The sequence below is a fragment of the Sinohyriopsis cumingii genome, unplaced genomic scaffold (assembly GCF_028554795.1).
Source record: "Sinohyriopsis cumingii isolate HCF-2022 unplaced genomic scaffold, ASM2855479v2 utg001869l, whole genome shotgun sequence".
Classification (NCBI taxonomy): Eukaryota; Metazoa; Mollusca; class Bivalvia; order Unionida; family Unionidae; genus Sinohyriopsis; species Sinohyriopsis cumingii.
Window position 1 is genome coordinate 357,978 of NW_028316075.1, and position 72,089 is coordinate 430,066.

Below are 72,089 nucleotides of genomic sequence, written 5' to 3' on the forward strand. Positions count from 1 at the left end.
TTGTCTTAGCTGTATTCCATGACAAAGGAAAGAATGATAACCCGTTGAGTTTCTATGCTCAAATTTCTTTTGAATAATTAGGTCTTTTTCTCCTGAGCGAGCAACTAGTGCGTTTTAATGCACTAGCTTAAGGTTAAAGAAAAGCCAGACAGACGTAAGCATTTTTCAGGCAAGGATAAACACAGCCTTTACAACATCATATGATAAATATTTAAACAACAGTAATAGGCAAAGGTGTCAAAGCAAAACAGAACTCGGAACGTTTAAATCTGGGACAATTCAATCTTATTTGCTTTATAGTATGGTGTTTCCTTAAATCGCAAATATGAAATATTCATTAGATTAATGTTAATTACGCATTAATATAAATATAAAGACATCGAAGATAGATCTGAATTGCTTGATAATTATATATATATTCCCAATGATGTATTACTTCTCATTTAATACAACTAAATTATAGCTAAATTCAATTTTAAGATAAGAAAAGAGATTAAGAGACAGCTTGACTGAATGTATAGAGACTGGACAACTCACATCATTAACAAATATACACAAAGCAAAGAAATATAGTAAATAACTTTAACCAAGATGAAAACGAAATTCTTGTTGGAACCCTTGGACGTTCATCTTTTCGCAAACATTACAAATAATTCCAAAATATAACTGGAATATAATGAAATTCATTAGGCACTAATGTATTTGATCGCGAATACTTAATTTATAGTCTATTTAAAGTTTTAAATCCAAACTGTCATGTTTTGTTCGATTTCCTCTATTGACGATTACAAGAGAAAAATTGCCCCTCTTGTAGTTACAAACCGGCCACACATGAATCGAATCCAGCTAACTGAAGAGAAATTATAGATTTAATAACAACATAATAAACAATATAGCTTCTGTTCTGAATGATATTAGCAGCTTCTTGCTCTTAAAAACATGTTTTAAATTTCTAAACCCTTGTTACTATAAGTCTATAAGTCATTAAATATACAAACATTTCCAATTCAATATAATTTGATCATTCTAGTACCAGTATTCAGCTTAGACGACAAACTCTCCTCCATCAAATTACAGGTTAATATCCCCTTGAGTAAATTAGGAAAGCTTACGAAAGATGGTTTATAAATAGGTGTCTAATTATTTACATGACAATGATTCCATGTACAAATATCATAGTCATTCAAATATGTATTAGCTGATAGATATATATATATATATATATATATATATATATATATATATATATATATATATATATATATATATATATATCTGCAACGCAACCTGGTAATGCAAGTTTTTGTGTTGTATATTCTGCCACATGTCTCAAGCAGAGGGATTCATACTTAACATGGAAAGGTATGGTATTAAGAGAAAATTGTTGGTATGAATAGATGATCACATAGCTAACAAGATTTATTTGGTCATCGTTACAAATAATAACTAATTAAAACAGTTGCAGACGATTCCTATTAACACTGCATTATATCGAATTAAACGATGATCTTTTGACAATTGTACATGGAGCAAATCTCTGGATTGCTAACTTGAATCCAATCAAAGTAGTGTGTGTCCTCGTTACAAGAAGGGAGTGGAATACATTCAGAACTTTGCATTTTAGGGGTATTCGTCTTGTTTCATCATATCGACATTAGGAAATTAAGTTATCAACCAGTAGCTCTTGAAGCAATAATATTTAATCTATAATTTATCCTGTGTCAATGTGTATTGAACGAATGGGCAGTATAAATGTGTATTCTTAAAACATGATCTGAATGAAATTGATCTAGCTTTCTTCTGCCAAATTCTTGTTTATGATCTTTCTGTGCTAAAACAGATTTCGAAGGACTTTGAAACATTCGAACGTGAGGCAATGAGAATAATTTTTGGACGAGAAAAATTTTCTAGCACGGAAGTTCCTTATTGTGAACTAGAAGGTTTAGTCTCGAAGGGAGGCGAAAGATACAATCAACATGTGCAGTATATACAAGGTTACCAACAGCGTGACTCCGGATTTACATAATTGATTTACACCCACTTTGTGAGCGAGACACAGTACCTTAAAATCTAGGAAACTCTCTATCCATGCAGAACTTCATTCTTAAACAAAAATGGTATTCGCGATTACTTATCAACTTATTTGGCGATCTATCACAACCTGCAAGAAATTTTTCATTTACACTAGCCTTCAAAAAGACATTACCGAGTATAAAATGTCTTCTTTTGACTATTAGTATTTGGTAATAGACAAGCTTCTATGTTTTCAAGCCTGTTGATGCGTATATGCCATTCGGTGAATTATAAACACGATCTTAGCGCCGATCATTCTGGTTCTTGTGGATTTCCAAAAGAAAATTCATCACAGATTTTACAAAGGAAAATTGTATATTAATCCAAGAGAAAAGCTTACCGAATGTTATCAGTAACGAATATTAATATTACTTTTGACACCTTTGTCTCTCAACAAACATTACACAGCAGAGACAATATGATTTCGCTACAAAGTAAAATGCAAACATTTGCTTTTAACACAAATGTGTGATTAATTTATTCCATTATGACTAGTTAAAAACTGCACATACAGAACTACACCAAACATTATCCCTCCATTTGTATGCTTTCTTTATGACTGCTATTTCATTATATGCATATACTCTACCTGTCTTAACTACTTCCTCAACTTTTGCATCAATGTCTTAACTGATTATTTATGATGGAGAATATGTTGGTTGAAAAAGCTATTTTGATCTCTATTGCGTTGTACACGTAACTGTGATTATCTTTGCAATAAAGATGTTTAAACAAAATTGCTTTGCTACACTGACAATTTCACCACTTAGTTTAAAGTGTGATAAGCATGCATGACAATCAGCTTAGTGAAAATCGTTCTTATTTATTCACTTGCGAACGCATCAGACGACTGTACACGTTCGTCGTTGGTTTTACACGTACACCACAGGTCTTCACTGGACTCTGTGATACATATTTGGCATTCTCCGTCACTATTACCAAACTATACATTTTGTTTTCGAGTTATGGCATCATAATTATCATTAAAATGTATACATAGAAAAACTCATTATCTGATATAGTAATCAATACGTTCAAATAGGACTTCCGCAAAAGCAAATCCACCATCATGTAAAATTCCATGTCAAAATACTATACAGTTTGATGTCGTGTTCAACGTTCCATCAAATGCAGCTACCAAGTGAAAAAGCTTGATTGAAAAGAAACGGTAAAAATCGCTTTAGAAATTTTTCATTAACTCAAAATGAAACATGCGAAATATCACCGCTTCTGTATAGTCATTTAAATTGCTTTATATTATAACGGTCATTGCTAATAATTTATAAATAACTAAATACCTAAACGAAATTGCTCAGCGGGAAGGCTGTAACATGTTTAATAGTTAAGAAAACCTTAAATACATAGACAATTTATAAATAGCATCAATACAATCTTACAATGCAAGTAGCAGCATCAATACAATCTTAAAATGCAATAGCAAAAATATGTACATATCAATGAAAATGTATTTTTGGATGTCTTTTTTACATGGATTGCAGTACTTTGAAAGATAAACTTGTTGACTTGCTCACAATTTGTAAACAATCATCACCTCCTGATTAAAATAAGCTGATTGCACTCGTTTAATATATAAGTATGCATTAACGATAACAAATAGGTAAAATATAATATATGTCCATCTGTCTAACAAATTAGCTACCTAATAAAATTATCTGATATTAGTATTGGTTGAGTTGTTTCATACATCATATTTCAAAACCATGTATTGTAAACATATCCTACTGTCGGTGTCATTGTTATATACGTTAACACAAGGATTCGTCCCGTTGTCCAACCTACTCAACAGAAAGCAGTGCTATCTTTATAGATCTTCTGTGGTACTTCTCTCACGCAAGTCATGTTCTTTCTCCACGATATAAAATTCATTATTCAATTGCCCAAAGAATCCACACGTGGACGCGATGCCATCCATGCACGCTGTTAAAGGAATAATAAGTATGGTCCAGATGCAGATGATTAATTTTCGAACCAATCCGTATCTCCTTATGCTAAAAGATTTTATAGACCCAAATGTAAAAAGAAAAATCACGAGTCCTCCAATTATGTCATTCAATAAAATGATAACGCTCGGAGTCAACATTGGGAAAAATAGTGATATAGGTACATTTAACAGATTTAAAGGCAGAAGCAACCAACATAAATCTGTGGGGATTAAAAAAAGTTTATATTTGATTGGTATACTTGGGCTTAGTAGTGTGAACATTCTTCCGACAAACCAGCGTTTTCTTTGTCGAATATAATCTCCAACAGTAAATGGACTCTTCTCCCACATTTCACCTTCTACAAAATTAAATTTATAACCCCTTTTCCATGCCTCCAGAGCAAAATAAAGATCCTCTGCTATACTGCCCCTTGGACCAAAGTCAAAACCTAGTGCTTTCTCGACTGGAGACTTTACAATAATAAACGATCCTTTCAACCCGTAGATGGGACGGTGTAGCTTCTGAAAGCAGAATTTCATCAGACCAATATCGATAGAAACACGAACACTGTCAGCTAATGTTGTCCACCAATTAACTATACCTTCACTGGCATATGTTATTACACCTTGACCAACAGATCCGAGTTCCTTTGTAGCGAAATTCGCCAATCCAACCACTGATCCTTCCGTAAGAATTGTTTCCTCATCTAAGTGTACAATCCAGTCGTCATCGGACAAAATATCAATCTCCTTCTCCAGGCAATAATGCAAAGCGCGAGCTTTATGCAATGACTTATTTTTTGAGACATATTCCTTTGGAACCACAATTTCTCGAACAAATAATGATGCATTCAAATTTAGGGCTATATCCGTAACAACCTCAAATTTGAACTTCTCAATTCCAGTTCTCTGACAGGTTTCTATGTTTCTTCGTAAGTTTTCTGCAACTAGATTTCTAAACAAACCTCGTGTGACAACACGGAAGCAAATAAAAGGAATATCTGCCTTTGGTACCTCGAATTTAGGTTGATCTGGCCATAAGTTCGTGCAGAATAATGCAACAATGTTCACAAATGCAAACGGTATAGACAGGCATGATATAAGTTTGAATAAAAGTAAAAATGTAAATTTAATATAACCTAGCCTCTCTATTTCACTCATGTATGTTGTGTTCTCATTCACTGGAATCCATTTAAACTGAATTATCGCTATAATAGCTATGGTTGACAACAGCTGCATCAACGTAAGGATTTGGAAAATAAATGAAGCCTTAGTTCGAAAGGTATTGGACAGCAATTTCAGCAAAGATTGCACAAACCGCTTCATTTCATATTTGACTTTTCTTCAAAACGTAATTACTGTGGAAGCAAATAAATGCTTTCGTAATAGGAAAAATCTTGTTTTCTCCTGTTTCCCGTCATTCATAAACTTTAACGTGACACTACAGACAAGCTGGATTAATAATACCTTATGATAATAGATAAAGCCTTTGAGTGCATAGTAACCGCAAATATTATAAGACTTTTCATTCTTAACAACGGAAAATAACTGAAGCATATCATCATACAAAAGACCTTTTATAAGCAAACATCAATCAAGTAATTTTCTTAAGAAGAAAACAAACCAGGATTTACATTCTCAACTCCCATCTCATCGGAAAATATATTTGTTATTTTAATTATGTTACTCCAAGAATAGTTTCATTTAAGTTCCAGGTATGTTCTGCAACTTCCCTAATCCATATATATATATATATATATATATATATATATATATATATATATATATATATATATATATATATATATATATATATATATATATATATATTTAGATAGATACATAGATATAGATATATATAAATAATGCAGAGACACTCTTCTTTACCCGTTTAAGCTAAGCTGCATGAACGCGGATACTCACATCTGCAGGGAGATGTATGTGGGATGGATAATTGTAATATCGGTGGACATGTATTCTTAGCTTTGCTAAAAAAAAGTAATAGTATGAAACGCGAGAACATCCAACCTCTATCATTCGTTTCTTTCGAAGGATATATGGCTGAAACACAAGATAGAATTGATCAATGGTGCTAATGACATGAAGGCAGCACAACCGATGGTTACATGCAATAAAAAATACATCGATAAGGAATATCATGTTGTTTTTTTTTACTTTGCCTCGGTGTGGCCGGGTGGCTTAAATCATCTTATTTATCAATCAGTGCCATCTCACGTATGTCTATGTTTGTTTGAATTTTGGGCCAGTGTTTATATTTGAGAAAGCTTGCCAGTGGTTTATGCCATAGGTTATACTGACCGCCATGTATAGCCTATCGTGTGATGAAAAATGGCATTAGGCGCAAAGCAACAACAACAATAACAACAACAACGTTTTCTTACAGTACAAAACTCCGGATAAATCCCGTAAAATCGCTAAGCCAATGCCCGTGTGGACGTTTTGCTGAAATCAACAAGGTATGTTGACTGGGTTGCAGCCAATAAAGCTGTTAAATTTAATTGTCGCCTCTCTGAGACAAGAACTCTGTGATAGGAAAGCTGACTGTGCATGCCATCCAATAGCTTCAATGTCTCTAATTGAAAGGCTGCTTTTCAATGCGAGGCTTGCCTATCAATTCATTCTCATGAGCTGAAATTACCATTATGCATATCGCGTTGTGTGAGATATCGGATTAACGCTGAGCTGCGTTGTTCGTGCACGAGGGTTGTATTCTCTTTTGAACACTAAAAGAAAGAAATATTGGGCCCCAAATCCCTTCTTCGTGCGTTTCAAGTTGTGTTTGAAACCACTAACCAGGTTTTCCATTGCTGCTTCTCTCAACATATAAATCGAGAGAAGGGAACCGATCACTGCTTTCTTGTTGCAAACCAACGTCAATCTAATCTTAGCTATGATGCTTGGTTGAATCCTTATTCAGATCAGAACTTGCGCTTGGACAAGGACATATGTTACAGACTTGAACGTTTCTTCCAGTGTCACTAACCTCGATGGATGAGATGCGACTAGTATGGAGTAAATTACTTGTCTATAATACAGAATTCCCTTATTATCGCATTGTCCAAGGGATTGTGGCTCATGGTGAAATCACCTTATAATGAGGAACATGTATGTAATTAAACGGGATCGATGACCTTACCTGTTGTATAAAAAGATTGATGTTGTAATGAGTATATTTATTGTGAGTGAGTGTTTATGTCACTGTCTGAAATTTCACTAAAATATAAAATGGTTTCAACTTTACATTTCAAACATGTTCTGCAAGTCTGTGTCTTTTATTTTCCCATTCTGTGTGACTTTGAAATTGAGGCAGAGGACGTAACTACGTTATGCACAACTTTGCCATGTCATTATATATAAATGGCTACATTTTCAGTTAATAATGACTACCGCAAGGCCAGTCAAGGTTTAAAAAAATGGGTTTTAAATTCAGCTGGTAGGGCCAGTAAAGTGTATGCTAAACCAGTTGAGTTTCAAGTGCGCTGGCCGTTCTGGGTAATGAAAAATATCTGTTCAGTGTAGGCCTCTCATATACACAGTTATAATATTTCTTATTATACATTTATATCAGAATAATACTTATCATTTGCGCTAAGGCTGTCATTTTTTGCGATAAACTATAAATGTTTACATAACCAGTGGAACACAAAATCAGTCCGGTTAAATGCGATTAATACAGCTGTATTGTAGGACCGGCAATGTCGGCAATGTGATTGTTTTCATTCAAGATATTGATAGGAAAATGTTTATTTGAATCGTTCTGACATCAAATTTCTCCGCAGTATCAGAAGACTCTCTCTCATTCTGTTCTTTTTGTCTAATTGCTTTTACTTTTCCTCCTGATCGGATAGCATTTTGACTTCTTCAAACAGTATATTAATTTGCTGAAAATGTGTAGTTTTCAAAGAAATAGAGTTAATAAAATAATGGCAATTTACAATTGCATGTCTAAATACAAGAAGCCTGCATTTACAGGCAAGTTTTAAATATTGAATGCCTTCTGACCATAGTGAAAAGAGATGTAACTTGTTTCCCTTCTTAAGGGTAAACATTTTAATCACAGAGAGAGAGATTTAATTCGCTGGCAAATAAGATCAAGATATTAATACATCTCACAATGACATTAAAGGCTACTTGCACGTCAAATCAACAACCTTTCCCACCATCCAGTGAACTTTTTGCCTCGACCTTCTAACCTAATGATAAAACTACCTCTCTTTCGAACCTTATGTATTTAAGCCTGACTGGAGTACGGTGAGGTACTCCCGAGTTATGAAACATTTTTAAGCCTATTCACATGATAGTCCCTTATCAAATAAATGCATCGTTCATCAACTAATCGTTTAATTTGCATGCATAGATTGGACGGTGCTGAATTGCTTATGTGACCACTGAAGGCATGATCAAGCATTGGTTTGTCAACACCTGGTCACAGAGCGCAGAAATCAGTCGACCGTTATGTACATGACATTTACATAGGAGATTAGAATGACCGCTGTGAACAGGCTACCGCTTTATAAAGGTAACCATTTGGACTGGTTTGTCTGTAGCGAAAAAGAAAAGCCTGGTAGCGTATCTAGGGATACAGATAGAATCCTGTAGTTTCCATAAACAGATGAACCTGTTTCAAAGAAAATATCTGCTTAATTTTTCAAGTCAAGGTCTTGTACCCAAATAACTCTCTCTCAAAACTAGAGCAGTTTCCAAAACTATATATATATATATATATATATATATATATATATATATATATATATATATATATATATATATATATATATATATATATATATATATATACTGTATATGCATTCTGACAATACTTTATTTTATAATTTAGATATCTCTCTAAAACTGTACTCTTGCAAAGAGAAAACAAAAGTTTTTTACATATTTATTTTACCTATTGTTTTAGTTTATTTTTCTTCTCAACCTGCAATATTTCGGGGCAAGTTCAAATTTCCCTAACGCATTTTAAACTTTCCAGTTAGCGTCACTGGTACGCTAACTTTGATAAAAATGTTATACTCTTTACCAGTGCATGTATTGAGTTTGAGATAAAATTTGGATCTTGAATAACAAAATAATACAGACAATTAAGCATAATATTAGTTTTCAACATAATCATAATATATTGTGTCCAAAGGAAATGCCGCTTCAAGCCGTAGTTTTTCCAATTCTTCTCAACCGGTCAACGAGCATCCATCCAAGACTGCACTGTCATATTTCAAGATAGGCCTGATATAAGTTATATACAGATTTGATAAATTGGCCTGCTAAGTTTGCATGTAAGTTTTCTTAGATTTACTATTAGAGATGATGAAGTTTTTAAAATACTATCCATGTGACAAGTCCATTTGGTACTGATGAAAGCAATAATCATATATGGCATTGTGAATCCACACATATTTAAATTCGATATTGTCAACAAGTTCATGACGTTTTTGTTCGTGAAAAACATATCCACTATTTGCTCTGGATTAACATCTAGAGCTATTGTTGGACCAGTAATGCAGTTGTATTAGATAATTATTCATCACAAGCTCTATTTCAGTAAAATAAGGGGACAGATAAGGCAGAGATGAGTCATCTGCAAAACGACAAGTGAGGGAGCTCATACCATCGACAATATTCTTTACATAAATTAACCGCATGAGTAGCCCATTCACGGTCCTTGCGGCAAACCAGCATTTATAATGATTTCCCGTGAATAAATATTGTTCGAAACCACGGTTTGTTTTCTGTTACTTAAATAACTTTCAAGCCATGTTATCATATTACCTGAAACACCGTATTCGTTCAATTTAAATAACAAACCACTGTGCAATACTCGATCAAAAGCTTTTTATAGGTCACAAAATACAAACCAAGAATTTTGAGATTGTTCTAATGAATTGCAATCAGTTGAAAAACAGAGAAGGAAGATATTCTGAATGATATTTATAAAAAAAGAGAAAGTTTTTTAAAGCAATTGTATACTTACTTAAAAATGCATCTTTCAAAGATTTTCGGACACAGCTAAATATAGAAATTTGATTATATTTGGCATATACATTAATTGTCAAAACATACGATATCTCGCCTATTTGCTTCTAAGACGATAGATGCACTTAATTGTGCAATTAAAGATAAAGCTGGTAAATTCAAATAAATATTCTTTAAATTTAATTGAAAAATCTTAAAGGAGAATTTGCCTAATGTAGCTTGAAAACGATCCTATTGATATCAATGGCTTCAATGAAACAATGTTTGCTGCAGTCGCAAAAGATATCAGAATGGTCTCTAAATGAGTATTTCATCGCCAATACTACAAAACAAAACTTTTAACTTTGTTACGTACAATTAGTATAGAAGAATAGTTTTACAATATTATAGCTGAAGATTAATTTTCGAAATTACAAAACAAAAGGAAAAGTTGATAACTAAGATCATAGTAAAGAAGTTATTTTGCTTGGTTTTCTTCCATTGATTTTTAGGGCACCATTAATACATTTTTTGCTATATAACGCAGAGGAAAAAGAGAGGTGAACTGCCTATTCCAAGGATGTACCGACGCAGGCAACATACGTTGGCGTGGCGTAGTATCGGATCCTTAACATTTGGATCACACCCTAATGACCTACTGCGACTCTCACTACAAGATTGCAAACAACCTCTGCATACCTGTTTAAAAGATTGGAAATAAATCTTCAGTGTAGAAATTCAATGTACGACTGCATTCAGTATAAATAATACATGTGAATTTCCATAGTCAATATAAATCCGTCACTACTTCATAAATGTATTTTAAAAAGGACAAAAATATACTGAACTGTGTTAATAAAGGTCACTGAACGTATAAAATGAAACTAGTTATTAAATGTACTTTACGGTCAATGTGGTTCATGGACATACTCTGGAGATTATGGTTTTCACAATTGGAAATACATGTGCAATTTCTGCATAGAAAAGTATCAATATTTTGAGGAAATAACAGTTAGATGTAAAGTCATCGAGATTTGAAGTTATAATGTTAATGATTCAGGAAAATCTTACGCTGCTAAAACATATAACACATGAGATGAATAAACCTGTATTGCGTAAACGATATTTGTAACCATTAAGAAACAAACAAGATCACAATAAGACAATGTTACAAAATGTTATATCTTTTTTGCCGGGCCAATCTATTTTACAGTTTTTAGCAAACGGTCTCAACGTTGACCAGTTTATTTGTTTTAAACTTTTTATAATGGCTAGGAAATCTATATAACTTGTTATACACCATATTGAAATAAGCATGAAAATTTCAGTGCAAAAATAATCGGTTTATTCTGTCCAACTTTGACTAGTGTATTAGAAGAAGGTTGATATGTCACAACTGAAATTTTGAACAATGTATGAAACCGTCGAATTTGTTTCCCACTTACTCGGACACACTGAGAAAGTTGAACTAAATTTCGAAACCAATAAAGTGTACTTATGGACAAAACTTGAAATAATATTCCAGTAAATAAAATCGATCTTCTTCAAAACAAGTAAAAGATGTTAAAGGAACCTAAGACAACGTAACCGGAGACGTATGCGACAATAATAGGAGAGCACATTTTGTGTGCTCGGAGATACATTAGAAGCAAATTTGATGTAAGTATCATTCCTTTGATAAAACCAAAATGCACAAATAATAAGAACATTGGATAAGAAGAACGTATCTTACAATTAAGATTTGTATTCTAATAGAATGTGTAATTTTGGCTCAATGAACCTTCTTGACTGCATTTATTTTACTGTATGAAATCAAATACGGAACAAAATATATTCCAAACAAGCGTGCCTGGATATATGTTGGAAATTTAACAAAAATAAGCTACTGTCATGCGTAAAAAAATAATAGAAAGAAACAATATAGTAAGACATTATATCATGTACAAAAATAATAAGTACAATTACTGCAAATCAATATTAATAGGTATTGTCTGTCTGTCAATACTTCATTTATTTTGTATCATAATATGATAAATTATCTTAATACAGGTAAATGAATGTTAAATAAACTTTCTTTTTTTAGCACACAGACACACTGAGGATATAACTTTTGAATGATACCAAAACAAACCCAAAATACTTTGTTTCTGTCCAACTTTTGAAAGTGTGTTCCAATACATAAAATGACTTTTCGACAATTTATTCCAGAACATGTACAAATCTAAAAGAAAATATGCGGAGACTAAGACGCAACGGAAGACAGTTTATAGGATATTGTAGGACAATGAATGTATTTCACAGGTAGCAAGAAAATTGGATAAGAAGAACGGTTAATCTCTTTAGATTCTTTTTGTAATAAATTTAATGTACATTTTGTGCCTAATTAACCTTATAGACGTATTTGTAAATATAATTCGACAAGCTACTATCATGAAGGAAATATATAAAGGAAGTAACTAAATACCATTCGTGATGACTTTCTTCCAAGAAATATTTCATAATAGAAATCAAAAATCGTCAGTGAACGTTGTTAATTTACGAAAGAATCACACAACTTAAATTAGTATCCTAACTATATAACTTTTCTTATGTAATAATTTTGAAAATTGCCGTACTTTACTCTAGTCACAAATATGTCATCCTGTTTATGACTTTAAATAATGTAGTTTAACACTTTAAGCCTAACGTTTGCAAAATTGAGTCCCACAGGGTCATAGGGTTAACATTAATCTTTAAAAAGAAGATCTTTATATTTTCACCTCATCCTAAAATATAGATATGATATTAAAGGTTTTGGAAAAATAACTTTGATAAACTGTTTCACAAATGGTGCCTATAATTATTACTCCTCTATTTAAGTTACATATATGTTTCCGTCATTTTTTCAACATTTTTATGACATCCATAATTATTGTAAGGATTACATAACAGAAAGTATTGGAAGGCTCAAAATCAAAAGCAGATTCCTGTTGTTAACTGGAAACATATGGACACTTTGAATGGATATGTGCCTAATACATACATCAATGTATCTGAATTTCCATCGGTTAAAGATTTTGCTGACTACATAAAATTGATAAACAAAAAAATACAACGCTTTACAACAGTTATTTTGAATGGCGAAATAATTTCAGCATCTATCTTATGGACCAGGTGTCTTGGTACAGTTTGTGTGAAACGCTTCACTCTATGCACCAAAAGTGTGAATGACAAACAGTGAAGTTTAGGACATATCTCGACTATAATATTTGTCCTACGACAACGGTAAGACTAGTTTTACTGCGTTCAACTATAACATTTCGCAAGCATAGGAAATCTAACAAGATGTGAGTGCTTCTTGGTTTCGCTTTGTTTTTAGTAGACCTTTCTTCTTTTGTTTCCTTTTGTTTTTATATTATTTTATTTTATTTTATTTAGAGGCGGGTGTGGGGGGTCACTTTCTTTTTTCTTCTTACAAGACTCACAACGGAAAGTGTGTGGGGTTTGAATCAAGCCTAGCTCGGGTCTATTAATGTATTGTGTAATTGACCTTTGCAAGTGCCTGGACTCTAAAAAACCTCTTTTGTTGCTGTGTCGTTAAAAACACACACACACAACACGATTTGTTATTTCTTTAAAGATAAAATATTTGAACGTTTATTTGATGTCAGTTTATGAAAGTTGAAGTACCATCCGAATATGATCTTTAAGAAAATAGAGTGTAAGGCATTCATAAAATAAAGTTGTGCTGAGACTCTACTAAGGATAAATACTGCTTTATGCTATTTTAAAATTGCATATGTCTTTATCTATACAAACAAAATAGCAAATAATCTTAATAATGAGGACTTTGTATAACACCTAATGTTTAAAAGCTCTAAGCGCTTTAAAATATTTGACAGTATATAGATATAATGATATGATTACAAGAAACAAACACCATTAAATTACAAAACGGAAAACACACTTAAAATATTTGACGCAAATTGCAAAATCAAACCGTTCTTAACCGATTCCATGAAAAAAGGCCTTTAATAAGCATTTTGTTGGTATTTATATTTTTCCATACAAATTACACACACACATACATTCATACATACATACATACATACATACATACATACATACATACATACAAACATACATAACTTCGAAATAATTCTGACAGAATAGGCATAAAAAATGTCATTGTACGACCTTATCTTTAATCAAATTAAAATGATGGTTGTTCTTCTTTTTCTCCAGGAGGAAATTCACGAAGCTGAACTTAGAGCAAGAGCAGACGTTCTGCTTAGGAACCGCGCTCCTCCAGGACAATGGCGCTGCGCCAGCATATCATTCAATACCAATACTGTTTGTAAAATCAAATATAACGCAAACATCTTCCATTTTGTCTATGTCGTAGAGAATGCTAATCGTGTTCTCTTAATTACTAATAATATTTTAGTTTTCAATATAATGTGTGTGCATTTTCGTTTATCATTTGAGCTTTGACAAGGGGATTTTATCATAAATGACTGTGTACGTCAGACATCACACATTCGTGTACCACCCAAGTGATTAGGATAATAGCAACCTATACAGAATTTTAAATATAGACAATGCAAATAACAGAAGCTATACAAGTTGTTAGCAAAGCATGTGTAATTCACTTTTGCTAGACGGAATGCTAGGTGATGTGTAAACAACGAGAGCAGTGTTGGACTAGGCTAAGCGCTTCCTTTTAATCAAAAACTATAGTTTTGCCAGCAATTCTTGAATATCAAGAAAATTACCATGCTGATACAAAACATACAGCCATACCACGATTAACTTACGGAAGACAGAAAAATAAACTCTTACAAAATTCAGAACTTGTTTCCAGGTGTTTCAACGCGAACAAATAAAATCTATCATGACGTTGAAATTGTAGATTATACACATGTGAAACAACATCTTCACAGGATGAATCCTAACAAGCAGTGATATTTGGAATAAAAATATTCAGTATTTGCTGGAGAACGACTTTATTGAACCTAATTAAACGTGAATGGAGTTAACCGTGCATTCTTGTGCCGAAACTAGATAATTTCAGTATTTGTCTATAGAAAGGTGAACAATGTCACCAAAACAGATTAATTTCCAATACCAAGAATGTATGACTGGATTGACAACGTTCGAAATGAAAAATATGTCAGCAAGGAATTCTAAAAGATTCCACTCACAAAATGAGCAAAAGAAATTGTGTCATCTGCAACTACATATAGACGTTGTCAATATAAAGTGAAGCCGTTTGGTATGTAAAATTCTCCCTAATCATTCCAGAGTTTAATGAACACGATCACATCTGGTCTAGAATAAATATTTAAGTGCAATGAGTGAGGGGGCTTTTTCTGTACAATCTCGCTCTTAATTAAATATATTCTTACAACTATTAGAAAACCTCATTAATATAAAGATCACGTAATTAAAATGCCATTTACTATGAAAACGGTTTAATATCTTGCTCGAAAAACGATGAGAAACAATATTAAACTAATTCTGTTGCGAAAAGAGTTCAATTAAGACAAATTTAAATATCGTAATCGTGTTGAAAGAAATATGCAGTTATGTCCTTTTCAGTGTTTTGTGACTAACAACCTGAAACGTTTGATGGATAGTGATTAATATTTGAAAATGGATTTGTACAAAGTAGCAATAAAAGTTCTTATGCTATATCTTCCAGAGTTCTTTTTAGCTCAAGTTAGTGGTTAATTATTGAATGTATATGTATATTTATTTAAAATACATGATGCTGGAGAATGTTTTGAATATTTGTCACGTGTTATGTTGACTAAAAATGAGACTCCAGGACCGGATTTTTGGACCAATTAGTTACATACGTATGACTTTCGATATATGTACCCAATGGCGCTAATAGACACGAATTTGCTCATATCTACTTTCTGTTTAGTATAAAGATCTATATTATATGATCAGATAGAGGACTCATGTGTTCTGACATACATACTATATGCCAATTTCCTAGGCCATCATCATTCATTGTTTGGATAATGTGCCTAAATATTTGACCACCATCATTTATTGCTTCGACAGCAATTGCTCTGGAACAATTGTGTGTTTGTACTTTGTTTCAAACCCAGCGTATTTGTAAATGTCAGACATAAAGCGTGGTAACTGAAGGACTGATACTGGGCTGATGCTGACTTCATAGAGAACAAGATTCCAAGAACTGATGGGATTACTAAAACAGCCTTATCAATGTGACAAAATACCGCAGGTACATCTTTGTGATATTTGCTTAAATATAGTTTCAGTGGCTCAACAGGTCACATATAGTCTGTCAGAAACTTTATTCATGTCATCTAAGCACCCTCACCACCCATATATTTCTTATTAATTTGTTCTGTCATTGAGAAATACACATTTCAGTCAGAGTCACCAATCTTGAGGAAAAGAAAAATAATTTTGCTGCTGATGAAATTAAAGAGTAATCAAAAACTAGGAACTGCAAAAGAATTAAATTCTATTATTTGAAGATTCACTGAATTCCTAGCGTTCCACCTTAGGAAATTCAAAAGGATTGAATTTACGAACGTATTCATCAGTGAAGGCAACACCAGACGCAATTGGCCGAAGAAAACGGTTCGAATACTGCACAGGTCGAAAAGACTTTCCGTTGACCGATAAGGGCCAGTATATATAATTTGCCATAAATAAATATATTCTTATTACTGGCTTGTTTGTTGCTTGTTTTTTTAATAGCTTCAATTGTCGCGCTCTTGGCTGTGGAGGTTTTGGCAATATAGGCGCCTCTTCGGAATGAAATGTTAACAGCAATATTGATAGTTCAATATCTTCTACTTCTTACAAAGTACAGACGAACGCGCAGGAGTCGGCGCAGTGCTCAAAGAAAAACCTTTTAAGACCAAGGCCCTGGGCTGGTGTCTTACAAAACTCACAAGCCCTGACATAAATTCCACAAGTCCTGACTCCTGTCTCCATATGCCCCAAATTTCTCTTTTTTAAATAATATTATTTGTCACTCAGAGTTGCAATTGCTGCATTTCAAATTTAGATTCAGTAATGTTCAATAGAGGGTTTGAAATTAATGCAAGTGTAATTAGTGTTTATCACTGCACTCGCTAGAGTCTGGATAGTCATGGTGTTTAAACTTTACCTCTGGATTCTATGATCGAATCCTGGTCGGAACCAAGCTGACTTTGTACTTTGTGCAAAGGATAAAATTGTCCGCCCCTTTTCTGTGGTTAAACTCCATTGAATAGGAGTTCTAAAAGTTCTAAAAGTTATTTTTGTTGGGTTATACTAAAAGATATTTGCTGCTTAAGTTGCCTTCAAAAATGAATCAAACACTATTCTGACAATTTACATGATCATGATTTGAGTTTTATATATGCAGTAAAATCCAACTTAAAAGAAATGTGGACACTGTTCACAAACTTGTCAAAAATCTAAAATACATATGGTCAAAACATTCTCAATGATATGTAATAAATTTTGTTTTCCTACATGTATTGATCATCTCATCGATTAACTTATATTGGATTGTTCCATGTCCTCATCGTACCTAAGGAAATTAGCACAATGGGCTTACCCACTGCAGTCTTCAAACACATCTCACTATTTTCAGCTAATTGAGTAATATGAGAAATGATGGGTTATACCTGACCTCTTTCCCTTTTGATCAAAGCTAATTAAACTGCCCAAAAGATAACTTTACGTCATCTCCAATCATGAATGTTTTCTGCTTATACGTGTTACATGTCGGGCATGTACTGAAAGTGGTTTTGCTTTCTTCGTTTTCTTTTTTGTTTCTATTTTCGAAGATTACAAAAAAAAAAATTCTTGGAACACGACCGTGTCATTGGGTTAGGAAGTACCAAAACGTGTTTTAGCATGACACCCTCTGTTTTAATTTGATTAAAATCAGATCTCAATTTCACTTATGACAGTGGTGAAATGATTGTTATCAGCTTGCGCCGTATTACGACCAGGACGCGCCGATCTCAAATTAGAGAGGTTCCGGGCGTCGGGCTATCAGATTTTTAGCACTGTGGCGATGATTCCTTTGAAGGCACTAAAATGCAGGTTGATTAGTGTAGTATTTGTCCTGAAAATAAGCCTCATGTTTTGATCTTGAGCCTGGCAAATAGAGCACGATACATGTTGTTTCAGTGATATTTCCATGCTTCTTTATTTTTGGGGGTTGTTTATATTTTCGACCAACGCCGGACCAGATACAACAATTGTGATTCTGTCAAACTTTAGTATCAGGTATTTAAATATGTACTGGCAGCACTCGGTCCACTGACGGCAATGACACCGAAGCGACAGAAGTTTGGCTATTAAAAAGACCAGAACAACATTAACTCATAAAATTAAGACACTCGAGCATATTAACTAATTTTAGTTTCTCATGTAAAATACGTATGGAGAGCTCATGAATGCCACCCTCACGTAATCTTCACTGGCTGGGTTTCCAACGAAACAGTATGTATGACCATGAAGGATTCACCATCCGCTGGAAAAAATGGCAGCAGTGTACTGTTGTTGTTTACATTAACGATATTTTCAGCTCAGTGTATCTGATTAAGGTTGACAAAAGTCTGCCTTTTTTAAAATAACGGCAAACTTTATCACTCTTTTGAGTGTATATATGTTGCAATACTCATCCGAAATTGTGTGGATTGGCACGTAATGATGTCAAACCACTTTCAATTTGTTGTTATCAAGCTCAGTCGAAATGCTGTCTAACTCTTTCACCTGTTATTGAACCTAAATATCTACATCAAGAATTGGTCAATACAACATATTGCCAGCTCTTGTGTGATTACTAGTGTAGAGCGATGGCATCGCCAGAAGTGCTTTACTTTAATAGTGATACTTAATATAAAGTCGGCGGAGTCTTCAACTATAACGAAGCAGAGAAGATGTATATCTGCCAGCTATTGTTGAAAAACGACGTGTACGAGTCGAATAATGTCTCATTTATGAAAGACAAATTTCTTGAAGTGTTTACAAAACAAAAAATACCCAGCGTCGAAACCGAAGAGGTTTATATAAACTAAAGATCAGGAAATGTAGATAACAAAATGAGATTTAGGCAAAATTGGCATCAGCGTTAGCAATCACCTGTTGCCAGCATCCGTTGGAACGACTGGAACATCAGGTTTACAAGGGTTGGCTAGAACCTTTGTATGAAGTATGAAGTATTTAGACCCGGGGAAAACATAATGGGATGCATAAACAACGACATTCACATTAAATAATACAAAGTCTTATATAATAATTTTCACGCGAGTAGAGCGGTTGATTGAACAATGAAGCACTGCATAAATAACGGTCTTCAAGTGATCTATATAAATTTCGTTTGGGGGCGGGGAAAGCTAATCATCTGAGCTGGCCTAAGCATATGGGAATCTTCTTAATCTATGTGTTAAACCCCACTATATATGAAACCGAGCTCTAAACTTTTAGGTAGCCTACATGTGGAAAACATGACAGAAACGAAGCAACAAACATGTCGCAGGGTTTAATAAGGGCTGATAGAGAGTGTCTCAACGATTGCTTACGGACATACGTTTAGGAAATCCATGGCACACAGGCCCTAATGTTTCCCTCGATTATAGAAGTATATAAGGCATCTGATGTTCAAAATGAGTTTGCCATATACACAGAAATTACCAAACATTGCCAGCGCTGACCACGTCCCAAAGTCGATAGCTAATTAAGAGGATATGATCACAAAGAACAGAGCCATGATAGACTAAATCCTTAAAGGTGGTCTTTACACTGAACCGTCTGACATGGAGCTTAGAGTTGGCACCTATGTGAAGTAAGACAACAATACTAAGTAGGGCAAGGACGATATGTTAATCAGAAAACAAAACTGATGTCAACAATGACATTATACAAGGGCATGTGTCCATGAAAGCACACCACAATTTCTTAAAAAAGCGAAAATTAAACAGGTGTCGTTCGACTAGGAAGAGTCTGTAGAGATAAGGACAGCAGTGGTAAATCAAATGGACCAATTCATATCGACTGAATTCCAGCCAGATTCATCAAGCAGACAGCACATGTCAACAGGATAATCAGGTGATACGACAAAGCAATTATTGGCACGTATCAAGAACTAAATATTTTCCGAATATTACTTACAAAGAACACCTTTTAAGATATTTTTAACACAATCCTGTAAATTCGGTTGATTCTCAGAAATATAGGAATTGAGAGAACGAATTAAATGGGAAGGAAAAAATCAAATATGCTGAATTGAAGAATTGGTTAACTGAAGAATCTACCTACATATCATATTAGCGAGCGAGAAAAGGTTTATACACAAAATAGTCAATGTCAGTCGCATGGATAACTAGATATAGTCAAACATTCTCTCTCTCTCTCTCTCTCTCTCTCTCTCTCTCTATATATATATATATATATATATATATATATATATATATATATATATATATATATATATATATATATATATATATATATATATATATATATATACATGTGTGTGTGTGTGCGTTTAAACAATACTATAGTGGATCAAAAGAGGGAGCTGACATACACGATGGTTTAAAGCTAAATCCTGAAACAAATTATAACCTTCATTCAGAATACCTTTTAATAGTTTCCGGATCACCATGAAATTCATAGTATATAAAGGATAATATTCTATCAATTCATATATCTTAATTTATTTTCAATGCTTTCACTTTGTTTAATGTTATATTTTAGGGAAGCAATTATATTTTGAAAAATGTAATGCTCGTTAGTTTTACGTTGTTCCATAGTTAAAGCCCCTAGACTTAACAATATACATAACAATAGGGAGAAATAAATAACCCATATGTATCATTATTCTGTATTTGCTGATTAAACTACATTGTCTGTGCGTGTGTGTGTCTGTGTATGTGTGTGTGTGTGTGTGTGTGTGTGTGTGTGTGTGTGTTTGTGTGGAAAGAGAGAGAGGCAAACATGCATTCGATAAAAAGTCAATAAGTAGAAAATACGACAAAAAAGGTCACTTTTCTTGTCTTTACTTAACTTTTTTAAGTTAGCTGATATTTGAAGATCAGCTCACAATCTGCCAAGTCCATGAAAGTGAATAAAATAAATTGTAACAAGCCCTGAAGTCTTAAAAATAAATACATGGCACTGCATTGATATTAGATCATCCGCTAAACCAAAAACAAATTTATAGGCTCAAGAGCAACCGATGCCTGCCCGTTTCGTCATTCCATTATTTGTTTAGTCGATGAATGTCGTTCACAGGTTAAAAGCTCTCTTCATGACACTTATCCTGTCCTGTAGAAATTTGTTAAGACGTAGTATTAAAACCAGAAAGAGGTTTGATGACTCATTTACGGTACACTAAAACTTATAAAGACGGTCGAGTACTTTATAAGCCAGCCAATAAATAATTAATTCAAAAATCCCAATAGACATAAAATATGTATGGCTTCGCCCAACACACTCGAGAGATAAAGTATCTGATATTTGTGATTAATTAACTCGTTGTGTGTAACTATTACATACACACAAACATTTAAAAAAAAACAGCATTGCTCAAATCATATAATTGTATTCTGGTAAATCGTTTTAGTTATGACCCATTTTCAACAGACAATTGATAAAATACTTGTGCTTAGTCATTTTGTCTTTATTTTACTACGATGTGGCTTTAAGATTCATGAACAGAGATGCGAGGAAATCTATCAAACTCCATTTGTGTAGTTGCAGCACCGTATAATAAATAAAATACTGTGACACAGATCCTTAAATTGTTTTCATTCAGACAGCATTCGAATGAATACTGGTCAACACCAAAACAAAATGCGTTGTCATTATGGCAAAAAAGGCTAGGACGTCATATTCCTATATGAAGTGCTCTCACCTGCACATGCCGAAGACAATTCATTATACTGTTTATAAAATAAATAATGTGAAAACTTTTTCACTTAAGAATACTTAGACATGATAAGCTTTGACAGGAATTTAGGTATTAATATTTTAATGTATTACCAACACTTAACGTTTCCAATATAGTTGATAGTCCCCTGTAAGGCAATGATGCATGATTTGCACTTTCTTCAGTAAATATCCCTATAACTAGGTTCTGAAAACCAAAAGATCTTTAAATTATGAATGAGTGTGACTTGCAATAACTAATTAATATTCTGCCCACGTGCACAAGCTGATCATTGATGCATATAGAAGAGAGGATTACATTACGTTTACCGAGTTCAGTCGGCGAGATTGGATTAAACACAAACATGATGATCTCAAAGTAATAAGTAGTCATAGAATATAATGTGATATCCAGTCGCAAACATTAACAAAGGCTAATGTCATAGGTATGAACATAACAGACGATACGTGTGCTTTACTCAAAAGTATTTGTTGAACACAAGCAAATGAAAAACATGAACTGAATATGAGCTAAATATACCTGACAGTTAAGATATGTGGGAGTAAATGTGATAAATTGCTCCTCATTCGTTGGTTAAAAGTTACAAGTCTGCATAGGAAATTAGACAGAAATGAACATACTTTAAGTTTCCACTTCTTATTCTCAATATATCGCTAAAATCGACGAAGACAACTGTCCGTGTTTTCTTTTCCGTCGTCAAAGGGGGTAATAAAAATAAAAATATGCGACAAGCAACAACGTAAGAATAATAATGATATACCTAGCACACTGATTATTCATTATAAATAAGATTGATAACCATGTGAAGAAATAAATACATACACTAAAAGTTATCCCAAACTGCCATACTGAATATGTCAGAAAATATGAATCATTTACGATATAGAAATGATGAATAAGGTTCATATGAATGCATATTTCAAAGATTAGTATGGTTTCTAAAGCAATGCTTTCAAAATGAGTGTGGTTCATACAACCATTTGATTTGTATAATATTACAATCACAGAATACTGTTCACTGTCTTTTTGCACATTCAGGAACCCATTTCCTTCAAATACTTTATGTTACAAATTGCGCTGCCCTTGCCAGCTATTTTGTCACACGGTGTGTCTTGCTGCTACACATACAGCTCCGCCTCCATACTGCTGATTCATGTATTGCATCAAGAGCTTCGCGCCTTCACTGCAGATCACGCTACCACATGAGCTGGGATTCATGTATTGCCTTTGAATAAGAAGAAAACGCTACCGATTGTAACATAACCAAGAAGTAAAGAATATCAAAATTCTTCGTGTCACTTGATGCTGCATGTTATTGGCCTGTATTTTAATCGCCTGTAACAGGGTATACACACAACTCTAAGCCAAAAACCCTGGGTAAAATAGTATCTGAACCTTATCAGGATAAATATCTTAATGCTAGTAAGGAACATTAAGGCAACGCTGTGAAAAAATACTTGAGAATGTATGTGTGACATCAGAAGAAAATAACAATTGTGAGACAGACACAAAAGGTCAAGGAAGTACAAAAAGTCATTTAACTTCAGAGCTATATGGTGACAGCCTCAAGAATCAAATCTGTATGCCATACATCAACAAACAATCCATCAGAAATTCAAATTAGACGCATTTGTTACTCATCTACGAAATGTGTCAATTCTGAGAAGACCGAATGGGGATGTACCCATGAAACAATGCTAAACTCTTGTGCAATAAAACAATAAGGAAAAACCAAAAGAAGTTTAGTTTGCGTGATGTGGATTCATTATTTATCCATTTTATCCATTTATGGTAGCCACATCAGATGGTGTAGCATCGTGTGATCGCTGCGGTGAAATTTTAGTAGAGATTAAGTGTCCATTTTTTGCAAAAGATTCTACAGTTTCAGATTATGTTCATTGTTTATAGGCTCTAGTTAAATACTATTACTAGATTCAGTGCCAATTGCTTGTTTATGAAAATGAATTTAGCGATTTTATGGCATGTCACTATGTTGACACTCCAATTTCGAAGAATTTTTTTGTGCTTATTTTTATAGGATCATCGTGGAAAAATCAAAAACTTTTTCCGATCAGTAAGTGTACAAAAAACTGATAGGAAAATTATACTCCATAACTTTGGCCAATGCAGAATCATCAAAGTAGTAATCAAGCAATAAATTTGGATACCACAGATGCACCGAATTCGATACGTATATGTCAACAACTTATGTTGAAGATGAAGATGTCATTGGCTGTGAAACGATTAACTGCCCATATGTTTGACTTTACTACGAGAATTTCAAGGGGAGACTGATATTGGCCAATTTGCAGAAAACTGCCACAGTTTAAGAGAAAATAAATTTTCCCCATCAGATGCAATTAGGTAGAGAGATATATTACTTTAGAGACAGAATATGATATGACAGATTGTCTAAGCTGCTGCAGGGCGAAAAATTATAATTTATCATAGTGAATGTATTACATTAGTTAAAACATACTTTGTTTATTGTGCATTCACTAAATGTGCACTTATTCATGTTGAATTTGAAATAGAAATCTTCTCATTACAAACACCTAGTTTTAATGAAGAAGGTTCCAACATCATAACTCCCCTTCTGCACACACTTGTATTATATAGAGAAACAATGCATTGCTCCAAAACAAATATGCACAAGGCTGCATTAGACCAATTTGAAATGTGATCTGTAACCATTATGTTAATCTCAAAGATTTCAATGTTGAATTGTTACCTTCATAATAATTTGATCTTGCTTTGAAGCGTTCAAACGTTGTGTCCACAAAAAGTCTGCAATGGCTTTATTTTGATAATTGAACTTTGAGGGACCAAGGGTGAAATGTCCATGCAGCTCTCTGCCAATCAAGATGTAACCATGATTATTGGTGATAAACTGGATTATGACCAAGGAAGGGTCACATAAAGATGGAAACTTGTAAACAAATATGTAACCCTAAATGTCTATGAGGAAGGAGACAGTGTGATATATGACATAGATGCAATGTCTTTCTCATGCGTTTTATTTACTATTCAAAAGGCACAACATATTCACATGAATCGGTCAATGCACAGCACACTGTTACAGTTTTATCAATTTGAGTTTCTCACTTCTGCACTGGAGATAGTCAAAGTCTATTTTACTTTGTAAAATGGTGTACTTGTTTCTGACAATACCAATTACTCTTTTCACATGCATTGTACTGTGAGCAATTTTCCTTGTTGCCTTTAACTCATTTGGTGACAGCTGAGCTTTTTCTTTTGTGAAAGCGGGAAGTTCTACTTCTGCACTTATTAAGCTTGCCGAAATTTCTTGAATATTGAATCCCATATGAGCAAGCATTAAATCTCGTGGCATACGTTTTGTTTTTGAAGACCACAGTTCTGACACTCTTTCACCCCCTCCACTGGCTAGAAAAGACACTGCATCATGTTGTGTAATTATAATCATAAATTTCACTCCGATGTTCGTGTTTGTAATTTGACTAGGTTTTTGTTCTTGTCAATACATTGGATGGTCTCTCAATAACAAATTAAAAGTAATCAATCACTATTAATATCTGACACCAAAATATTTTCTAAATTCAATCGGCATTGCCATATATAACTCTTCTCAGTCTGTCTCTGTCTGTCTATCTGTCTGTCTGTCTGTCTGTCTTTCTCGCTCTCTCACTCTCATGCTCGCTCGCTTGCTTGCTGCCTCCCCCCGTCACTCTCTCTCTCTCTCTCTCTCTCTGGCCACAGAATCAAAGACTTCATCTTAGTATGCATCATGGGAATAATGTCTGAGAATATTTGCTTGCACAGCTGGGAGAAATTTGAAATCTACAGCCAAGGTCCTGCAAACTGAGATTTAACCTAAGCTTCACTATTAACACATGAACTATTCAAACATGCTAAGAACACATTTAGATGTCTCGGGTATACTTGGAGACAGTAACTGGAAAAGTGCTATCAATTCAATGGAATTTATTCCTGCAAAGTATTTGACTTTATCTGGATCATGTTCTAAATACTCAGATGAAGAACCAGTTTTATTTATCTTTTCTTTCAATGCCATATTATCCAAAATCAAACGCAGTACATGTAAATCTCGATAACAAAATGCATATATCTGACCTTAAACTAATGCATTTAATGCTTTTGCCTGCTGGAAAATTGATCTCGTTCTGCCACATCATCATTACTGGCTGCTTTACCAAGAACATTTGTTTGCAATTTCAAAGAATTTTTATGACTGATTAATATATGCATTAGCTTTGTCAATGTATCATTTGGATAGGTCACACTCACTGATGTATTTACATGCAAGAACTGGTAAATGTTATAGCAAATTTTAATCATTCCGTATAGTTTACTGATCACAAGCATAAATTATGGTCTCTTCTCAGAACCACATCTCTCTCTCTCTCTCTCTCTCTCTCTCTCTCTCTCTCTCTCTCTCTCTCTCTAACAAGTTGCCAAGCCAGTGCTATAGTAACCTAAGTTGACAAAATATTTCTCTTTTGCAATAATAGTTCCCACGAAAATTTGTTTGGAATTTTAAAGAACCTTTATGACTGATTAAATATTTCTTTTGTCATTGCATTATTTTACTCTATCTTTCAGATATAGATACATGCAAAAACTTAAAAGTGTGTACAATTTTAACCATTCTAAAAAGTTCATTGATTCTTAAAAGTGCATTAATTATTTTTTCTCACAACCACATCTCTCTCTCTCTCTCAATTAGCGGTTGACCAAGCCAGGGCCGTAGAAGCCTACGTTGAACAAAATCGGTTTTTTGTTCAATAATAATTTGCAAGCAGTGATACATATTTTCCAGTATCTGCCAGTCATAAGGTAACTCAAACGCATCTTATAATATCATTTATATGGGTCTGGTTTGTATCCTTTGCGATTGATCTGGGTTACCCAAGGTACATGTATCTCGATTGCTAACTTTTCTGTTTTTGGTGCCTGATTATAAATGACTCTTGGCATGTTAAAGAAGTGCCGTTTAACGCTGAAGTTATCAGCACGGTTTATGCAAACCCAAATAACACAGGAGTTCACCATTGATTTTGTTTATAAGATTTTGTTTACCACTGAGTGATTTCACAAAGAAAACTTGCCACATATCATGACGGATAGCGGAACTCCGGGCAATAGTGTGACGTCATCGGAAAACTATCAATATATTCATTCCGTTTGAACATTGTGGTTCAGTAAGTTACTCAAAATTCAATACCAAGTTAATTTTTTTTCTCTGCATCCTTAATTAAGCCCTAACAAATTCAGTGCTACATCACTGTCCAAAGATGAACAAAATAACAATATTACACAAAATATTTACAAATCAACCTTATGACTCTTTCCTCTGAAGTGCGCATTCTCGCTTTATTAGTTAAAGTAACTCGGACAATTTCATTCGTATTGGTACGTGACTCTCTTTGTAGTTGTTTATAAACGGTTATAAACGAAACAGAAGAATAAGGGGAAGAAATAGAAGAGACGGAGAAAAAGTAAATTTGGCTTGCAAATCAATAATGCAATCAGACTTTTTCAATCAAAATAGGTGCAACTGTTTTAATTACTCTATCCTTGTAAGTCGGTAATTTGCAAACACTATCTCGTCTACGCAAATCTGTTCTGCAGTGATATCATCAGTGTGATCAAATTCTTCCCCTTAATATATAGACAGCACTATGTAGGACCACACTAAAGATATTATTTGCTTATACTACCAAAAATACATACTTTTATTATGTATTTTTAAAGGAAGAAAACATATGTCTTTCACATGCATACTCACTGTCATAAAATAGGCACCAAATTCTCACCAACAGCAAACTGTTGTGTTGCTTGGATACACGAACCTAGCTTTCTTAAGGTATTTAAACCTAAATGTAAATTAAGGACACTTGAAAGGAAAAATATTCTTCATTGCACATACGGTAAGTAAAGTTTTCCCATTTGCAACATATCTATGAATGGCATGAAGTGTTACCAAATCTCGTAACTTGCATCACGTTTCCTCAGGTCAAACATTGCTAACTACTCCAAATATTCATTGGTTTAATGAGAATTTGTACACTGAAAGAATCAGAAACAGCAACATGAACATTGTGTTCTCATCCCTCCTCCTCTTCATCAGTTGCAGCCTAACCACCGTTTTATTTTTACTTATATACACATGTTGTGTATCAACAGAGAGGGTAACACACATTCTAGGATACTCCGATCGTTAACAGACACTATATATATGAACTGTCCTACAATATATCTGAAAAAAAACACAATATATTAATGAAGCTATAACTGTTAGCGCCGTATATTAATTGCAAATCATACTTACCAGTGCATATGCATGTATATGCTGATCAATATAGGGTGAAAAACAACAAGATCAAGTCCCTGGGGATAAATTAAAGATTTACGTTGTTTATTTTATTTTAAGGTATATTCCAATATTCGATGAATAACAAAATAAACTGCATTGTGGAGCGAAGTAGATAATTTGGATTTGACCAAACGTTGTCATAAGACAAAGTTCATAGATATTCTTTCTCATGAATTTTAATTCAGCTTTAAATAAAAATTATTTAAGGATATGAAAAATTGTTAGGAAATGTTTCAAAGTACACATGAATTGTAAGAGTACCTTATATACTACACATCATTAAATAACTATTTCTGAGGACTATGATAAAGGTTAGCAATGTATTCTGGAGAATATGTAATGTTAACTGACCAAACTACTCATACAGCAACATAATTCCCATAGAGAAGCTGTTGCTATTTTTTTCTTTAAAGACAGTGGGAGCAACGATTCATTAAAACTTATTTATTAATTGTGGCAATAAATTACAATGTATTTACTAATAACGATGTGTACGATGATGCTAATGACCAAGAAGACAACAGGATTAATAGCAATGATGATGATTAGTGTTATGTGTAATTTCATTTATCATAGTCTAATAAAAACATGAGTTCTGAAAAGTAATTTAAAGTTACTATATTTACTGTTTCTGGTCCTGCAAATCCAAAATGTAATTTTCTATTTTCAAAACTAAATATAGTTTAATTATCAAGGCTTCCCTTTTACTTCTGATAATGACGAGATATTGTTCATAACAGTTTAAGGCCTGATATCAAACTTAATCATAAACAGGTGAGCGGGGAAACTAAAAAATATATCAGTTGATCTAGAATTCGGATATGACCTTTACTTTACAACTGATTAATAGTCTTCTATATCTAAGCCTAAATATTAGAATCGAAAATTAAAATATTATCAAAACCATTTCGTACAACGATATTTCCTTAGAGGGTATCAATTCACAAGAGTATTTTTCCAGCTACACACTCCTTAATAAACACAATAATAATAAACACAATAATAATAATAATAATAATAATAACAGCTTCCAATATTTACCCAGTGCGAAGTAATTAGCAAGCAGCTCGCTTATACGCTGGTCATGCAATTAACACAAATACATATCTACATGTTTATCATCTATTCATAAAAGAATTCAAATATAACAGAAATTTATACCAATTACAGCAGGTAAATATATTTATCACATAAATATATCACATTGACCAGGTATAAATGTTTTTTGTCATACAATCTGAATCGGTCACAAATATTTGCAAAGGTATAATTTCTTCGAAGCCGAAACTGCAGTGTGAGCCTTTTAGGTTTTATATTAACGGAGGATATTACGTAACATTTCATCAAATGTGATCCTTACTTTCAGGTGCAAATACAATTTTGATAGCATATGCTGTTTTTCGTTGCAGGTTGTGAAAAATCATGTCTTCATAGTAGTGGATTAGTATGGTGTATGCTTTGGATTTATTTTGTTCTGACAGTAAACATTATTATTGAGTTCGTGCAAATAATATCACGTTTCGTACGTTTGACCCTGCTGAATACAGGTGCAGCTATGCAAGTTGCAGGAATTACCAGTCTAGCAGCGTTTACTCTATGAAAACGTTTCATATTTAAACCAGTAATTATATAAATAATTTAATCCAGGTAATATTCGACATTGATATCTACTCTATTTACTAATAAAAAGTTAACGTTCTCCATAAATATCCTAATTGTGCAGTTAAAGCAAAAATATAATTCTCATAAATAATATGTCCATCACCGTAGTGATACCTACAACGGCAAATCAATAATACTCCCTGATCCTAACTCAAACTTGTATGTTGATACTCCTTAAAATAATCTGTCTGCCGTGTTATCCTTTCGACATGAAAACTATCAAACAAATTTGTACCATATGGAGAAGACCTATATTCGTGCTGCTGTCTGTGATAATTTCAGCCTTTCTGGGGCTCAGGTTTTGCTATGGAGTATATGACAAGGAAACGCTTGAGAAAACCAATGCTGACAATGACAGATATGATTGTCTACCTGATATTATATTGCCTGATCTAAGTAAAGAATTGCTACCCGAGGTGGAGATTTTCTTGAGAATGTTTAGTGGTTTATTAAACTACTATCAAGGGTTACTCGTCCCAAGTCTGAAATATTTCTGGCCTGGAAATTTGTCGATAGTTGTAGTTCTCGATGGTGAAAGCCAGTCTGATCACATATTGGGGAAAGATCTTGCAAAGAAGTACCCATTTCCAAGAGTTTGCTTTCAAGGTCCGGCAAATCCGAGAATTTATCACGATTTAGGCCATCAGAGAATGCAAAGAGAATTATTTTATCCAGAACGATTTACTTCACGAACATATGTGGGTTATGTAGATACCGACACAGTATTCGTAACAAAAGTTACAAGACAACTTCTTTTTGAAGAAGGAAAACCCGTTGTCATAGGAGTTTTCGGACCTGCTTCGGACAATTTTTGGAATGCATCGTCAATAATAACCTCCAAAATATTTAAAACAAAAGAGGTGATGAAATGTATGTCATATTTCCCAGTTATCATGAAAGTTGAACATGTAGTGTTGCTTAGAAGATACTTGGAATCCATTCACGGTAAACCTTTTGATGACATCTTCCAAATGTACGCCAATCTCCCTATTTGTCAATTCAGCATGATGTGTCAATATATTTGGATGTTTCACAGAAATGATTACAAATTTTATTTCAATCAAAGGGTAATATTATATGGAAGTCCATATTGGAAAGGCGAAAACAATTCAGCAGGAAGGGAACATTATTCATTCTACGATACTGTTTTAGCACCTGAGCAGAGGATTCCAAAAGCAAGATCTTCCGTCCATTATCGTTACATCCACCAGTGGAAGAAAACTGAAACTTTACGGAGAATACTTAAAACAGGACTTTGTTTTTCGGGAGGATTCGAAGTCTGTGTAGACTTTTGCAAGGATATTGAGAGAGATTCTCTGCAAGAAAATTTATTCCAATTCGAAGCAAGTGATTGGACGTGGGACAGTCGTTGTATTGACGAACAGAAAAGGCACTACAGGATAGTAAAAAGCTTGTATACCGATGAAATTGGACACGCTGTCCTCAGAGAAGGATGTAATGAAGTGCTGAATATGACATTAAGAATTTCCAAAGCTGATTCATAACATGCAAGAATGGCAAGTAATACATGTTGATCAAAGAAAGGTTTTACAAATTAGGGAATATACTTGTTTAAAACTGTCTCTCGTGTTGTTAACTTTGCATACTGTAATATTCATTGACGAGGTTTGTGATACTATTGATTCCTTATTTGTCATGTCCTCTGATATAAATTGTTTTTGCAAAATAATTTTTAATATTCTTTTATCAGTTTCATTTTCGTATCGAGACTTATCCTCAACTTTGCGCGGACTTCTGTAGAGTACATTTACTCACATTTAAAATGACACCGATGGTGAATATCTATGTACGTTACACAATTGTTAAAACGTGGGATTTTTTACGCTTCCGCTGCTTACAAAGACTGTATCTTGATCTGGCTTTTCTTTCTCTCTGCCAGTCTGGACAAGTTTGCTTGCATGAATGCTTGCAAGAAAGCATTCATTGCAGATGAATGAAATTTCTTTGGTGTATTTACATGCAAATGTAGATTGAACCGTTTTATTTTCAGGGCATAACAGAATGTTGTTACCCTTTTTATACATTCTTGTAATTTATCAGTTGTAACGTTTTAGACTTCTTTGCCAAAATCAGAAACGATTTAAATTTGACAAATAAAATTTAATAGGCATGCCAGTACAGCGATTTCTTATTTTTGTTTTACACATACTTGAACTTCATAGAGTCGTTTATGATTATGAGTTAACTTCATCCTATCTTCAGAACAAACATGGTTCTAACTAATTTACTTTATACCATGAAATTTACATTTTCAATGTGTTTCATGATCGAAAGGTCAAAAGAGTAAAAATAAAAACTGAAATGTAGCGTTGTTTACCGGTACATTGTAAAGTCGCTCAGTAAATTGAACTCCAAAAAGTCTCGGGTTGTCCTTATTATATAGACAAAATAAAAAAGAGAGAAAGAAAGAACAAAATTGCTGACTTTTAGATGTACATTGATTTCCATTTATCAATGAACTCATCATTGTGAGAGGCAGGAAAAGAACTATTGTGGAAAATACTATTTAACCAAAAGCCCATTCATATACCGTTTAAATCCTATCCTTGGAAAAATGAGTCAGCTACCGTTTAAAGTCCTTGGACAAGGGACATTACTTCACTTGCCTCGTTACAATGTTACGACTCTATGGTCTTAAACTAAGTATCAGAAAGAATTAAATCGACAAGTTTAGTAAAATCAACAAGTAACTTATTTGCCACAGTTATTAAGGAAAGGTTTAAGAGGAATTTGCAGTATTGTTAATTAAATAGCTAAATAACAATTCCAAAATAATGATTTGTTACGAATGTATTACAATGATGTTTTTTTCAAATGAATGCCAATCGTGATTGTCCTGATGTATCAATAGTCTTAAACGAACTAAAGTGCTAACAGTTTTGATGTATCACAAAGATATAATCCACAATGTCCTTGAATTATTTCACTATGAACACTAAATTATGTTTTATTCCAAATGTCAATGAGCAATTTGTAATTCCAGCGAATAATTTAAATAACGGATTCTCCTTATATTATAACTTAACACAAATAATAGACTTGTATTAAACTAGGAATGAATAATTGTTTATTTCTACCTTTGGCATATACTGCCATCTGACTTATGACACAACAAAATTCCCTGGAACCAGGTCATATCCAATGAAAATTTCCATTAAATTGATAAGCTACGTCGGGTCTGATTACCAAAATTTTAACAAATAACCTGGAAAAGATCATGCAGATCGTGTTCTTTACCAAGGTTGAAATCAATGTCATAAACTCAAATCCAAGTAGACTTATTGTTTACTAATTAACATTATCCTAAAGTTAAATCTACAGTCATCGACAAAAGTTAGCCATGTAATATGCTGTTTACAAACGACCACCGACCCTTTAAATCGAAATTTATTGACACAACTTAAAAACACAATATAGATATACATAACAACTAAATAACCTCCTTTAGTGGCAGTGCCGAAAGGCACCAACCAAACCCACTCATCTCCACACAATTTACTCACGGCACAAATCTTCAGATTGACACACATATGCGCTAGCGAATTTACAGTGCGTTGGATACTTAGACACACACACACACACACACGCACACACACACACACACACACACACACACTCACATATACATATATATATATATATATATATATATATATATATATATATATATATATATAAGGATCAATTATTAATTATTATCATGAGCAAATTAAAAAAATAAATTGCACAAAATGTTCTACAAATTTCCAAGAGATAAATTCAAACTGACCTTTACAAATTACAAATTATATCCCAAATTATTATAATGTATTGCATTTAAAAGTAATTTACCAAATTCTTAAATAACAATTTTTAATTGTAACAAATCTAAAACAATATTCATAACATTAGACAAATGTAGAAAAATAGTACATAAAATTGATGATGACAATGATTATCACGGTGATGACGATGGCGGCGATGACGATGAAGTTGTGGACGAAGAGGAGAAGGAGGAGGCCCATGATCCTTACATCAAGTGGTACAAAAAATGTGTTTTAATGAGAAGGTATTTTATTTTAAGTTATCGAGAGTCTACTTTACAGGAGATGATGAAAACAGTTTCTCTAATCTTTGAAACTTTTTGATAAATCATTAAGAGTTTAATGTTGTTTTTTTCTACGCTTATCGTGGTATAAACTGTTAGTTGCGGAATCACATCAATAACTCCCGATAACCTCAGAAAAAAAAACAACATTAAACTCTTACGTTTGCTATTTATGATTTTATTTATTCCTTATTTTTATTTTATTTTTTAAAGACATTTTCCGTCACTTTAAGAGCCTTATTTAAACGTATGAATTCTTGTTTAGGTCTTCAGCTATCTAGATATTTATAGAATAGGAGATTCTTTACCTTTAACGTAATAGATACGTTAACATAAAAGAACAACTGATTCTACCAATGGTAGGTTTTGAACATTCGACAGTCTAGTCTTAATCTTTTATCTAAATAGGCATATGTGATCTGAATAGAAGTTCAATATTCAAAATAAAAGATGTGTTGTTTTGTTTAATATACGAATGACTCTTGGATTTGATGCTCTCGTGAATTCTTTATGACTTAGCCGAATCGCTATTTTCCAGACACGTGAGTAACCAATTTTCGTTTCTTTAATCTATTTTCATGTTCTTTAAGAGTACAGGCTACCTACAAGGACTATTTACAAATAAAATTAAAACAATCGGTGGATGGTTCTAATGATTTGGGCCAATAGTCAAATAGAGCAAGACATTGACCCTAACAGTTACGATAGGGGAGTAGCGGGATTAACTTCCCACACACCCACACATTGTTAGCTTGGAGGACTGTGATAGTTATAGTGTTATTCTTTAAGCCTCTTAGTCCCAAGCCTATGTCCATTTACCTATAGTTTTAAATTCATTTGCAACGAAGTGCAGTGAGATTGCTGAACAACATAGACCCACTGTTTTCCTTATACGATTTTGAGTTTCCCAGCTATTGTCTCAAATCTACGCTGAAAAAATCACTTATCTTCAAAAAAAGACACCTAAAAAGATTTGTTGTTTAATTCTCTCAAATCCGTTTATTAAATTGCTTAAATAAAATATGAGTCTGCCGTTTTTATGTCGTTTTAAAAACGTCTACTCTGTATGCCATCCGATTCAACGATTACATTAGTTACTTTGCTGATGACTCTATTTATAAAAGTAGTATAAAGTAGTCGTCCGTATAGTTTATACAGAAATCAACACAACTGCGACTGATCACATGATTGTATGCCAACCAATAGAAACCTTCGGTACATCTATGAACTGATGCAAGTCCAACTATTATGTTAATCATTATAATCTTGTTTTTATCATTGTATATTCAGGTCATACAGATTCCTAATCTCATATAAGAAGTATTGAAAATATTGTCTTTTAAATTGTCGATACCACGAAAAAGTAAATGAAATTTGTTTTCAATGCAAACATTATAAATTTGGCACAATTTTTTTTCTTAACCATTATTTTTTATATCTCATTGTATTACGGTTGAATTTCAAATTATCAGCTCTGAATATAGTATTTATGTAGCAAACTTCTTTATATATAATTCTAAATATTTTGACAAGAGAAATCTATTATCAATTACGCAAGGTAACACAGTCTTTACATTAATTCTGTTCATTCATGAAACGTTTTGCCTTAAGAGATCTTCACACTTCTGATTAAACATTTAAAGAAATATATTTTCATCTACCCCGCCGACTACATTAAACATTGTCAAATTCTGATATAAATAAAAGCCATTGTTGTTGTTGCCACGACAATCATACCTTTCTCTCCATCTTAATCATAGATTACTAATTTTTTCTAAACTCATTATATACAGACGTATCTGAGTATACTTAGAAATACCAAGAACATATTTACAATCTCGCACATTAAATTTTTCAGTATCGCTCTCATCATGAATCACCCAAACTCACTGTAAAAAATGTGAGCTATTTCAGACAAAGTAAAGCTGTTACGCTCATTTCGAAAAATTTGGAAAATCTTTGTTTCAAAACAGATAGAGTCTTCCTTGCTACCAATGCTTTTGAGACTTTTACCATCATTTTATTTTTACAGTCTACATATTTATAATATGATTTCATGTTTTCTTTTGTGGTGCCGCATCACCAGTTTTCTTGTCTAAAGCTATCACGAACTCTATTAAATACAATTGATCGTAATTTAATTTCCATGTTTACTTTAGCCCTCCACTTTAAAGCATTCCTGGTACAGCTTGTTGAGTCATTGTAATTGTTATTGTTATAGGGTTTAATGCCATTTTTAGCTCAAGATAGGCTGTATATGATGACCGGTATAAATAGTGAAGGAAGAACTCGGGAAAACCCCGGAAAGAACCACTGACCCAGGAGAAGATACAGGCAAGCTTTTTCACATACCCCCATTGGCTGAGCCCGAGACTCGAACCTACGCAGGCAAAGGTGAGATGGCAGTGATCCGTAACGGTGAGAACTTTAGAACACTCGTCCCTTCGGACAATATTTGGAAACTGATTTGTCATGTCAGCAAGGCAATTAAATCGTTTGCATATGACAGTACCAAATAACAACAATGTCTCTATAGAAACTCGCTTGTTTCCTATTGCTAAGAAGGATTTCAGATTGTTCAAAGACAAGGAAAATATTAAAACTGATGAACTGCATCTTTGACGGACACAAACAGGGCAATCAAACACATCAAAATGAATGATTGGGACTCAAGACATGTTTTAGTAAATCATATATTGCCTTACTATATTAGTAATAACAATAAACAAAATAAGACATGATATTTTCACGTATAGTTTGTATATTCTAATGAAATAGTAATGATAATGAAACATCAATAATTTCTCAAAATGTCTATTCGTTCTTGTTTGTGTTTGGCTTTAAAAATTTTAAATGGAACGAGTTCTCTTGATTCTTGTGAAAACTCTTCTTCTGTCAGTTTTCTCTTGTTCGATTTTCTCTTTGTGTGGATACGCACTGTAAGTCATGCTCTTGGTCACGAAGCACAAAACATTCATCTTGGCTTTTGTCTCCAGGTTATTTCTTTTAGGTTGTGAACATTTTGGGACCCTATGTCCTTTCTCTTGGCAGACATTAGTCATATTAACACTTACTTTTATCTCTCACTTTTATCGCTATCATAGTGCTGAGTGTCTATATAGGTCGTGCTGGGTCGTGCTCATTTTCGAATCAATTTTTCAAAATCTCTGACCGGACATGTAACCTTTTCTAGTTACTCCATATGAACATTTGGTCAGATATGTCCTTTGATTTGTATACACAATGAAAATCCCAGGGAATATTTTGGAAATTCTAGTCGCAGCAAATTATCAATACTTCTTGGATTGACAACATCGAATATCTATTTAGTACATGCTACAGTTGACATGACGATTCAAATGGGATAATTATTATTGAATGATTAATTAACATTGGTATGATGTAATCATAGCCACAGCAACGTAAACACGTGTATACCCTCACTTGCGATAATTTGCAGAGTAAAATCCTCTTTTAAAATTAGTCACGCACTTTTTGACAGACAAAAATTGATGGAGCTTGTTTCTGAAAATGCGAATCTCCTTTTTCCTTCAAAAGGCAATTATTTGCTGTTTGTCTCTAGGGTAAATGTTTCCACGACAATAAAGTTTATCTTTATATATGAAAGAAAAGGTCGTGTCTTTGAATAAGGAAAGAAATGAATGGTGGTTTAACATAATTGTAAAGATACATAGCTAAGAGGTATGATAAAAAACAGTGGAAACGTAGAAATAATACGTTGAGATATTACCTGTGTACGACTAAAATGTAAATGTAATCAATGCATTCAATTTAAAATGACTTATTAGTTATGTTCATGCTTAGCTAGACCAGAAGTCTCCAATTAAACGAGAAAAGAGCTTATTTGCGATCTACGCGTTATTTTTATAGTTCAAAACACTTGAGCACTTTTTCTAATCTTTTAGAAAAGGTCTGCATCACCTTAACTATTTATATGCACTTTTAATTTTAACAGAAATAGAAAATAAAAATCTTACGCTTATTATATTTAATTTTGTTTAAGAAATATCGATGATTCATATATAGTAAAATTACAAATTCGTACCATTGAAAATAATAACGTCAGAAGTTATATCGAATATATCCACTGTAAAGTAAACTGTCTCCTTATTCTTGCAATTAATAATACCGCTATTTGCTGCAAAGTAGCCAGATGCAGCTTTATAAATGTCATTTCCTTGCCTCTCTGGTATTTTAATGGTTCTGAAAGTAGAAGATTTAAAAAGAACTGTAGAATAATAAAATAAATTGGAATCAGAGGATATTGTGGCTTGTTTCCAGTTATAATGATCTCGATAGTTATTTGTTTTGGAAACTGATCCACTGCATATTAATGTCAGGAATTTCCTATTTGTAAGTCTGTATACCATATCTTCCACAGAAAATCCTTTACGACATTTTACTATAGAGCCAAATCATTGGCCATATCACGAAATGAATCTTTCTCACCTCTTTAATAGATATAATGTTCTCGCAAAGTACGCAGAAAACAAAAACACATTGCATATGAATTATATCGTACATAACCCTAGGAATCTTTATGAATATTGTGTAGAAAAACCCTAAGCATGTATGTTCTTTCATAATATGCAAAGCAGTCAACACAAAGTTATAATTATTGCTGTTATATTTGTGAAACAAATCCTTCAATTCCGTACGTAGATAATTTATAGAAATTAACGAGTTATTACCTGACAAAAACGTATCCCTCCTTATATATAGTGCTTATGATCAGGTTGTGGATTGTGCACAAAACTGTTAATCCAAGAAGTAATAACATCCTAAACTTGAAATAATGAACTGGCTGAATTGATCTGTCTATCAATTTTGTGTCAAGATATACACACATCACCATTTGGACTGACGCACATAGCAACATTAATAAGACATGAACAGAGTTTATTAGCGTAAACAATAGCAACCATAACAATGACTATGTCGACGATGACAGTAGCATTAACCTTAATTATCTTTAGTGTGACCATCATCATGTTTTAGTAGAGATAATGATGATGATTTGAAGCTTATTTTCTGCGGCAGTAGATTATTATCATTAGTAGTAGTAGTTTTAATATCATTATTTGCCATGCGCTTTAAAATAAAATATGGGGATAATGTGATACAGTTCTGTTCATGATGATCATTTGCTCATCCTACCCCCACCCTTCCCTCCCACTCGCGTGCACTCGAGTACACACACAAACATATACACACATAACAAACACGCACACACACAAACACTTACACACACGAGCATTTGGCACCATGCCTCTAGATCATAATATATAAACTATTCAAATGCTGACCCTATCATTTATTATATAGTTATATATACATGCTACTGACATTGTCCTGGGTTCCAACCCTACTCTACCCAACTACTTTGTACATGTCTTATACATTGGAAACTACGGAGGGCCCTATCATCGCATACTGCAAATCACTCTTAAGTTAACACCTCATCCTCATCCCGGTTATATAGATATATATATCTAAAGATGCCTATGCATTTAAATGCATGCTATTACTTCATTTAAGGAGTATTTCGCAGACAAAATAGATTAATGATACAAAGTTGTAATAATATCATTATAATATTATTACCTTAATGCAGGACAATTTTTATATAGCCTCTAGTTTCTCCATCTCACCTTCGGTTCGGAATGAGGAGCTTCCTCCGCCTTCTACATTAACGGTATTAAATTGTTAATTTTTTGTTTCTCATACGTTGCTATTTGTGAGGAGGGGGATCTATGCATACATCAATGAAATCGTAATCTACAGGACACAACTTCATAGTATTATTTAAAAAATGTAAATCAAAACTGGTCTCAGCTATGTACACTAAATAAGCACAAGAGGTACTTTAAATGAGGTACAGAACAGTTACCAAGGGCAACGAAGCTCGATTTGCTGTGGATTAATGGTGAGGTTCTCAGTGTAGAGTACCATGTGGTCACAGCGTACCGTTTTACAAGATGCGTTCACCGGCGGACAGAAAGTACGTTTTAGTAATTATTATACAGTCTTTTCTTCTTCTATATGAAACAAGTTACCTTCTGAAAAAATGTTGGAATAATTCGTGCAGCGTGGATTCGAAACTAATGTCGGTATTGTCCCAAAATGTACACAATAAAAATGCAGTCAAAATCTTGGACTCGTGGTCCCAAATTGAGTTTCCTACTACGAAAAAGACTCTTTTCTCTGGAAAGTTGTTCCGTGAAGTTCCGAAGAATCTGGAATTGGAAAAAGAAATATATTTTGTCGATGATAACAAGAAACACTGTACAAATTGGGCAGTAGTTACCACGATTTTTAAGCCATCAGAATCCGTTCGGTACATTACTAAGAACCCCAACTGGTGTATGGTTGTAGTCGCCGACATCCAAACACAGCCTATGGAGTCCTATATGTCTGACCTTGGATACAGTGGAAAAAATGTTATATTTCTGGGGCCAGATGATCATGACAGATTCTATCCTGCAATTTCTAAGGCGTTACCATGGAAACACATCGGCAGAAAAAATATTGGCTATATATATGCGATTCATCATGGTGCCCAGTATATATGGGATTTTGATGATGATAATGTAGGTCTAATAGATTTCACAATGCTTACAGCAAAGACAAATTTCAGATACCTAAGTCCATGTTCTGCGCTCTCTAAGCCAATGATCAATCCTTACCCTTATTTTGGTGTCAATGAAACTTACTCATGGCCAAGGGGATTTCCTTTGGAGGAAATACGTAATTCCGCTGTAACTCCACTTTTATGCCAATCAAGTGCTTCTGTGACAATTGGTGTCATACAGTCCTTGGCAAATAAACAACCGGATGTTGATGCTATTTATAGATTTACACGCGACAATCCGTTTGATTTTAAAGCTACTCTGGAAAGCCACCACCCGCTAATGATTCCGAAAGGTGTCTTTACCCCATTCAATGCCCAAGCAACATTATGGGCAAAACCAGCGTTTCTTTACCTGCCCCTACCAATCAGTGTTGATGGAAGAGTCACTGATATTTGGAGAAGTTATGTTGCAGAGTATTTTTTCCATAAGCATGATATAAATTTATTTTTTTCTCCACCCTATGTGCGGCAAGATAGAAATCCGCATGACCTTTTGAAAGATTTTGACCGTGAAAATGATTTGTACATTAGAAGTAACATGTTAATAAATCTTCTCTCAGAATTTTCTAGTACACACAGTTATCTTGGTGTGCAGCATTTATATAACGAACTTTACAGCAGAGGGTACATAGAATTTGAAGATGTTATATTTATTCGTGCTTGGGTGAACACGGTGGAAGCCATTTATCAGAACAAAGAGGCTACTGTTTAGAACAAGAAAGTGTAATTTCTGTGTTTGTTTATTTCCTTTTCAATTGGACATGCATCCTATTAAAAACTGTGTGCATTACTTGATAACCTTGCTTCTAAATGCCATATATTTAGAAACATTTCTGCAGTTGTTTTAACACTGACATGAGTTTATATTTTGTTTCAAAACAATTTGTGCGCATAATAAATTGGAATGTAAATTTTGAGTGGCTATTATAACAGCAGCTGTAGCGCATCTGCTGTTAAGCATTGTAATAAATCAATATTGATTCTATCTGGTAAACATGTAAGTTCATTACCCCTATTTCCCCTATTTCAAGTATGTAAAATTATCACATGAAGACTAAGATTTTCTTGCCAAATTAGAAATTTAAGATAGTTTTGTAGTGGAATCTTTAATAAAGAAGGTCACTATCGTATTTTTAAAAAATGTATAACTCCACTGTTTTCAATTTTAAATTTCTGCTTAAACTGATATGATATAAATGGAAACAGTAAACGAATATAATTCTTACATTTTTAATGATTATTTTCCACTGGAAATGTATTTGGTTATACATGGAAAATGTTAAATGGAAGAGTCGAAAAAAATATTTTTTTCATAATGTTCTTAACAATAAATCGGAGGTGAATTCAGTACGTTGTATATTATAGACTGTTCCAAATTTAATTCAATAGTCTTGAATGTCCTGATATAACACAATGATGCACTCCTGAAATGATTTGAATGAATTCACACCACTCTCAAAGCAGTGTATAAAGTACATGTACACTTTAGTAATTTCAATGAATAGAAATAAACCTGAATACAACCGTACATTCTGGTTAAAATATTGAATTCCAGAGATTGATTTAAGGAATGAATCACTTGTTTATCAAATCCGTATTAATACACATTTTGACTTAGATATGAAACATTCAAATGGAAAATTCCAATTGTAAACAAGACTGAGCATAAAATCTTCCAAACTCAAGTGCAATATAAACATCGTATTTACAACTAACCATCATAGAAAAAATTTGCCTTGTAAAGATTATGTTTACATTATCTAACTTACAATGAAGGACAAAAGTTAATCACACGCTTTAAATTAAACATACGTAACTATTTCCATCATAAAGAAAAAGAAAGATTTATTCAATAAAGCCTTCTTTTACATATTTGTCAAATATGCCTATAATGCTATCAACTTTATGCTGAAAGATGTCTCACGAATGAAACACAGCTTAATTGCCAAAATATACGCAAATAAACCGATTTAGTACTTATATCTCCTTTCCTCTCATTTATCTTATATCAATGTTGTGTTCTATTAACAATCAAATCTACCCCGGTAATCTCTGATTTTTATTTTCCATTTGGCAATAAAAGTAATAGGACTGTTATCACTGAACACATCAACCGAAGAAGGAGCTGAATCAATATACATTTGAAAATTTTGCAAAACTAATATTAAAGCAAAACATTCCTTCTCAATTATCAAATAACTTTTTACTTCATGTTTATATTTTTTAGGAAAATAGCAAACTGGATAATCCATACTATTTTCAACTCCTTTGATATAAACTCCACCAACACCTACATTAATTGCATGACCAGGCATCTTAAATAATTGGTTAAAATTTGGTGCTGAACAGAACTGCTGCACTTGGATTCCTTACTCAACATATTTGCCAGCGGTTAGGCAATTATCAGGAATGGTTTCTAAGTTATCATTCTATCTATTATTGTAGATGATGACATCATCGGTGTACGCGTCAGACCAGATGTTAAATCATTCATAACATGCTAGAATGTTGCGAGAGATCTTTGGGGTCAGTTTATATTCATAAAGTCCAACAAGGGTTAAATATGACTGAATTTCGTATCTCTTCCCGTGAGTGGAGCATTGAAAAAGAATCTGCTTTAGTGAACAGTTCACTTTTCTATCCTCAATACACATGCGTAATGCATTATATGTTTTACAAGAATACATGGCGAACTCCAGTTATTTTATTTGGTAGTATTAAATCATTCTCCGGTATATATTGAATTTCTTGACACATTCCCTTTTTAAAGGATTCATCGTGTAAGGATGATGTTTCACGGATGTAGAATCTTTAATATCAACGTAATGAAAGATCTTTTCGTTCGTGTTGGAACATCGGGTAACAAGTGCGCAGATTCGCATAATATCTATTTTAGTCCATTCCGTTCATCTTGTTGTAGATTTAAAAAATGTTTGGTCTAGATTACTTAATGTATCGGTATTCCAGAGGCGCTACAATCAGATTCCATTCCATCGTTTAACTCCTCATTGTATCGGTTAGGTACTAATAAACTAATTGAAGAATTAAATGTGTTAAATACTCATTTTGTATACTTATATGACAAGGCTGTCTATGTTTCCGTCTCCCACGAGAATCAATGATATAATTTAAATCACCTTTGTTTCAACTGTATAAGGGCCATAAAATCTGACTCGAATAGGATATTGAGATATGGTCAAGAGACCCTGAACTCTATTACCAGGCTGAAGACCCTTTTCCTATGTCTTGATGTGTTTTTGACTGAATAGAATTTAGATTAGTTCATGCTACTTCACAAGACTATGACAAATTACATTTGAAATTAGAGACAAAGTCAAGAAGATTACTCTGGGAATCTTCATTTAAAAAAAATTGTATATTTTAATAGCTTCAACAGTTCACTGACATTATTTCCAAAACCCAATTCGAAAGGACTAAAATCTAATGATTCTTGAACTGATTCCCTAACAGCAAACAACAGTAAATGAACACCCTCATCCAGTTCCTTTCCTGTATCAAAGCAATATGACAAAATCATGTTCTTTAATGTTTCGGTTGCCTGACATGGTGTTAAATAATGGACCGACACAGGCTACCATTATTCTGTTAATGGATCATCAAATACAGGAGTAGGTTGTCAGAATATAGATAATTAGTAATAAAAAGAGGATCACTGTCGTCAATACTTATTGATTCATCAATACAAGGATCAAAGTGACATCATCAAAAGACTAAACAATTAATGTGTCAGCTAAAGGAATAATATCCGATTAACATCATTGTCATGAGATCTTTTCAACATACCTCTTGTAACTGCAAAAGCAGGTTGCAAATGAAGGGTCAGTTAGAAATGGATTAACCCGCGACCTTATCTCCAGCTAGTTCATTGCCTTGTAATAAATGAATACATTCGATAGATAAATAAGTGATTGTCGCATCAACCACGGGTCCAGAAAGTAAGTATGATGCCTAAGAGACGCATCGGAGAGAAATATTAGCAAAGCCGCGCTCTACTAATTAAATAAAAAGATGTTAAATGGAAAATTTTACCTGATAACAACAGACTCTGAGAAGCTCTTGTGTTCATTAATAGTTTAATATGGATAGAATAGCAGAATCACAAGTACGTGATATGGAACCTACCGTTATGTATGGTTCATAAGTCAGACTGGGGTTTGTTTGCCCAATTTAATTTATTGCTTTCAATACAAGACTGAAGTTTTCATCGCTTTGAAATAAGAGCATTAGGAATAAAACTGTCTTTATTATATTGGTTATTTTTCAACATTTATTTATTAGAAATATTCTTTTTGCAATGAGTGCACGTAGAAAGAGATTTCTGTTACTTAGTGTTAACCTGTAGCAATCAGAAATTACGTTCCCCTTTTTACAATAAGTGTACATACGAAGAGATAAGGGTTTCATATCAGTCTTATCAGTAGTCTGGTTTTTTAAAAGTTTTGCCTAATTGTGATTTGGAGGCTGAGATAAATTTTGTGAACAAAACACTGCTGAGGGATTGATTTACTGACAAATGAAACTTGCGAGTCAGGGCAAAATAATCAGCTGTGAGGGCAGCATTTTCTAAAGTTTCGACCTTTTCCCAGTAAGGAATGTCTTCACATCACTATAGATGCAAATTGTGAGCTCTTCAATTAATATAAACTGCCTACGGTTATCTTCATCTTTATCAACCTACTTGATTGAACAACACCTATCAAATATTTCTTCGTAATCTCTTGTCATTTCGAGATGTGTTTGACCAGCGACTTTTCTACAGTTCCTAAACATTTGTCGATAAACACTCAGTTACCAACTCATAACCTTTCAAGATCTATTCCTTTACTACGTCACACGGATCTGATGTACCAATTGTGAAGTGTAAACTGCATGAATTGTGCCAATAAGTACACCTTGAAAAAATAAGTTTAACGCTCTCGTGGCCATCTCAAGGTTTTGTTTTCAGCAATTCTCTCAAAGTGAAAAAAAGGAAGATCGATTGGTATTTCAAATTCTTTGAATCCATATTGCTTTACATTTTCTTCCCTCTGACCCTTCATTTTTCCCTTTCCTTTTCTCCTCTCTTAATTTTCACGTGCTTTCTCTCTCTCTCTCTCTCTCTCTCTGCATTTTCCTTTCCTTTTCCTTTCTCTTTCCATGTATTTCTCTCTCCTTTGCTTTTCTCTGAATTCGTATTTCCGTCATTTCTTTATGAAGCTTAAATCTTTTTAATCACAGTTCCACTTGGATTTTCAACAGAATTTCCTTTATTTTCCTACCAAAAACAATATAGATCTACCATTGAAAAACCCCATGTACTATTATCCAAAATTTTCATTCTCACCGAATACTGAATAAAAAATTAAAATTCTTTATTTCTTTGTTTGCTAACGATGTTTTCGTTTCCGAAAATTCATAATGTTTGTCAAGCTCAAGGAACTCGTCCTTTTTCATAAACTCTAACCTATACACAAAGTTCTTGACATCAGATTATATTCTGAGTGCTTGTTGGTTTCAATAAAGATTTCTTAAACGTGTGAAATTAAAATCTTTGCGAGGGTCAATGACATTTTAGTAACAAGATCAATTTGAATTTCAAAGACAAATTTTATATATATGAAAAGTTTAAAGCCATTCGAATCCAAAACTTCTTTTACGACTTTGGGTCCTAAGATATGTAACAAAAAAAGAGAGACTAATAATTTAAGGAAAAATCAACAAGTTATATATTTGTCTTCAATACAAAGGTTACATTGTCTAACTTAAAGTAATGAATAAACGTTACGCACACAGTTAAAATTAGGATACATTACAATTTATACAATAATTTAATGGTACAAACATTTTTTTTCATAGTTCTTGAGCTTGCAGGACATTATGCTATTACGGAAGTAAAAGCAGATTTGGTAAAAAAAATGAAATAAAAATATTTTGATCCAGTATTTGGTGGGAAACAATTTTGGGGATAAAAATGCTATTGGTTCAATTAGTAAGGCTTTATTTCGCTCTGAAATGAAATGAAAAGGCTTGTTGTAGTTAAAAAAAATCAGTTGGATATAGACTTGAAAAAGCTTCAGAAGGACATGATAGAGATCCAAAATCAGAAAAAGGAAAGAAAAGAAAATACAAATAAAGAAAGAAGAAGGAGAAAGGAGGCCAATGCAAATGCAAATGACGATAGAAGGGAGAAAAAAAACAAATTCAGAGAGATGAGCGGTGCATAGATAGAAAGAGCAAAAGAACTGATGAAGAGAGAAGAGATAAAGAAGAAAGTGAAATGCAATTTAGATTTAAAGAACTAGAATTGGCAGACGGAGACCACTCTACTCTTTTACATACAGGTTTAGGTTATGATTTTACTAGAAATAGTTGGTTGGTAATATCTTTAAAAGAAAAAGAAGTAGATCAATATTGTTTTCATTTTGTGTAAATTGCTGAACATTTGCAATGGAAATGAAAGCATTTTACTGTATTATCACAAAGTGTACTTTTTGGCAAAGCTTTCGAAATCTACACTTCACTCTCGGTACAAAAGATTGCTGATCATGATATAGTTCGGGGATTATCTTGAAGGGTTAAAAGTTGATATTTGAGGCAAAGGTTAAGGACCTGTAGAAAGGAAACTGGACAAAATAAAGTAATATTTTAAAGGAAAAAGCAAAACTGTTTGATATGTGGTGTTCATCCAGACAGGTTGGACAAGATTACGATAACCTCAAACAGCTTATATTAGTTGAAGAGCTCTTGAATTGCATACATATGGAGGTGAATAACTACTCGATGGGCAAAGGGTAGAAACTATGGAAAGTGCTACTCGAACAGCTGGTGACTACTCCTTAAATCACAAGTTTCATTTGTCAAAACGTGATCCTCTCAGCAAATTTGTGGTACCAAATCGATCACCATCTTTTAAGAGTACTTCCAAATCTCAATCTGGTAGAACTTTTAGGAATCTAATCTCTGATAAAACGTATCCGATACTCGTATCGCTTCCTATGTGCACTTATTGCAAGAGAAAGGGTACAGACTGAGAAAAGCAACAAAATAAAGATAGAGATATTACAAATGCTCTTATTTTTAAGAGGTCATAGTTACGGTCATGTATTGAAAGTGATATGTTTGGTTAGGTCAAAATAACCATATTTCGATTTTATTATGGAGAATTTTGAACCATTTATGTCGAAGAGATCTATATCGCTTATTAGTGTTCTGCCAAACATATCCCTATTAAAATATTGAGGCAAAGGAATTTCTAAGAGATTTTTACTATCACGTACGTTGCCTTTATCTGAGAAGTATTCGTCTAGTGAAAGTCTTTTTATTCGGGAACAAGAGCGCGGCTTTGTTAATGTTCCTCTGTATTTGAAATTTGGCATCATATTATGTCAATTTGGATCGGATTTAGTCTCAGGACCCATGATTGTTGAACAAGATCCTGAGATCTGTTTCATTCAGATGGCTATTAGCGCAAATGAAGCCAAACACGTACCATTTTGTTATTTTGTGAACGATGGGGCCTTCACGAGAAATGGAGACCACCTGAGCTACATGTTGGAGACGAGTGGTCTGTAAGCTATCAAACTAAGTTAAATATACAGAAATGTACTAGTTTAGCCAAAGAAACTCCTTTGGCTGGTCGTTTAGAAGTCAGTGACATCTTAAAACATTTGTATCGGCCGGAAATTAAAAGTGATTTTTCTAACCAGCGAAGATCTTGTCACACGTGTCAATTGGTAGGAAAACCTATTCAGTATAATCCTAAGGCTCATCTGCAACAACCTATTCCTGCGTTTGACGAACCATCTAGAAGAATAATAGTAGACTATTTCGGTCCCTTACCTAAGACTAAGTCTTGCAAAAAATAATTGTTGACCATAATGTGTGCGTCCATAACATTTCCAAAGGCAATTACTTTAAGGAATATTAAAACTAAAGCCATAGTAAACGCTTTGATAAAGGTTTTTACACTCTTTAGACTTCGGAAACCTGTTCAACGTGAACAAGGGTTAAAATCTGGTGCCTGGAATTTTATAACAAGTTATGCATGAATTAGCCATCAAAGAGTTGCAATAATCTCCCTATCGCATTAAAAGTCAAAGTCATTTGGAAACACGTTATCATCCTTAAAGAATTTTATTCGGTCATATTGCTTTGAGGACAATATTAGGATCATGGTGTTCATTTCATGTTTTTCCTGTTATGGAATCAGTTCAGGGTGTTTTAGGATTTAGTCCTTTTGAACCAGCTCTTGGACATACCGTCCGTGGACCATTATAGGCAGGTATGAAATGAAAAACTTCTTTCAACAGACGATTAAGAGAATAAACTTCTTGAGTGTCTATGATTTCACATGTAAGCTGTCAAAGGATTGCGAAGTACGAATAACTAATCTTCAATCTACTCAGTCAAGCATTATATCTTGTATGGCAGAAATACAAAGGAAGAGAGCTTTCATCCAGATAATAGTGTTTTGCTGTATAACCCATACCTCAAAATCATCTTCAGGCTAAGTATTATGTTCCTTATACTATTGAAAAGAAAGTAAGTGACTTAAATATATCAGAGATAGCCCAACTAATGATTCAGTCAATATAGTTGCGCCTGTTCCACATAGTGACGATTCAAAGGCTGGCATGGAATCGGACTGTAGTGACTTTGGATTTATCAATCTTGCGGAATTTGGACATATTAAACAATCTGGACCAGAAACTTTTACATTTGCGACCACTAAAAGAGATTGAATTAAAAACCTGTTATGTGAATATGAGCACGTGTTTCCAGAGCAGGATGAATTCTCTCAAACAGGAATGTTGGAAAACGAATTTAATTACTTTCTGGAGAATGAGTTTTTTGAACCCACAAGAAGTAGTTCACCACGTTTTATTGCCCCAAAACCAGATGATACTTAACGAATGCGTACTTACTATCGAAAAGCAAACAGTGTCACCAAAATAGATTAATTTCCAATATCAACCATCAATGACAGCATTAATGATATAGGAAATGCAAGCAATGCCACCTATTTTGATTTTTTCAAAGAGATTCTTTTTAATTCCATTCACGGAAAGAGCAAAATAATTTCCGGTATTGTGACTCCAGATGGACTTTGTCAATATGAAGTGATGATGTTTGGTATAAAAACTTCTTCCTAAACATTCCAATATTTTATAAACATAATTTCATCTAATTTACACAACTGCGATGCTATGGCGTCATTATCTACAAAGATACGTGGATTTTTTCATCTGCCTGATATATAGGTATGGCAGATACCAGTATATGCGTGGGGAACCGTTGGGCAATGTTTACTTGGTTTTGCCTAAATCGTTTCGGAGTAACTGCTGGCAGATATGCATCCTCACTGCATGCCCAAAGCTGAAGACCACGCCGACGCTATATTTAGCGCAGTACTTGTAGTAATGCCATCTCTTCACACTAGTGATCACACAAGAGCTGACAATATATGTTGTATTGTCCAATCCTGGATATTTTAGTTCTGGAACAAGTTAAATTTATTATTGTTTCAACTTTTAGGAAATAAAACTGATTGTGTAATTAGTATTAGTTTATAATGCTTTATTTCAGATAAGGGGGTTGCATATTCATCAATCAATACTGTTATTTAATAACTAACATACAACATATAAATTATTTACTTACCATTATAAGCATCCAGCTTTAATTTTCAAATGGCAAGGATTGAAGTTAAGTTGAATTTGGTTTCGTGAATTGATATTTACACTCCAATTACATCATTCTATTTTTTTAATTGTGTAATTGACATTTCAATCATCAATCAAAACTGATTTCGTCTTTTAACTGTGATATTCAACGCTTTCATTTCAATCAGATAACATCATCCTTTTTATATATTATTTATTTAAATATTACATCTTTATTGCAGAGTGTTATTCCATTTGTTATGCGATAAAGTGAGAAAACTAAATTGTTTGGTTATTCAATTAATTTTAAGATATATATAGACACATTTATTTGTAACCAATAAGATCCAACCATAATTTTGACAGTCACATATACACAAGCAACAATATGAACAAATACTTGGGAGTTTGTTTTGAGTACACGAACCTATATGAATGACTGTCAATATGTTCGAAAGCATCAGTTAGATTTAACATATGCTGATTAGGACAGGGATTATTCTGACCATATTAACAGCTGATTCGAACCATGTAAGTGAACAATATTCCGTTTCTACTTAGATGTAACAACATTTACAATTGATTGAAATATGACATGATTAACAACTCAGGCACAAGTGGATCAGACACATCATATAGTAAAATTATGTGTTGTGTTTTTAACAACCGTTCACTGTATTAATAAAAGTCAACAGTAGTTAATGGGAGATAATCCAAGTTTCCAGTCATAGTCTACCTTTCAAGACTTGCTGCGTTCTATTTTTCTGCATTAAAGCTGACCTTGTTCAGTTTCTGGTTAACGAAACAAACTGGCAGACGTGTAAAATAATTTTCACATCCATCAACCCGACACAATTAATAAATGTGTGATACTATCAGGTCGTTTTCTTAAATATCATTTTAGCAGTGACATCTCGAGTCATATGTGCTTTTGGAATGATATAGGAATTTAAGCTCAGAACTCGTTCTGATAATATGATGTAACAATTGATATGTTAAGGCTTTGCTTCTTAGCGCCATGAATGCCATGATTTAACTTTTTTTTAACTGATAGCAAAGTAATCATCTTTTCATAGCAAGTAGGAAGTAGTATTGATTCGCTATTGTAAATTAATTACTGATTAGCTGAGCATACATGTATTAACATCCTATTTCATTCGTAATTTTCCATATTAATATGCTATGTTTCAGCCAGCTATTATGTGCAATATGTGCAATGATTATGTCAATCTAATAAAAAATATTCTGATGAGCATAAACACCATGATAATTTTGTATTTGGTGTCTATGACCGATATTGCCAATAAGATTAGTAATAATATTAGTAATAATAGTAACACTAGTAGTAGAATCATCATCACAATCATTAGTTGTAGCGACATCATACAGCTGTTTAAAATGTTTGGGTTTTATTGAAAAAATCGTAAATCTAACTACATTGGTACTTTATTACAATCTAAGAATGTTCTGTACAAACTCAATGTCATTCTGTCTGTTAAAACAGTGCATTCAGAGTATATATTGTTGCCAGGTTTTCCTGCGTCGCCCTCATCTTAATTTCATTTACTTAACAAAAACTAAACTTTCAATAGTTTTAGTGTTCTCCATTGAATGTGTATGTTGACAAACTCCACTCAGTGATGAAGTACCTTTTTTAATTCGTCTGTAATCATCATGACAATTCTGATGCTATCACAGTTTTATACGAATGATATTTTTACATTGGTTCGACTTCTTTGGCTTTACGGGTATTGTCGCTACGTGACTGGTTGGATAATATGCTTTTACGATATGAGAGGAGGTAAAAATAAAACCGAATTAACCATAAAACCTTATATTCACTGACACAAAGATCAATATAATTGGCCTACTGTGTCACAGATTTGTGTAATGATATCAATCAATATCTATAATTGTCTAATTCAACGATTTTCTGCATACCGTTGCAATTTAACTAGTCCTAGCATGATGTAACGCCATTTCAACGGATGGATACTAAAAATGTCTTCATGACGTTATGACAGTGTAGTATCATTAGATATCGGAATCACACAATATCATTTAATCTATGCTTCATGACATGATTCAGTATGGTTTTTGTGGCATTCTTAGGTAAAAATGTACTAATGGTTTTCTGTCATTACAGCAGATAATTATAGGGACAGTCTAGCTTTCCATTTATATTAACATATTCTCGAATATCAACGTCGTTGTCTGTTGGTTAATCGTAAGGGCAAAATTCATAGTTCCAATTATCAAAAAAATCTTTTTAAAACTGAACCTTGAAGTTCCTCCTGCACTATATGCTTATTTGTTTTAGACACGAATTAAAGACTATAGATGAAGAAATGATCGCAATAACTATGCTTAAAGTTCTTACCTCTCAATTCAAATTAAACCTTTTGTGAAAATTTTTCAATACAAATTTTCTAATTTCATATTTAAGCTTGGGCAAAAAGTTATATGTCTCTCTGTATATGTCATTGTCTGTGTCGAAATCCCAGACAAGATTTTGAGAATTTTTTTGAATGATATATGGTGGGGAAAGTAATATGTTATTTTTATGTTTATGGAAACAGAATAACATTGCTATATATTCTTGTTGGTTGAGTCATCTAAAAAAACATGTATTTTAATTGTCTGAGCCTTAATTGGATATTACAAAAATCAATAAAACTAATGTAATCGGAAAGATTTAATTGCCTTCCATTAACAGAATGGATATAATAAGTCTGAAAATAGCATCGACATCAGGATCTGTGTTTGCAATTGAATCAACCGTTTCTCGGGCGATTCTTGACTGTTTGGAAAGTATGAAGTATCACATATCCTGAAATATATAAAAGGAATAAGGCAAATCTTGTTTATTATATGTAAATGCGATTTACTATCAATCATAAAATCGCAGTAATACAGTACACATTTACATTAGAGCTTCACATTTCCGATATGAATCTATCTTCTTTAGGCCTCTGAAAAGCGAACGTTTATTTATATTCGCCCTGCCGAATATGTACTATTTCAATTCACTGATTTCACATAATGCTGATTGTACAGTTTTCTCATGGCTCTTGAAAGTAGATTTCTTTTCTAAATAATTCTGTTAAAATTAATTTTGTTTGGATCCAGATCAAAATGATATACTCTTTACCAGTGCATTTACTGAGGTTGAGACAAAATTTGGATCTTGAACAACAAAATGATGAAAATGTGTGCACGATACAGACAATTAAGCATAATGATAGTTTTCCACATAATCACAATAATTTGTAACCGAAGGAAATGCCACTTCAAGCGGTAGTTTTACCAAATCTTCTGAATCGGTCAACGAGCATCCGTCCAAGGCTGCACTGGCATATTTCAAGATAGGCCTCATATAAGTTATCTACAGTTTTGATACAATTGGCCTGCTAATTTTGCATGTTAGTTTTCTTAAATTGGCTGCTATAGATGATGCTGCTTTTAGAATTTTGAATGCTATCTATGTGACAAGTCCATTTGGTATTTGATGAAATTAATAATCATAGATGCCAATGTGAATCCACATATTTAAGTTTGATAATATCAACAACAAATTAAGGATTATTTGTTACTTTTTTGTTCCTGAAAAACGTATCCACTATTTGTTCTGGATTAACTTCTAGAGCCATTGTTCGACCAGTAATGCAGTTGTATTAGATCATTATTCATAACAAGCTCTATTTTAGTACAATAATGCCGAGATGAGTCATCTGCAAAACTGCAAGAGAGCTCATCGACAATATCGCTTACATAAATTAAAAGCAAGAGTGGCCCATGCGCGTTCCATGCGGTACATCAGCATTTAAAATCATTTGCTGTGAATAAATATCGTGCTAAACCACGGTTTGTTTACTATTTGTTAAATAACTTTCATACCATTTTCACACATGACCTGAAACACGGTATTCATTCAGTTTAAATAACAAACCACTGTGCAATGGTCGATCAAAAGCTTTTGATAGGTCACAAAAAACAAAACAAGAATTTTGAGATTGTTCTAATGAATTGCAATAAGTTCAAAAATACCGGAGGAAAAAATCCTGATTGACATATTTATTTTAAAAAAGACAGGATTTATGACAGTAACTTATACTTACTTAAAAATGCATCTTTCAAAGATGTTTGCATACAGCTAAATAGAAAAATTTGATTATAATTGGCATATAAATTAATTGTCAAAACATACATTATCTGGCCAGTTTCCTGCAAAGATACATGTATGCACTAAATTGTGCAATTGAAGTTAAAACTGGTCATAAGGAACAAATATGCTTGAAATTTAAGTTAAAAATCTTAAAGGAGAATTTTTCTAATGTAGATCTAAAACGGTCTTATTGATATCAATGCCGTCGATGAAACAATGTTTGCTGCAGTCTCTAAATGATCATTTCATCGCTAGGACTGCAAAAAACATTTAACTTTGTTGCGTACAATTAGTACAGAAGAGTAGTTTTACAATAATAAGATTAATTTTCTAAATCACAAAACTAAATGAGTTGATAACTAAGATCATTGTGAGGAGGTTATTTTCCTCGGTTTGCATCCATTGATTTTAAGGGAATCATTATTACATTGTTCGCCATATAATGCAGAGGAAAATGAGAAGTTAGCTGCCTATTCCAGTGACATACCGACACAGAAATTAGACGCTGGCATAGTGTAATATCGGATCCTTCATATTTGGATCACACCCTACCAAATGACCAACTACGACTCCCACTACAACATTGCAAACAACCTCTGCATACCTATTTTAAAGAATGGAAATAAATCTTCAGTGTAGAAATTCAATGTACGACTGCATTCAGTATAACTAATACATGTGAATATCCATAGTCAATATCAAACATTCACTACTGCATAAATGTATTTTGAAAATGCAACAATATACAGAACTGTGTTAATAAAGGTAACTGAACGTATAAAATGAAACTAGTTATTAAATGTACTTTACGGTCAATGTGGTTCATGGAAATATCCTAGAGATTATGGTTTTTACAATTGGAAGTACATGTGCAATTTCTGCATAGGAAAGTATGAATATTTTGAGGAAATGGCTGTTAGCTGTAAAGTCATTGAGATTCGAAGTGAGACAAAATTTTAGTGTTAATGATTCAGAAATATCTTACGCTGCTAATCTAAAACCGATATAACACATAAGATGAATAAACCTGTATTGCGTAAATGACATTTGTAATCATTAAGAAGAAACAAACGAGATCACAATAAGACGTTGTTACAAAATGTTATATCTTTTCTGCCGGGCCAATCTATTTTACTCTTTTTAGCATAAGGTCTCAACTTTGACCAGTTTATTTGTTTAAAACTTTGTATCTATAATGACGTTGGAAATCAATACAACGTTTCATACAACATATTGAAATAAGCATGATAATTTCAATACAAAAATAATCGGTTTATTCTGTTCAACTTTGATTAGTGTATTAGAAGAAGGTGGATATGTCACAACTGAAATTTTGAACAAGGTATGAAACCGTCGAATTTTTTTTCAGTTACTCGGACACACTGATAAAGTTGAACTAAATCTCGAAACCAGTCAAGTGTACTTATGGACAAAATTTGAAATAATATTCCAGTAAATAAAATCGATCTTGCTCAAAACGAGTAAAAGATGTTGAAGAAATCTAAAATTACGTAAATAGAGACGTATGCCGCAATAATAGGTGAACATATTTTGTGTACTCGGAGATAAATTAGAAGCAAATTTGATGTAAGTATGATTCCTTTGATAAAAACACAATACAAAATAATAAGAACATTGGATAAGAAGAACGACTATTATAATTCAGATTTTTATTGTAATTGAATAAGTAATTTTGGTTCAATTAACCTTCTTGACAGCATTTATTTTACTGCGTGGAATAAAATACAGAACAAAATGTATTCCAAACAAGCGCGTTAGACATATGTTTGCAAATGTAATACAAACAAAAATAATGTCGTGCGTAAAAATTAACAGAAAGAAACAATATCGTATCACACTCATATCATGTACAAAAACAATAAGTACAATTACTACAAATCAATATTAATAGGTATTGTCTGTCTGTCAATACTTCATTTACTTTATATGATAATATACTGAATTATGTTAATCAAGGTAAATGAATGTTAAAGAACGAAACTTTCTTTTCTTAGCACGCAGACAGACAGAGGATATAAATGTTGAATCAAACCAAAACAAAGCCAAAACAGTTTGTTGCTGTCCAACTTTGGAAATTTGTTCCAATAAATAAATAGGCTCTTTTCGAAAATTTATTTCAAAACATGAACATATCTAAAAGAAAATATGCGAAGACTATGCCGTATCGGAAGACAATTTCTAGGATATCGTAGGCAAATCAGGAATATATATATATATATAAAGTACATTCCAAAACGGTTATGGATGAAATTCATAAAATAGATTCAAATTAGAAAATGTATATGACCAAGACATTTTATATTCTTATCTGGTTGTTCAATGATACCAAATGACACCACATAATTTACTTTCTAATCCAATCTATAGAAAGAGAATTCCCCATTGAATAAAAATATTTGCATTTTAAAACTAAAAACCTTTTTTATATCAACTGAGAAAACTCAGATGAAAAAAAAATATGATAGAGTGATTACTTGGATAAAACACATTGAATGTATTTAGCAGGTAGCAAGAAGATTAGATGAGAAGAGAGCTTAATCTCTTACGATTCTTATTGTAATAAATTTAATGTACATTTTCTGCCTAAGTAACCTTCCTGGTTGTGTATATTGTACCGCATGGAATCAGGTACTTGACATAAAAGTTATGTCAACAAACCTGACAGACTTATTTGTAAATATAATTCGACAAGCTACTATCATGAAGGAAATAAATAATGGAAGTAACTAAATAAATTTCGAGATGAATTTCTTTATTGAAATATTATCAATTTCATAATTAAATTTATCAATCCTTAGTGAACGTTGTTAATTTACGAAAGAATTACACAAATTAGCATCCTAACAAAATTACTTTTCTTATGTAATAACTGCGAAAATTGACGTATTTTACCTATTCACAAATATGTCGTCAAGTTTATGACTTTAAATAATGTGGATTAAAACTTTAAGCCGAACAGTTGTAAAACTGAGTGCCACGGGGTCATAGGGTTAGGATTTCTCTTCAGATTTTATATTTTCCCCTCATCCTGAAAGAAAATATGACATTAAAGGTTTTGGAAAAATTACTTTGATAAACTGTTTCACAAATGGTGTCTATAAGTATTACTCCTCTATTTAAGTTACATATATGATTTGTTCACTTTTCCACATTTTTATGACATTCAGTACATTACTTAAATGTTAAGACTCTGCAATGACTATCATACTTATATACTGGTCAAAAATCAGTAATGGTTATGTTGCGTTATAGTGCAAGCAACAGTTTTGATACAGGTTCAACAACACTTGATTATTTGATCATCTTGCACAAAGTCGAAGAGCCTGAAAAAAACGTTTTGTTTTCAGCATTGGCTTTATTGCCGCTTTCTATTGAATTCAAGCCAAATTGTTTACCGTATAGCAAATCTTTAAAAACAAACAAAGGAAAATATTAGTGATTTTCCTAGGTACTAGATTACAACAGGATGCAGCAAAAACTTAATGGCTCAGTTAAAATTTTGATATAGTTTCTTGGCAAGAACCTAAGTTCATTAGTTGCAGAAGCTCCACATTTTTATTTATGGGGTTAAAAGCTGAAATTTCACCCATTAATAATCATAAAAATGTAAAAGCGAACATTTTGCAAGATTATTGTATCGCTAATCCGTGCAGACGAATACAAGATCTTTAAATATAGATAAATAAGTTACCCCATAACTGCTTTCAGAGCTGAAATTCACTGAGCGAGAGATATTTGTGGTGTAACGCATCCAACAAATATTTGACAACTTGAATTTCAGGATATAGTTTACATTACTACGGTATATAGACAAGATACTGGCAATCTTGCATAACTACAATTGCCAATATTGTAAATGTCAACAACCGCTTACCTTCACAGAGCTGACAACACATGTAAACATTGCATCTTTAATGTTGTATTATTCGCAAATTTACTTCCTTAAATTCTTATAAGCAAAGTTTATCCAGGAGAGAGAGAGAGAGAATGAGAGAGAAATGAAAAGATGTCATTTGTGCAAAGTTTAAAGTTCTAATTCTGTGAATAATTTACTGAGAATTGTTTGAAAAGTAGAGTAGTGCTTTATGTGAGCAATGATGCGTATTAATAAAGACAATAGTCAAATGGATAGTTCACCTGTGCTATCAATACGATGTCTATCCAGCCTTGATATTAGTCATATGGGTCCTATTTTTATCTTTTTAGAACTACTTCTTAGCATATTTACCGACATTATTCTACACACTGGAAAATGCATATAATTCAACGATGATATTAATTACTCTAAATATGAAAAATGGATTTGATAAAAGTGTATATTGGCTATGGGCTGTGTCATTGGCCAATAGTGCTATCCTCGGAACCTATGACTTAAAAAAAATATAACTGTGTCCTAATCATTCAAACTATTACAGCCATAATATAAACATTAGCAAACTAATTATTTCTGCTAGATCTTCAAGACCGTGGTGACTACTAAGCTACTCTTAAACCATACTGATATAATACCGATATTAAATGAATGTGAAATCAGTATTATATTTGAGTCTATATGTGTTATACTAGTAAGAGCATTTTATTAAATTTACTGAATTATCATAATAAAATTTATTGCATGCTATAATCAAAATAGTACCAATCCAGCCACTGGTGTAGTAAGATAATAGACAACTATAGTCGCATGCAGTTGGATAATTCATGTCTCTTGAGCACTCCTTGAAAAAGACTAATCCGTGACAACACCAAATTCATCAAATCAAATATACCTTCTTCCCCAGGATTTTCTCAATCAAATTTAATTGAAGTCACCTTTTTCAAGAAATCCTCACGTTCCCTACCCTCTTCGATCGTGATCTTCCAGATAGAAATAAAAGTATTTTTTACTGTCGCGAATAACTGCAAGAATATTTATGTGACTTATTGTTAAATTATGTATGAATGAATACCGTAATATCATCTTTAACTATCATGCTCTTATTGGCATAGATGCTGACTCCCGAGCCACGACAGATACTTCCCACCCCATTCATGTTATCATATGTGTCACACTGCAATAGAGATTTCAGCATAAGCTCTGTTCCTTTTAAAGTTATCATACACAATTGAAACAGCATCTATATATGGCTGTTGTTACCAGGACGAACTATTTTCTTAGACTCCTTATACCAGATATTTGAGCTGAAAGCTGACCAGTAAATTTACTGGAACAAAAGGAAAGCATAACTCAACAATTGCAACAACATTTTTACAAATGTAATTATCAATGTGTAACATAACATTCAAAGATTCTTCACTTAAATTTTCATTTTAAAAAATACATTGATCCAATAAAATTTTAAATATATACATATGTAAACAAATATATCAATAAAAACTGATTTGGTTTGGAAACAAATGCATCCAAAACCTTACATGAATATAGATAATACATGTTTTTTTTTAAATAAGATAGTCGCATGATAAATAATTATTAAATAATAATATTATTCATTGTATTGAACATGTGGAAAGACTTATAGCTAGAAACAAAATATAACTTTTACGGCGAAGATGGAAATGAGAATCAAGTGTCATATTTGTGTATGTTTACATAGTGTATCCAGCATGATCATAATTTTGTTTCCAAGCAAACTGATTTGAGTGAATGCATCAGAATAAATAGAATAATCTTAAAACGAATTCAACGTGTTCATGTATCCGCCATACAAATGTGTGGCAACCATAGAATCGAGTTTAGTTCTGATACGCTGAGGACGAAATATAACTGAAGTATGAAATTCTCATCAAGTTTACCATTTCGTGTACACGCTTCTCATTGAAGAACTGTAACATGAGCTGTTTTAGAAGTTTTGATTTTAGAAAGGCTTTCGTGAAATACATCGGTGGTTTCCAGGCTTTGTTTCAGATCCAGGTAACAATATATATTAGAGATAAAGAATCGTTAAAAAGAGAAGCAACTTTGATAAGAATCCGCAAAGCCCTACATCTCTATTTCCCATTGAACATTCAATAGTAAGCCCAGTGCTAGGGTCTCGTCAAAAGACTCATCAATTTATATTGCTGCAGAACAGAGTACACTCAACATACAGTTGCTTCTGTCTGCTGTTGATATATCAGTTGAATGTGTGTGCTTGAAATGATGTTATATTTAAAAGTTGTGAATGGCTTCCTCAACTGGATAATTACCTTCTTCCAGATAAAACAATAATGTTTATATCAACGAAGTGCAAATTATATCACTCCGAGAAGAAAGTGAAAGACTTCAGACAGAAAAATATGTCAGCCGCAAAGGTTAATCATTTTTTCTGTTGTTATATTAGAAAATATGTATTCATCCGGTGGACTATTTACAGGCATTCTATTGTCTCTGCGATTTAAAATCAGTTTTTGCACACGCTGTCACAGAGAAATTGTATCTTCCCCTTAAAGCGATAACCGACTAATTCGAAGCATGCCAACCTTGCATGGTCAATCATTCGACCCACAGCAATGTCTATGACATTTCTGATATAGCTGGGAAATTATATTAGTTAGTCAACAACAGTTCAACTTTGTATACCAGTTACTTTGAATGAAAGAGGAAACTATACGCATATTTAAAGCTGAATATCACGTGCGTCTCGATCTATCTATCTATCTATCTATCTATCTATCTAACTCAAATCCAAATAAAGTTACTTCCCTTCTAAACTATTGTTCATATGTCATATATAGTATTAGCTAGAAGTAAAGTCAGGAAAAGAAATCTGTTTTTCACGAAGGCCTTTCTAAAATCTCATTTTCTAATATAGCTCATGTTGCAAATAAATCAGGCAACATTGACTAATTTGATTAAGAATTCTGGCATACTTTAGATTTCTGCAGAACGTAACTATATTCTGAGGTAGTCATACATTCACATAGTGGATATACTAAGACGTTCATTTTTTCTGACAATTTTATTTTCGTTTTTGCTGATGCATCCAAGAAAACTGTTATCTTTTAAAAAGGAAATCAATTTTATATCTGGTTCTCAGTTCCATATCAGCCGTGCATTTTGCCTCCATAGACATGATTATTCATTATTGCATCATTATTTAGAAAGCGACTATTGCATTTAAAACAACAGTCATACTCTTTCTATTATTTTAGTGGTAGGTTACTATTGTTCAATACAAATTAAGAATTCTTCAATGTTTTATTAAAGAGTGATAAGTCAATGTCTAAATATGTTGTCGCATTTTTTATTAAATTCAAACGTTTAGCTCTCTGTCTCAGTGGGAATCGAATTCATGTCAATGTTCAGTCATCTTCTCGCAGCTATTAATTTGCTCCAGATTATATTGTTCCAGTATTTGAAGGGAAAACAATTTATTTGGATAAATATTATTTTGGTTTGATTCGCAAGTCTCGATATTTCTCTGAAATGAAGTTTAACAAATTTCAGTTAAAACACCAGATGGAAAAAGAGTTAAGAAAGTTTCAGCTTACTAAAGGCATGAAAAGAAACGCAAAGAAAAAATTAGAAAAAGAAAGAGATTAGACGCAAATGCAAATGAGGAAAGCAATTCAGAGGGAGGAAATGGAAATATAAATAGTAAAATAAGAGAAATATAAATTCAGAAAGAGGAAAAGGGTTTCGGTTTAAAGAATTAGAGCGTGCAAGTGGAAAGCACTCATCCCTTCTACCTTCAATTACAGGTTTTGATGTTACCAGAAATATTAGGTTAATAATTCCTTTAAAGAAAAGTAGGAGATCAATATTTCCTCCAATTCGAGAAAACTGCAGAATATCTGCACTGGCTAAGAGAGCATTGGACTTTATTATCACAAAGTGTACTTACTGGCAAAACTAGCGAGGTCAATACTTCATTGTAGCTATAACAAAGTGCTGATTATCCTATAGGTAAGAGATGTATCTTGACGGGTTATGAGCTCGACAATAACGCATATCGACAGAGGTTACAGAATAGTAGAAAGTACACATGAACAAACTCACCTGCAAGGGAAAAATAATAACTATTTCATTGGTGGTGTTCATCCAAAAAGGTTGGTCAATATTACAATAATCCCAGACAGCTCATATTAATTGAAGAGCTCCAGGATTGCATCTATAGTGGCGTCAAGATCTATCTTGATTTGCAAAGGATAGAAACTATGGAAGATGGTGTTCGAACAGCTAATGACTATTTCTTGAATCACAAGGTTTCATTTGAAATAAGAATTCCTCTCGGCAGTAAAATGGTCACAGGTCCATCTCAGTACGTCCAACGCCAATACTTGTTGAACATAAGAAATACATAAAAGAAAACCAAAGTAACAGTTTTTATGAAGGTTTTACACCTTTTGACCTTCTTAAGTCTGTTTAATCTGATTAGGGGTCAAATTTTATGCCTGGAATTTTCCAGCAAGTTATTCATGAATTATATATCTAACAATTTAAATATTCTGCCTATCACCCCGAAAATCCAGTTGTTTTGGAAACATTTCATCTGACTTTGAATAATATGTGGTCATATTTATTTGAGACAGGAAAAGATTGGGATCAAGGTGTTCATTTCCTGGTTTTCTTCTGTTAGGAAACTATTTCATCTTTGCTTTATAAATATGCTAAAGCAGTGTGTTGATAGAGATTGCCCTGGTAATCATTCAATCAATTAACTTTGACTTTTCCCACAGAAAGAGGATTTAAATAATGACATGGAATCATACTGTCGTGACATTGTTTAAATCAATCTTCAAAGTTCGGAAATCTTAAACAGTCTGTACCAGAAACATTCATGTCTGCAGCCATAAGAAAAGAGTGCACTAAAACAGTTGTCACGTGAATATGCGCACTTGTTTCCAGATGTTCCAACGCCAGCACATACAAATTTACTATGACGTTGAAATCATAGATTATACATCATCATTCCTAATAAATAGGGATGTTAGAAAAAATAAATTCAGTATTTGATGGATAATGATTTAATTGAACCTAATTAAAAGTAAATGGAGTTAACCGTGTATTTTGTGCCACATTTTCGTATCTGACTATAGAAAAGTGAACACCAAAACAGATTCATTTCCAGTTCGAAGAATTGATGATTGGATTGACAACATTTTGAATGACAAAAATGTTAGCAATGAGTTCTGGAAGATTCCACTTACGAAAAGAGCAAAACAATTATATCATTTGCAACTACAGATAGACTTTGATAATATAAAGTGATGCCGTTTGGTATGAAAAATTATCCCTACACATTCCAGAGTTTAATGAATATAATCACATCTGATCTAGATAAATGGTATGTGTACACCTATGACAACATAATCCATCATCTACAACGATACCTGTACAGGTCACTTGGAAACCATTCTGAAAATCTTTGATCAACGCAATTGTACAAATATGACAAATACTGTAAGCACTAGTTAGTTTTGTCATACTTGTGTTAATTGTTTAGGACATATTGTGGAATACTGTCAAGTTAAACCTTTAAAAGTTGAAGTCTAGGCTATCTATGCACTCCCAGTGCATATGAGTAAGAAGCAACTGATGCAAGTTTTGGGTATGGCTTTGCTCATATTTTTGTATAATTTCGGACGACTGACCAATTAATTGAATAAGAAAACTAAGTTGTATTGATCTGATATAAGTCATCATGCTTTTGACAAATTAAAGGCCGTACTTAAAACTGTACCAATTCTTTCTCTTCCAGATTTCAACATCATTTAAACTATACATTGATAGAAGGAATGTAGAGGATGGAGTGTTATTGTTTCAAGACGACGAAATTGGTGTGGATCATACATTGTGCTCTTTTTCTATTTTAAACAAATCGAAACAAACACTAAGAAAATTATTCCCCAAACAAGAATCAATGTTGACTTTGATACTGTTTTTGCATCACTTTGAAGTGTATATTCGTATATATTAGTACATATCTTTCTATGAGTTTTGTATTCAGCGATCACAACCCCCCTTCCTTTCATCAACAAATAAAAAATTGCATAGATTACTGAGGTTGAATTTGATGTTGCAGAATACAACATTGACATTCGGCACGTCAAAAAGGAAAAGATACTCTGATTACAGATGAACATTCGTATAACTACTAAATGATAGTATCTGTCATATATCTGTGTTATTTATAAGACATATTCCTATGTAATTTTAATTAGTATAGTATCAAGCATATGTTTTGACTTATATTTAAAATCAAAGGTTTATTGTATAAATCTTTACGAAGGGATGTGAAATTAATATCTATATTGTGTGTTTAATTTGTGTCCATGATAGTTGATTGTATTGATGATTTGTAAACACTATTAATTGGTTATTTATGTCCATGATCGTAGACTCTGTTTTGTGATAGTGATATTCTAAATAGGTTAATTACAACTTTTTCTTAAAGACTATAGGATCCTAACACTTTCTGCAGTCCTTAGTCACAAGCTATCATATGAACAAAGAGAACTTAAAAGTTTGGAACCACAGTTGTTACTACCTGTATCTCTTATAAAACATTATTCATAGGAGTGCGCATCTGCAGAGATCCAGTGTATTGCAAGAGTAATTTTATCATATAGTTTTTCCATGTTAACCACAAGCAGTTTAGGCCTTAGATTGGGGGAGTCATATACACTAAAACATGAACCATTTTTAACATACGTTTTGCATCAACAAGATAAATCTATGTATTTATTTTCAGGTGATTTTGTAATGAAGTGAAGAATCCGACCATTCTTCAGTCCTGGAAAGAGGATTAACATGAAAGTGCGACGAGTGAGGCCGTTGTTTTTCTTTATAATATTGATCTTAATTATATATATTCTTACAACTATTAGAAAATCTTATGAATATAACGATTATATAATTAAAAGGCCGTACACTTTGCAAACGGTTGAATATCTTGCTAGACGAACGATGAAAACCAACTTTAAACTAATTCTGTTGTGGACAGTGTTCAATCAAGACAAATTTGAATATCGTAATCGTGTTGAAAGAAATATGCATATGTGTCCTTTTAAGTGCTTTGTGACTGATAACCCGAAACTGTTGATGGATAGTGATGCGGTCTTTTTTCATCTGACTGATATATGGGTCCCTAATTGGAAAATAGGGACAAAAAGAACGATTCAGTTTCCTAATGTGTCAACTCCGTATCAGGTGTGGATAATTCACAATCACGAGCCTCCATTTTACCTCTTTGGTGATACAAATATATTTGGAGAAATATTCAACTGGACAATGTGGTACAGGTCCGACGCAACGATTTTCATCCCTTATGGCAGATACCAGTACTTGGATGAAGTCAAAATGAAACGTTATGAGAAGAGAAACATTTATTCCGAAAAGTCCAAGTTTATGGTTGGAGCTATCAGTAATTGTAAAGACCCTGCAAGACGTTACCTTCTAATTAATGAAATGTCCCAATATCTGGATATTGAAATGTTTGGAAAATGTTACGGCAATAAAATGTGTGGGACAGCATGGAGAGATGGCAATAAACAATGTGACGAGGAGTTGAAAAAATATCGATTTTACCTAGCATTTGAGAGCAATCATTGTAAAGATTACATAACAGAAAAGTATTGGAATGCACTAGATCGAGAGCAAATTCCTGTTGTTAACTGGAAACATGTAAACATTTTGAGTGGATATGTGCCTAACTCATACATCAATGTATATGACTTTCCATCGGTTAAAGAATTTGCTGACTACATAAAATTGGTAAACGAAAATGAAACACTTTACAACAGCTATTTTGAATGGAGGAATAATTTCAGCATAGATCTTACAGACCAGGTGTCTTGGTGCAATTTGTGTAAGAAGCTTCACTCATTGGACGAAAATTACGAGTCACAAACAGTGGACTTAAAGAAATATCTCGACTTTGATGTTTGTCCTACGACAACGGTAAGACTAGTTTTATTGCACTTCACCTGTGACATTTCGCAAGCACGGGAATTCTAACAAGATTAGAGTGCTTTTTGGCTTGATTTTGTTTTAGCGGGCCTTTTTTGTTTTGTTTAGTTTTGTTTTATTTCATTTTAGTTTTGGGGGTTGGGGTCATTTTCTTTTTCTTCCTACAAGACTTACAACGGAAAGTGTGAAGAGTTTGAATCATACCATGATCGGGTCTATTAATGTGTTGTGTCCTTGACCTTTTGTGCTTGACCTTTACAAATGCCTCGACTCTAAATAACCGGTTTAGTTGCTGTGTCATTAAACACCCAGACACACTGCATCATTTTTTATTTATTTAATCAAGATCCAAACGTTTTCTTTAAAGATAAAATATTTGCATGTTTATTTGATGTCAGTTTGTGAAGGTTTAAGTACCATCCAAATATGATCTTTATGAAAATAGATTGTAAAGCATTCATACAATAACGTTGTGCTGAGACTTAGAAAGGATAAATACTGCTTTATGTCATGTAAAGTATCATAACTCTTTATCTATCCCAACAAAATAGCAAATACAAAATCAAACCGTTATCAATTTATTAAATGAGGGAAATGGCTTTCATAAGTATTATGTTGGTATTTATATTTTTACACAGAAACATACATACATACATACATACATACATACATACATACATACATACATACATACATACATACATATATACATACATACATAACTTCGAAATAATGTTGACAGAATAAGCAAAAATAAAATAAATGTCATTGTTCGATCTTACCTTTTATCAAATTAAAATGATGGTTGTTCTTTTTCTCCAGGTGGAAATTCACGAAGCTGAACTTAGATCACGAGCGGATTTTCTGCTTAGGAAACACGCTGCTCCAGGACAATGATTCTTCGCCAGCATAGTATTCAATTTCTTCACAGTATATAAAATCGAATATAACGCAAATGACTTCCATTTTGTTTATGTCGTAAAGAATGCTAATCGGATTCTCTTAATTGCTAATAACATTTTAGTGTTCATCTAATCTGGAGAGAAGGGAGGAATCAATTGTACTGGCCAAGTTTTTACTGTCCTTAGAAAAATGTAAGGAAAATGATATTTGATTTGTTTTCATACTTTATATTTTGTAGACAAGCCATGTTGAACCATTCGTTGATGATCTCGATTTGTTTTTTAAAGTAGCACTAATGTTAAATGAATTTCGTGTTAAATGTGCACTTAGGATTAAAACTGTAAGAGAATATAACAATCACATGTAGGGACTTAGCAACTGACATCCCAACTGTCTCCAAAATATCCATTAAAGTCTGGCAACAATATAAGTGTCGTGCCTGTTCCGTTAATCATTTGAGCTTTGACAAGGGTCTTTTATCATAAAATACTATGTACGTCCGACATCACACACCCGTGTACCACCCATGAGAATAAGATAATAGCAACCTATACAGAATTATAAATATAAACAATACAAATAACAGAAGCTGTACAAATTGTTATCAAAGCATGTGTAATACACTTTTGCTAGAACGGAATGCTAGGTGATGTGTAAACAACGAGAGCAAAGTTGGACTAAGCGGAGTGCTTCCTTTTAATCCAAAACTATACTCTCGCCAGCTATTTATGAATCGGAAGAAGATGACCATGTTGATACAAAATATACGGCCATACCACGATTAACGTATGGAACACCGGAAAATAATCTCTTTTAAAATTCAATACTTCTAGACGTTTCCTCTAATTTTATTGACTTTTAATATTTACTTGAGCAAAATGTTTAATGCTTTCATTTATCGATGCACATCAGATGATTAATATCATCAGAACTACTTTGCATCGTATTCAAAGAGAGTTTTCACAATCACGCGAACACAACATAAATTAGAGTCTGTAAACACAACATAAATTAGTGAGTTCTAAGGTACCGTTAGTTATAAGCAAAGTGGTGTTCAAAGATAAGTATTTTGATAATGGGTTTACATGATTAGTATTATGATTTTTATGCTATTTGTTCGAGATTTATTTTGAGCTGAAGTTAATGGGCAGTTGTTTAATGCACATGTACCAGAAGCGAAATGATGCAGGAGAATGTTGTGAATGTTTGTGACTTTCTATGTTGGTGAAACATGGGATCGTACCTGTGTGACCTTTTGCAAAAAGATTTCTACAGCTAGCTACTTTAGTATGACTTTCGATATCCTTGTACAGTGGATCTTGTAGACACGAATTTGCTCATATCTGTTTGTTAGTAAGATCCATATTATATGATCCGGCAGAGGACTCATTTATGTGGTCTGATATAAACACTATGTTTCTCATTCCTAGGCCAGCATCATTCATTGATTGGATTATGTGTACATTTCCTTGGACAGCCATTGTTCACAACAATGTTGTATGTACTTTGTTTCCAACCCATCATATCGGCTAATGTCAGATATAAAACGAGAGAACGTACGGACTTGTACTGAGTTCACAGTGAACACGGTTTCAGAAACTGATGGGATTACTAAAGCAGCCTTGTCAATATTACAAAATAAAAAGGTGCTTCTTTGTGATATTTACTTAAATATATTTTCATTCACTCAACAGGGCAATATCTTCCCCACTTGCATACAATCTGCTATCAGCAACTTATTCATATCATCTAAACCACCCCACCCGTACCTTTAGCTTTTTCTTTTCTTTTTTTTTTTTGGGCTTTCTTTCATGAGTCAGTACTTAATAAATGGAGTCAGACTCATCTATCTTGGAGAAAAAATAAATAAATTTGTGTCAACTGATGATGAAAATCAAGTGTAATAGAAAGCTAGGAACTACAAAGGAGTTGAATTCAACACATGATTGTGTGTATAGTTTGAATAACCTATGAATTTCTAACGTTCAGCCGTAGGAACTCCACTGGGATTAAATTTAAGTACTCAATCAGTGGACACAGCCACCGATGCAATTGGCCGTAAGAAAATGGTATGAATTATGCCCAATTCGGTGAAGATGTTATCTGGGGTAAACCCAAAAATGGTGGAGATATGTAAGCAATAAAGCGTGATTTTCAGTTAGTTCGATAGGGACAAGGGTTATTCCGATCATAGTACGAGCTGATTCGGACCATATGAATGACAAATATTATTCAATTTCTTTTTAGATGTTACCAAACATTTACAATTGTTTGAAATCTGATATTCTTCATTCTATCAAAAGAGCCTTTGAGCTGTTCAGAATTTTATATGAAATAATGACGTAGTACTGTACAATTCGTACAATTATCAGCTCAACGGTTACTGGATTTAGCATTTCATGTAGTCAGCGTGTGTGTTGTCTTTTTAACCATCTTTGAATGTATTAATAAAAGTCAGCTGTAGCAAAAGGTAGATATTCCAATATTCCCATTACCATTATAAGCATGCACCTTTAAGTTTCATATAGCAAGGGTAGAACTTAAGTTGAATTGACAATATGAAAGTTTAGTGAACTGAAATTTGTTGTATCATTCCATCATTATATTTATTTCAAATGGTGTAATGACAGTTGAGTTATGAACCAACAGATCTTTTTTTCGTTTCTTTTAATGTGATATTGACTACCTGCTAGTAAAATCAAATGAGATAATAGTTTGTTATTTTAATTCTTCAATATATTGTTTACGACCATAGTCAAATTCCTAATGCAATAAAGTGAGCAACCTAACATCAGAGTTTGCTTATTCTGTTAATTTTAAGTCACGAATGCACAAAAACACGTTCATGTCTCAACAATACAATTACTGATAATTACAGGCAACCACAATTTTGACAGTCACGTATACACGCTATCGAAGGACGTCACACTATTTCCAAAAAATAATATGAGAAAATAATCAGGAGTTTATTTTGAGCACATGCTCATATATGCTTGATTGTCAACTAGCTCAAAAGCGCTTTTCATCTTGTTTTGTATATTACTGTGATATTCACCACTTCCCAGTATCATCAAATGAGAGCATTGTTTATGTTATTTCAATTCGTAAATATATTGTTTACCGTAGACCGTGATTAAATTATATATACAATAAAAAGAAGAACCTAAAATCAGAGTTTGGGTATTCGGTTAATTTTAAGATATGTATACACAAACATATATTTGAAAGCAATACAATTACTGATCATTACCTCCAACGACAATGTTGAACAATCAATTAGATACACATTAGGCTGATTAGGACAAGGATTATTCCGACCATATTACCAGCTGTTCGGGCCATGTGAACGACAAATATTATTCCGGTTTTATCTTTAGATTGTTGCATAACATTTAAAATTGTTTGAAATATGATATTTTTAATTAATTTAAAGGTACGTTGAGCTGTTCTTAATTTTTATATCAAATAATGATCTAGTGCTATAGAATAATTACACATATCAGTCCAGTGATAAAGGGTTTTAACAAACCATATGATGAATGTTTCTTGTGTTGTTTCCAACCATGAAATGTATTAATGAAAGTCAATTGTTGTTAGAGGGAGATAATCCAATTTTCCAGTTACCATGCACATCATAAGAACTGCAGCGCTCTATTTCCTTGTATTAAAGATAACCTTGATTAATATCTCGTTAACGATGATAACTGTCAAACATGTAAAATAATTATCCCATCCAGCAATCCGACACAATAGTTGCTACCATCAGGTCGTTGTCAGCTTTGCCATTATAAGCACGCGCCTTTAAGTTTCATATACCATGGGTTGAACATAAGCTGAATTGGCAATATGAAGCTTTATTGAACTGAAATTTGTTTTATAATTCCATCTTCACATCTATTTCAACTGATTTAATTGCAATTTTAGTTATTATTCTAACGATCGTTGTCTTCCTTCTTTTGCTGTGATAGTCACTAGTAGCTAGCATAATCAAACGTGATATTAATTTTATGTTATCTTAATTCTGAAATATACTGCTTATCGGACACAGTTATTACATTCTGTCTGCAATAAAGTAAGGAAGCTGAAATCAGAGTTGGGTGAAAATGTAATTTTATACACAAACATACATTTATTTCTAAGCAATATAATTACCGTTAATTACATCCAACCACAATTTGACAGTAACATATATATATACGCTACCGAAGTACGTCAAACTATTGCCAAAAAATAGAAGAAAATAATCAGGATTTTGTTTGAGCACATGGTCATATATTTTTAATTTTCAATTGGTTGAGAAGCATCAACTAGATTCAAATTAGGTTGATTAGGACAAGGATTATTGAGACCATGTTACGAGCTGATTCGGAACCTGTGAATGAAAAATATTACTCAGTCTCTTCTTAGACGTTTCCAAACATTTACAATTGTTTAAATTATGATATTTTTCATTTATCAACAGGAACGTTGGGCTGTTCAGAATTTTATATGAAATAATGTCGCAGTGCTGTAAAATAATTACAGTTATCAGCTCATCGATAACTAGATTTAACACATCATAAAGTCACAGTGTGTGTTGTGTTTGTATGAACCAATAAATATATTAATAATAGTCAACTGTAGTCAGTGGGAGATAATCTAATTTTCCAGTTACAGTCTACCTTACAAGAGTTGCTGCATTCTATTTTCCTGCATTAAGGATGACCTTGATCAATTTCTTTTTAACGATA

At 33.0% G+C, this 72,089-nt stretch overlaps 2 protein-coding genes and 1 pseudogene across 2 annotated transcripts; 2 read left to right on the forward strand and 1 right to left on the reverse strand.

Moving 5' to 3' along the window:
* Positions 1-3,597: 3,597 nt before the first annotated feature.
* Positions 3,598-25,974, reverse strand: LOC149771420 (glycolipid beta-1,4-mannosyltransferase egh pseudogene; annotated as a pseudogene).
* A 14,052-nt stretch (positions 25,975-40,026) lies between these two features.
* Positions 40,027-41,582, forward strand: LOC149771421 (uncharacterized). Its single transcript, XM_089948477.1, has one exon. It carries the CDS (start codon positions 40,066-40,068, stop codon positions 41,428-41,430), a length of 1,365 nt encoding a protein of 454 aa, XP_089804603.1. The 5' UTR covers positions 40,027-40,065; the 3' UTR covers positions 41,431-41,582.
* A 23,674-nt stretch (positions 41,583-65,256) lies between these two features.
* LOC149771422 (alpha-(1,3)-fucosyltransferase fut-5-like) lies at positions 65,257-69,506 on the forward strand. Its single transcript, XM_089948459.1, has 2 exons — positions 65,257-66,447; positions 67,279-69,506. Exons 1-2 carry the CDS (start codon positions 65,299-65,301, stop codon positions 67,351-67,353), a joined length of 1,224 nt encoding a protein of 407 aa, XP_089804585.1. The 5' UTR covers positions 65,257-65,298; the 3' UTR covers positions 67,354-69,506.
* Positions 69,507-72,089: the final 2,583 nt, after the last annotated feature.

Excerpts from the sequence above, each read along its gene's own strand:
- LOC149771421 (XM_089948477.1), top strand. The coding sequence starts at position 40,066 with ATGCGTTCACCGGCGGACAGAAAGTACGTTTTAGTAATTATTATACAG.
- LOC149771422 (XM_089948459.1), top strand. The coding sequence starts at position 65,299 with ATGAAAGTGCGACGAGTGAGGCCGTTGTTTTTCTTTATAATATTGATC. Across the intron at positions 66,448-67,278 it reads ATGTTTGTCCTACGACAACG|GTGGAAATTCACGAAGCTGA; the intron begins GTAAGACTAGTT and ends CTTTTTCTCCAG.